This window comes from Panthera leo, chromosome B1, assembly GCF_018350215.1.
Source record: "Panthera leo isolate Ple1 chromosome B1, P.leo_Ple1_pat1.1, whole genome shotgun sequence".
Lineage (NCBI taxonomy): Eukaryota > Metazoa > Chordata > Mammalia > Carnivora > Felidae > Panthera > Panthera leo.
This window is the reverse complement of record NC_056682.1, coordinates 128,773,338-128,845,426: the sequence shown is the minus strand read 5'-3', so window position 1 is coordinate 128,845,426 and position 72,089 is coordinate 128,773,338. Positions and strand designations below refer to the sequence as shown.

Genomic DNA, 72,089 nt, shown 5'->3' with positions numbered 1-72,089 from the left:
TGGCCTGCCAAGTTTCAAAAGAGAGATCAGTCACGAGTCTTATAGGTCTCCCTTTATATGTGAGGGCACGTTTATCCCTTGCTGCTTTCAGAATTTTCTCTTTATCCTTGTATTTTGCCAGTTTCACTATGATATGTCGTGCAGAAGATCGATTCAAGTTACGTCTGAAGGGAGTTCTCTGTGCCTCTTGGATTTCAATGCCTTTTTCCTTCCCCAGTTCAGGGAAGTTCTCAGCTATAATTTCTTCAAGTACCCCTTCAGCCCCTTTCCCTCTCTCTTCCTCCTCTGGGATACCAATTATGCGTATATTATTTCTTTTTAGTGTATCACTTAGTTCTCTAATTTTCCCCTCATACTCCTGGATTTTTTTATCTCTCTTTCTCTCAGCTTCCTCTTTTTCCATAACTTTATCTTCTAGTTCACCTATTCTCTCCTCTGCCTCTTCAATCCGAGCTGTCGTCATTTCCATTTTGTTTTGCATTTCGTTTAAAGCGCTTTTCAGCTCCTGGTGACTGTTCCTTAGTCCCTTGATCTCTGTGGCAAGAGATTCTCTGCTGTCCTGTATACTGTTTTCAGGCCCAGCGATTAATGTTATGACTATTTTTCTAAATTCACTTTCTGTTATATTATTTAAATCCTTTTGATCAGTTCATTAGCTGTTGTTATTTCCTGGACATTCTTCTGAGGGGAATTCTTCCGTTTGGTCATTTTGGATAGTCCCTGGAGTGGTGAGGACCTGCAGGGCACTTCCCCTGTGCTGTGGTGTATAACTGTGGTGGGCGGGGCCGCAGTCCGACCTGATGTCTGCCCCCAGCCCACTGCTGGGGCCACAGTCAGACTGGTGTGTGCCTTCTCTTCCCCTCTCCTAGGGGCAGGATTCCCTGTGGGTTGGCATGGCCCGTCTGGGCTACTTGCACACTGCCAGGCTTGTGGTGCTGGGGATCTGGCGCATTAGCTGGGGTGGGTAGGCAAGGTGCACGGGGGCAGGAGGGGCAGGCTTAGCTTGCTTCTCCTTAGGTGATCCCCTTCAGGAGGGGCCCTGTGGCAGCGGGAGGGAGTCAGATCCGCTGCCGGAGGCTTGGCTCGGCAGAAGCACAGAGTTGGGTGTTTGCGCGGAGTGAGCAAGTTCCCTGGCAGGAACTGGTTCCCTTTGGGATTTTGGCTGGGGGATGGGCGGGGGAGATGGCGCTGGCGCCTTTGTTCCCCGCCAAGCTGAGCTCTGCCGTCCGGGGGCTCAGCAGCTCTCCCTCCCTTTGTCCTCCAGCCTTCCCGCTTTCTGAGCAGAGCTGTTAACTTATGACCTCCCAGACGCTAAGTCGTGCTTGCTGTCGGAACACAGTCCATCAGGCCCCTCCGCTTTTGCCAGCCAGACTCGGGTGCTCTGCTTGGCCGGCGAGCCGCCCCTCCGCCCTGGCTCCCTCCCGCCAGTCTGTGGAACGCACACCGCCTCGCCGCCCTTCCTACCCTCTTCCGTGGGCCTCTCGTCTGCGCTTGGCTCTGGAGACTCCGTTCTGCTAATCCTCTGGCGGTTTTCTGGGTTCTTTAGGCAGGTGTAGGTGGAATCTAAGTGATCAGCAGGACGCGCGGTGAGCCCAGCGTCCCCCTACGCCACCATCTTCCCTCCAACTCCTGCTGGCCTATTTTTTAAAGCAAATCCCTTTATCACCTTCTCAAGGTTTTGTAAGTACTTACTTGTTCTATTTAGACTGATACATTTTCTACCTAATTTGTGGAAATCTTTGTTCCTGCTATCTGGATTGCTTGGAATTTAGGCTTGCTGTACAGTTATCATTCTAAAATGAAACAATACATGTCTCCCAGGTTCAGTGGAGTCTTTCCTGCATCTTACATTTTTCTTATATATTATTTACCCTCATATTTTTTATTGGATAGATCTTCAAAGAACTTCTTAATTTTCCAAGTCTTTGCTAGTCTGAACATATCTTTTTTGGGCTTTCACGCCTGACTGATAGTTTTGGAATCAAATTCTCATTTGAGTTTTCCTTTACCATACTAAAGATATTGTTCCTTTTTCTTTTTTCCAGCTATATTGAAATATAAGTGACAAACAAAATTGTGTAAATTCAAATTGTAAAATATGACAGTTCGATACACATATATAGTGAAATATTTATGACAATCATGCTAAGTAATACATCCATCACCTTCCAGTTATATTTTTGTGTACATGTGCACTATATGCTTAAGATATACTCTCTTAGCAAATGTAAAGTATACACTATAGTACTATTATGTATAGACATCATCCTGTACATTAGATCCTCAGAACTTACTCATGTTAACTGAAAGTTTGTACTGTTTTACCAGCATTCCCCATTTCTGCCTCCACCACCCCCAATACCAGGCCTTGGCAACAATTATTCTACATTCTGTTTCTATGAGTTCAAGTTTTTTTTTTTTTTTTTTTTTTTTTTAAGATTTCACATATAAGTTATATAACACAATATTTCGGTGTTTGTCTTTTTCTGTTTGGCTTATTTCACTTAGGATAATGCCCTCCAGATTCATCCATGTTGTCTCAAATGACAGGATTTCCTTTTTTTAAAGGCTGATTAATATTCCATTGTCTTCCACATACTGCTATTGCTAATAACAAATATCCTTCTAGTCTAAGCGTAGTCCTTTTGTGGATGACCTTATTCTCTCTTTGCTGCCCCATTCTTCAAGCTTGTGGGGAATTTTCATTATCCTCATTGTTCTGAAATTTTAACCTGGTATGTTGTGTCCATTTGTGTTTATGAGACCTTGATAGGATTTCCAAATCATTCAGCTCTGAGAAATTCCCTTGTATCATTTTAATTACTTTTTTCTATTTTCTCATTATTTTTTAATGTTCATTTTTTATTTTGAGAGAGAGAGAGAGAGAGAGAGAGTCGGGGGGGGGGGATGAGAGAGAGAATGAGCAGGGCAGGGGCAGAGAGAGAGGGAGAGAGAATCCCAAGCAGGCTCCACGATATCAGCCCAGAGCCTGACGACAGGGCTCAAATTCATGAACTGTGAAATCACGATTTGAGCCAAAACCAAGCTCTGACACTCAACTGACTGAGTCACCTAGGCACCCCTCCATTATTTCTTTTTGAAATTTCAGTAGATGGATGGTGAGACTGCTGAAAAGAACCTCTATGATTCTTCTTTTTCTATGTTATTTTTCATCTCTGTTTTTTTTTGTTCTGCACTATTTCTAATATTCTAATATTTTTATTTCTTGCTTAGTAATTTCTGCAGGTGCGTTTTTCATTTGCTCGGTTATCTATTCTTAAATTGTTCTTTCATTGTGAATGGCACTAATTAGCTAGAACAAGTGAACATTCAATTATCCATTTTTGTTTTAATAGGCTATGATACTTTAAAAAAATAATGCTTCTATTAACATGGACATTCTGGCATATGTACCCATGTGATGATGAGGAAGAAAATCTCAAGGTTCTAAGTATTAAGAGGTAGAAATGAGGAATTATGGATCATGCATATTCTCAATGTAGACATTATTCTCCAGAGTGGCTGCATTTCCCCTTCACCTCCAGCAGCTTGTAAAAATTCCCTTTCTCTACATACTTATTTTCACACTTTCAATTATATGCTAATATAAGAGATCTGAAATACAATGTGGCTTTAATTTACATTCCCTTGAATGTTAGAAAAGTTGAGTCTCTTTGTACGTATTATTTATCTGTATTTCTTCTTCCATGAATTGGCATTTTTACTCAGTTGGTTTTGCTTATTTGCTTGTCAGAACACTTGTCCCAATCAAGGAATAATCTATTTTAGTTTCTAAATTTGAGGTGTCCTGGATCATGCTGTTAGCAAAAATTTGAACCTCATACCAATGTGTATTAAGACATATGTTTATAATTTTTTAGGGAAGTCTCCTTATTTCTCTAAAAGGAAAAAGACTAGGTAAATTATGGAATGGAACCTGAGACACGTAAGCATTTTTGTCATCTCTGCTTGCTGGCAGGTTGATTTGTCTTTGTTCACCTTAAACTTTGACAGTCCCAGCTTGCTGCCAGGCATCAAAGTTCCAACTATACAATTTGTGTGCCCCAAGAACTTATCTTCTTTTCCTCACATGGAAGCGAAAGCAGTAATCTATGTCACAGAATTTTGCAAACACCTGAATGTCCTTTTAACTTCAGTGGCAGTTTATTAATATGATGTCTGCTCATTTAAGAAATACACCCCTCCCCCTGAAAAAAATAATAGGAAAAAGAGAAAAAAGAAAACCATGAAGAAAAATAAAATATAAAAGCTAATTAGAGCTCTGGCTAAATGGGTGGTACCTAAGGTAAAGCGCGCACAGAATGAGAAAGTCTTTATTCTGGCTTTAACACCCAGAGTGTCTACCTTAGGTGTCTTCCAGACATTTTGTTTAGTCAATATTGAGAAAAACCTTCCCACTTTTGACTGGGATATAAAAAAAAACTGGCCTCTGAGTGTTCCATACATGGAATAAAAGCAGATTATTTACAGTTGCAAATAAACATCTGTACATAATGTTCTGTTGTCATGATCAGGTTTCATCTTACATGGCTTTTATCATTTTATTTTCTTAATATATATATATATATATATATATATATATATATATAGAGAGAGAGAGAGAGAGAGAGAGAGAGAGAGAGAGAGGGAGAATCTCAAGCAGGCTGCATGCTTCTGCACAGAGCCCAACACAGGGTTCAATCTAATAAACTGTGAGATCATGACCTGAGCCAAAATCAGGAGTCAGATGCTTAACCAACTGAACCACCCAGGTGGCCCCTGGCATGTAATTTTAAAAGCCCAATCTTCAAAGATTCTACAAGGCATGCCAGGTCTTCCCCAGCTGTAGCTCCTTCATGTATACTCTTAAATTCCTTGTGTTCTGTTTTTCATGAACAGTCACTATTTACCTAATCTTGTTCAGTTTTCCAGAAATTTCTAGAAAGATGTTTTATTCTGTTGCTTGCTCAATTTTCTCGTTCATTTCATGTTTGTGTGGTTTCATTTCTTTTTCATAATTATTTCTTACTATTTTTTACTGCCAATTACATGGATTTTGTTGGGGGTGGGGTGGGCTGTAGATAAACCTATGTACTATGGCCAGTAGCTAAAAAGTTTCTGCTAACTAGTTATCTACAATTCTTAATATTTCCTTGAAGGTAAAAGTATTAATAAAGTAGTGATCCAGGAATAGGCTATGGTGACTTAAAAATTAATTCCTATTCCAATGGATAGCTACTTTTTTAGATCTATGCAGGAATGAAGATTTTGTGATTTTTAAGAATACATCCACCATCAGAATTTTTATATAATATTTCCTAAGTTCTCAATGTTAGCATATTATTCTCCTATATTTTTGTTAGCACTATGTCAGTTGAATATGTCTGCAACAAGTATCCAGAGGGCATGATCCTATTTTATGGTCTTTTTAGACACTTTATTTTCTCAAGTATTAAAAAATCCTGAGAAGTAGTTACTATTCCCCATATTTTCAGATGCTACTTGACTCTTCCTTCAAGTCCAGGTTGCTGGACACCAAAGCCCCATTGTAGCCTGAAGAACAATCTATGTTGTTGCCACATAGATGATAACTAAAATAAACCATATAGTTATCTCACTAAATAGAAGCATTATTGTATATATTTTATGCAAATGTTACATATGTTGTTAAAGTTTATGTTGATTTCTGGGAGTTTGAAGATTATATTCTCTTCTTCATCGAATAACTTGAAAGAGGAGCCAAAAGTAAATGTCTTCAGTCTTAGACTCTGACTCATTTCTCAGGGTCTGGCTATCTGATCTCACCCACTCTACTCCAAAGAAGACAAGGGTAACATTTTAAGGGGCGCTTTAATTCTATATGCAGTGAGTGGGAATTATTTCTCATTAGACATTTCATGAACATGTTTAATAACGAATACACTAGTTGGCGAGTGAAACTGTGTTAGTGTATGTGTCACCTATTTCTACACATAAGGCTCAACAATGAGTTTAATGAGTTTAATGAGTTAGGCTCAACAAGTCAAGAATAATTTGAAATACTCAGTTGCAAATATTCTGCATGACTCCCCAGAAGTGTCAATTGTCAGCAAATTTTTGCTACTTAAGTGCTGTGATATAAATATTTTGTTTGATGATTGTATAAATGTAAATGTTATGCTTCTATTTTTCTTTAAAACATTTGAAGTTTGGATGAATAAATATTGCATGTATTCATTTTGAATGTTTCAAACTGAATAAACCCTGTTTATTTTATATGTTCTAAATGCTTCAAGCAATTGTTTGACCAAATAATTAGAAATTAGTTTATTTTGTGGCAAATATGCTTATATTTATGTTTATGTGTATATGTATGCATATATTATATATACATATATACAGAAATAATTTAAAATATGTGCTTTCTTACTAAATACAAAGTGGCCACCTGATTAAATAGACTCGGTTTAATTAATACCTACACTGGTAACACCGAAGTCCAAGCCTCTATCATCTCTCTTCAGGTCTAAATAATATCTCTCATCCAATTTTACCCTTTTCCCCCCACTCACATTTCATTGTTCAGACAGAAATATTTTTCAAACATAACTCACATCTTGTCACTTCTATGCTTTACACTCTTTGAATACTTCTCCATCAAGCTTAACATAAAAATACAAAGACCTACCTACATTCACCTAACTGGCCCTACCTAAATATTGCACTTATTTTTTTCTCCAACTCATCTTGGTACATTCTCCCTCTCCTTATTACATTCCAGACCCAGTGATGGTATTGTCATTCATCCAAAAACCTACCTTAGAGCTGTGGCAATTTCCACTCTCTGTGGAGTAATTACCACCAGGATATTTGACTCAAGTCCTTGCCACTTTTCTAACGTAGCACCCTATTTTGTTTGTATCTTAGCACACAACTTATTGTTCTTTAAGATTTATTTATTTATTTATTTATTTATTTATTTATTTATTTATTTATTTTAGTAATCTTTACACCCAGTGTGGGACTTGAACTCACAACCCTGAGATCAAGAGTCGCATGCTCCGTCAACTGAGCCAGCCAGGGGCCCTCTAATCTGATTTTTTGGCTGTTGTTCATAATATAGTCTAACCTTTCATCTCTACATTGGTTTTATTTTTATTTATTATAGAGTGTAATATACTATAGAAAAGTACATAAATCATAGTGCATATATTTCACTTACAAAGTGAACACATCTATCTAACCACCACTTACCTCAAGATAATGGACATTATCCTCACTCCACAAATCTCCATTATTTGTACACCCAGGCATATCCTCCTAAAGATAAACACTGTTTCGACTTTTATCTCCTCAGATTAGATTTCACTATTTTAACTTCAAATCAGTGATTTATACATTATGTATTATTTTGTGGCTGATATATTTCTTATACTCTGTTTTAGGTATTATTGTGTCTGATATTTTTTTAATGTTTATTTATTTTTTTTAAATTAAGGATATTTTATTTTATTTTATTTTATTTTATTTTATTTTATTTTATTTTTTAATATATGAAATTTATTGTCAAATTGGTTTCCATACAACACCCAGTGCTCATCCCAAAAGGTGCCCTCCTCAATACCCATCACCCACCCTCCCCTCCCTCCTACCCCCCATCAACCCTCAGTTTGTTCTCAGTTTTTAAGAGTCTCTTATGCTTTGGCTCTCTCCCACTCTAACCTCTTTTTTTTTTTCTTCCCCTCCCCCATGGGTTTCTGTTACGTTTCTCAGGATCCACATAAGAGTGAAACCATATGGTATCTGTCTTTCTCTGTATGGCTTATTTCACTTAGCATCACACTCTCCAGTTCCATCTACGTTGCTACAAAAGGCCATATTTCATTCTTTCTCATTGCCACGTAGTATTCCATTGTGTATATAAACCACAATTTCTTTATCCATTCATCAGTTGATGGACATTTAGGCTCTTTCCATAATTTGGCTATTGTTGAGAGTGCTGCTATAAACATCGGGGTACAAGTGCCCCTATGCATCAGTACTCCTGTATCCCTCGGCAGCATGGTATTGGCACAAAAACAGACACATAGACCAATGGAATAGAATAGAAACCCCAGAACTAGACCCACAAACGTATGGCCAACTCATCTTTGACAAAGCAGGAAAGAACATCCAATGGAAAAAAAGACAGTCTCTTTAACAAATGGTGCTGGGAGAACTGGACAGCAACATGCAGAAGGTTGAAACTAGACCACTTTCTCACACCATTCACAAAAATAAACTCAAAATGGATAAAGGACCTGAATGTGAGACAGGAAACCATCAAAACCCTAGAGGAAAAAGCAGGAAAAGACCTCTCTGACATCAGCCGTAGCAATCTCTTACTCGGCACATCCCCAAAGGCAAGGGAATTAAAAGCAAATATGAACTACTGGGACCTCATGAAGATAAAAAGCTTCTGCACAGCAAAGGAAACAACCAACAAAACTAAAAGGCAACCAACGGAATGGGAAAAGATATTTGCAAATGACATATTGGACAAAGGGCTGGTATCCAAAATCTATAAAGAGCTCACCAAACTCCACACCCGAAAAACAAATAACCCAGTGAAGAAATGGACAGAAAACATGAATAGACACTTCTCTAATGTTTATTTATTTTTGAAAGAGACAGACAGACCGCAGTCAGGGGAGGGGCAGAGAGAGAGGGAGGCACAGAATCTGAAACAGGCTTCAGGCTCTGAACTGTCAGCACAGAGCCCGACACAAGGCTCAAACCTGTGAAACGTGAGATCATGACCTGAGCCCAAGTCGGACATTTAACTGACTGAACCACCCAGGCACCCCTGATTTCTTTTTTATTGTAGAAAAAAAAGTAATGTGAAATCTACCTCTTAATAAAATGTGAAGTGTGTAGTACAGTACTGTTAACTGTGCATATGTTAACCATATGCACAGTGTTGTAGAACAGATCCCTAGACATCCTTCCCTCACACGACTGAAGTTCTATACCTATTGAACAGTAACTCTTCATTTCCCTCTCTCACAGACTCTGGAAACAACCATTTTATTTTCTGTTTCTAGGAGTTTGGTTATTTTAGATAGCTCATATAAACTGTATCTTGCAATATTTGTCCTTCTGTGAATGCCCTGTTTCACTTAGCAAAACAACCTCAAGATTCATCAGTGCTGTCACACATGTAAAATTCCCTTTTTTTAAAGGTTGAATAATATTGTATTGTATGTATATAACACATTTCTTTTACCCAGTCATCAGTTGATAGAAATTTGGGTTGTTTCCACCTATTAGCTATTGAATAATGCAGAAATGTACATGACAGTGTGAGTATCTCTTCCAGGTTCTGATTTCAATTATTTTGGATAAATATTCACAAGTGGGATTGGTGGATCGTATAGTAGCTCTATTTTTATTGTTTTTTTGATGGACTTCCATATGGTTTTCCATAGTTAATAACACTGTTTTACCTTCCTGTCAAAGTATCACAGGGGTTCCAATGTCTTCCTATATTCATCAGCACTTATTTCCTAGTTTTTGGAGATGTTATTTATTTATTTGTTTATTTATTTATTTATTTGATGGCCATTCTAACAGATAGGAGGTTATATTTCACCATGACTTACATTTCTTTGATGATCACTGATGTTGAGCATCTTTTCACATACCTGTTGGCTATTTGTAATATCTTCTTTGGAGAAATGCTTATTCAGATTCTTAGCCCATTTTTATACCATTGTACAAGTTTCTTATATGTTTTGATTATTAACTTCTCATTTGAAGAATATTTTGCAACTATTTTCCTCATCCCCTAGGTTGTCTTCCACTCTATTAATTGCTTCCTTTACTGTGCAGAAGCTTTCTATTTTGATGCAGTCAATGTAGGCAATATATTTTTTTTTTGGATATGATACCAAATGTACATGCTATAAAAGCAAAAACAGACAAGTGGGACTACATCAATTCCAAGTTTATTTGGATTTTGAGTGACTATATCTGCATACTGTCAGTATTCTCAGTGCTCCACTAACTGAAGGCAGAAATTAAATTTCAAAAGAGATGTGTATGTGTGTGTATGATTTGTGTTTATTTGTGAGTGGAGTTAGTGTGCCCATATTTGGTTACATGGCTGCCTGTAGTAGATAGAAGGAATGGAAATCTATGGGGAGAGAACCATTCCATGAGTAAAAACAATCTGGCTTTTTATGAAAAATTATATGCAAAACATTGGAGTTATAAACAGAGGTGCTTTGGGAAGGAAAAAAGTTTTTATCATCTATCTATCACTGGAGCTAAGGAGTAAGCATAGTGTTGGAAATTCAAGATATCTAACTTCGCCAGCAGAGATCATCCTCCTCCTTCTCCAGATATTTTTGATCCAGAGAGAAAACTGTGGATACACTAAGTGACTAAGGGTAGATGAGTCAATAAAATAGCCTCAAAGAAAGGGCAAATATTTTTTTTTTAAAGTGAAGCAGAGAAAACATGAATGATTATGCATTCAGAGCATAATGTATTAAACTGATGGAGATTATAACATAAAAATAGTCTTCAACTGGCTGCATGGGTCATGGAGGAAAATAAAAAATGCAGAAAGAAACTGGTGCACTGTGGAGCTTTCATACAAGGTTTGGTTGTAACTGTAGTATTTTCTGACTTGAGATATTGGGAAAATTAAATGATCTGAACTTCATTTTCATCATTTGTAACATGGAAATGCCAACTTCATTTATAGTTGTTATATTGATTATAAAATTATATATATATATATATATATATATATATATATATATATATATATAATTTTAGGGAGAGCGGTCACAAGCAGGGAAGGGGACAGAGGGAGAGAGAGAGAGAGAGAGAGAGAGAGAGAGAGAGAGAGAGAGAGAATGTTAAGCAGGCTCCATGCTCAGCACAGAGCTGGATGTGGGGCTTGATCCCATGACCCTGGAATAATTACATTAGCTGCAATCAAGAGTTGGACGCTCAACTGAGACCCAAGGTGTCCCTATATTTTAAAAATGTTAAATATCACAAGGCACACAAAAATAATGGAAATAATGGAAATAGGAAAACTCAATTTGGACCATCGTAATCAGAAACTTTTGCCAGCTCCTTCATGCCATCAATATTCTTATGTATTTCATGTATTGAATCTAACTGCATTAACACATATATTTGGTATAATGAAAATATTCTTGTTGCCAATATCCTTGGTTAATCTTTACTAATATAATGTAGAGTACCAAATATAAGCTCTAGTCTGATAATAGGAAAATCTTTGATTATTCTGAAATCTTTCCTCATTTATAAAATGAAAGGATTTGAGCTAAGTAATCCAGTCAAAACATTGTAAGACTTCATAATATTTAACAAGTTCAAAGCACTTCAGAGTTTAATTCAACTTTTGGAATAAAGCAGGATAAATTAATGTGAAATATTTAATGTAAGACAATATTATCCATGTTTTGTCATGTCAATGTTAGACTAATAATTTTTGTTATCAAATTTCACCATAAATTTAAAAAAGAAGTTTGTATTACTAAATTGTTTTTAACCTAATCTATTCTACAGACATTCTCTGCATTTAAAGTCTCCTTTTTTTGGTAGAAATATTGCTACTATTATGGCATGTGTGATGATAATCATTATCATGCTTTAAAAAATAGTATAAGGGGAGTGATATCACCAAGATGGTGACATAGGTTGTTTCTGACTTCACTTCCTTCACAAGAACAATTAACAACTATTCAAGAATATCTCTCTCTCTACCACCAAGTGAATCCTAGAACACGAGATGAGGCCGAAGCACATACCTCTGCACTTCAGAGACCAAGACAAACTGTAGTAGAAGGGTAAGAGAAGTGCCTACGCACTGACTGCATTGCCCCTCTCCCAGGCCAGTGCAGCATGATGAAAGGTCTCTCCTGAGCCTTTGGATCCTCCAGTGGAAGAGGCAAACCCAGGGGGACAAGTGAGCCAACCCCTAGCATTGGGTCACTTCGTCAGATCCCCTGATGTAATCCTGTACCATGGGAATTGCATTGGAATTTGTGGGAGTCAACCATGAGGAAGTCTGAATGTGAAGAGAAGGGAGAGGTATTTGCAACAACCAGCACATAGATCTTAGTAGTCCCAGTTCATACCTGTAGTGCCCAAGTAGTAACCCCAACCAGCAGTTTTGCTCATTTGCAGAACTAAGTCAAGATGCACTCTGACCAGGGAACTTAATGGGGGAGAGATGTGCCTAATTCAGATCCTTAAATAAGAAGATTTACTGGCCCTGGAGTTTAGTGTGCCCATGCCGAGGCAAGGAACAGAGTTACTGTCCCAGCTGAGAGGCATTGGGAAGAGCTGATCATCCCCTGAGCAAAGCCAGTTCTGAGACTGGAAAGTTCCTGTACTGTATACAACCAGAGGGATTAATTAATAGCTAAGACTGAGGGTAATTCCTGGCCCGTCTCAACAAGACAACCTGTTTGAGAAATTGAGAGTAGCCTGGAGTGGACCCTTCCCCTCCCACCCAGTCAAGGGAGATAAGACACAGTCCCACCTGCTGTAAAAAGTGTCCTCAGGTCCCATCCAACCAAAAAGGCTTGACTTAAGAATATAAACAAAGAGCTTTACTCGTTTTACAGCGGTGTCTCCCAGTACACCCAGGCAGGTAATCTAATTTGTAGCACTGCTCATCTCTGAATGTAGCCTTCAGTATGTCTGACCAGTAAACTTAACAAGAGCACGTGGAAAGGCACATAGCCCATTCAAGAGCACTGCATACAGTTACACTTGAACAGAGAGCACAGCCTATGGCTTTCCCATATGCAGATAAAAACTAGTGACCTCACTGGACCAGGCAATTCAGTGCACACTCTGACATGATTTGGGTTCCAAAACAATGAAATGTGGGGGCCCCATGTCCCTTCCTGCTTCCCTGCCAGGGCATGGAAACTAATTCATAGGCCCATTTATTATTAAATATAGTACTCAGGCCTAACTATCTGATAAACCTTGCCAGAGAATCCAGACAACCTCAGCACTCATCCTATAGCCCTACTTGGGTAGGGAACTAAGAGAGAAGCTCGATCCAACGGTTCTCAGCCAGAGAAACAGCCCTTGAACCTCATCCTTAGAACACAAACAGTTGTTTTACCCCAAAATAGACCCTAATAGCAGGTCATACCTGCCCAAGGACATCATGAGCAGACACACTTACAAACCTAAACTGAGCTCTAATGAAGAATGAGCTAGGCCAAAGCAATCTGTAAAGTCTAGAAGAGGAGCCTGATTATTCAAATGCACAGATACCAACATTAGGAATAAAGGATCATGAAAAATCAGGTAAATATTACATGCCAGAGGAAACTAATAAACCTCCAATAACTGACCCCAAATAAATGAAGATCTTTGAACTGTCAAACAAATAATTCATAATAGATAGACATCAGCATTATGTGTCAGATCACCTAAATATAAAGCAAATACTAACAGAGCTAAAAGTAGAAAAGAAACCAATAATACAATCATAGTTGAAGACTTTAATATCCCACTGTCAACAGTAGATAGATCATCTGAACATAGAATCGATAAGGAAACAGTGGATTTGAACAATACTATAGACCAAAATGGACCTAACAGAGATATAGAGAACATTCTATCCAACAACAGCAGAATACACATTCTTCTTAAGTGCATATGGAGCATTTTCTAGGATAAACCATATAATAGGCCACAAAACAAGTCTTTACCAAATTAAAGAAGATTAAAATTACACCAACTATCTTCTCTGGCAATAATAACATGAAACTAGAAATCAACAATGAGAGGAAGAATGGAAAACTTATGAACACATGGAAATTAAATAACATTCTCCTGAAAATCAATAGATCAATAAATAAATTAAGGGAAAATAAAAATGTCTCTTCATAACATACCAGAACTTATGGGATGCACTAAACACAATCCTAAGAGGGAAGTTCACAATAAACTCATAGGTTACAAAGCAAGAAAGATCCCAAATAAGCTGCATAACTCTACACCTTATGGAACTAGAAATAGAACAAATTGAGCCTAGAGTTAGTAGAAGAAAGGAAAGGATAAATATTAGAGCAGAAATAAAATAAATAACAGAAAACAATAGAAATAAAGAACCAAAAAACAAATAGCTAAACTAAGAGTCAGTTCTTTGAAAAAATTTTTAAAAATTAACACAACCTTGACTAAGATTAAAAAGAGAAAGTACCCAAATTAACAAAATTATAAACAAAGAAGGAGACATAACTGATACCACAGAAATTCAAAGGATCATAAGAGGCTACTCTAAACAACTGTACACCAAGAAACTGGACAACCTAGATAAAATGGAAAAATTCTTAGAAACATAAAACTTACCAAGACTAAATCAGAAAGAAATAGAAAATCTGAATAGGTCAATTACTACTAACAAGTTGAATCAGTAATAAAAAATTTCCCAACAATAACAACAAAGTCTCCCAACAAAGGAAAGCCCAGGACTAGATGGTATCACTGGTGATTTTTTTTTGTCACTAGTGAATTACAAAAAACAGTCAAGAAGAATTAACACCAATCTTATTAAAATTCTTCCACAAAATTGAAGAGAACTGAATACTCCCTAACTCACTTCATGAGGCCAGCATTATCCTGATACCAAAACTAGTAAAGGACACTATTAGGAAAAGAAACTATAAACCAATTATTTGGATAAATATGTATGTAAATACTCTCAATAAAATTCCAACCAATTTCACTGGCACATTAAAGGGATCATTCGCCATGATCGCATGTAAGTTGTCCCTGGAATGCAAGGATGGTTCAACATACGCAAATTAATGTTCAAAATCACATTGATAAATGAAAGAAAAAGAATCATGTAATCATTTCAACAGACACAGGAAAAACATTTGGAAAAATACAACATCCATTCATGAGAAAAACTCTTTAAAAATTAGGCATAGAAGGAACATATCTCAATGTAATAAAAGTCATTTATGACAAGTCCACAACTAAAATCATATGGTGAAAGATTGAAAGCTTTTTTTCTAAGACTAGGAACAAGGGTTCCCACTCTCAACACTTCTATTTCAACATAGTACTGGAAGTCTGAGCTAGTTCAACAAAGCAAGAAAAATAAAAGTATCAGAATTAGTAAGAAAGAAGTAAAATTGTCTATATTTGTAGATGATATGATTTCACATATAAAAAATCCTAAAAAGGCAGCCAAAAAACTGTTAGATCTAATCAATGACTTTAAGAGTAAGTTGCAGGATACAATACTAACATAAAAATCAACAGCATTTCTTTATACTAACAATGAATTTAATATAAAAATATTTAATGAAATATATAAAGAAATCAGTGTCATTTACTATAGCATCAAAAACAATAAAATACTTAGGAATAAATAAAGATCTCTACTCAGAAAGCTACAAGACATTGATGAAAGAGATCAAGGAAGACACAAATTAATGGAAAGTTATCCCATGTTTACGGTTTGGAAGAGTTAATATTGTTACAACTTCAATACTACTACCAAAAGCCTTCTATGGATTCAATCCAATCACTTTCAAGAGTCCAATGGCATTTATTCTAGAACTAGAGAAAACATGCATTTACATGGGTTCCAGAATTTACATGGAACCACAAGGACCACAAAGAGCCAAAGAACCCTGAGAAAGAAGAACAAAGCAAGAGGCATCACACTTCCTAATTTCAAGCTATACTATAAAACGATAGTAATCAAAACAGTATGGTACTGGCATAAAAACAGGCCAATAGATCAATGGAACAAAACTGAGAACCAAGAAAAAACCCAGGCCTATATCATCAACTGCCATAACAAATATTTGACAAGGAAGCCAAGAATACTCAATGGAGAAAAGAAAATCTCTTCAATAAATGGTGCTAGGATGTTACGATATTCACATGAAAAAAGAATGAAATTGGATCCCTATTTGTATCACTCACAAAAATTAACTTGTCATGGACTAATGTATGACCTGAAAACATAGAAGAAAACATGGGAATAAAGCTCCTTGACATGGGTCTTGATAATGGTTTTTTGGATATAACACCTAACACACAAATAACAAAATAAAAAACAAATAAGTGGGACTATACCAAACTAAAAGCCTTCTGCACAACACAGAAAACATCAACAAGGAAAAAAGATAGCTTGCAGAATAGGAAAAATATTTACAAACCATATATCTGATAAGGGGTTAATATCCAAAATTTTAAAGAACTCCTATAACTCAACAGTAAAAAAACAAAACAAAACAAAAAATAAAACAAACAAACAGAAACAAAAAACAATTTTAAAAATGGACAAAGGACCTGAATAGACCTCCAAAGAAGATATACAAAAGGCAAACAGGTATATGAAAAGATGTGCAACATCACTAGTCATTAGGGAAATGCAAATCAAAACCACAAGATATCATCACATACCTGTTACAATGGCCATTATCCGAAAGACAAAAGATAACAAATCCTGGTGTGGATGTGGAGAAATGGGAACCCTTGAGCATCACTGGTGAGATTGCAAATTGATACAGCCACCATGGAGAACAGTAAAGAGGATTCTCAAAAAATTAAAAATAGAACTACCATATGATCCAGCAATTCTACTTCTGGGAATAAATCCAAAAGGAATGAAAACACTAACTCAAAAAGATATCTGCACCCTCATGTTTATAGTAGCATTATTTACAGTAGCCAAGACAGACACAACATAAGTGTCCATCAACAGATGAATGAATAAAAAAGTTGTGATATATATATATATATATATATATATATATACACACACACACACACACACACACACACACACTCACAGACATATATATATATGCATATATGGGCAAAAATAAGGAACTCCCACTCTTTGCTACAACATGGGTGGATATTGAAGGCAGTTAACTAAGTGAAATAGGACAGAGAAAGACAAATACAGTATAATCCCACTTGCACATGGAATCTAAAAAAAAAAAAAAAAAAAAACAAAACCAAAAACCTTATAGAAAAATAGACCACACTTGTGGTTACTAGCAGTGGAGGGCAGGAAGGAGGGGAATTAGGGGAAGACAATCAAAAGGCACAAATTTCTACTTATAAGATAAATAAGTACCAGGGATGTAATGTACCACATGATGACTAAGTTTAATATTAGTTAAATATGTACTTAAAAGAATAATAAGTATATGTCATTGAGAACAATGTCTCAATAACAATGAAATGAGAATATTATGTTGTTTAAAATATGTCACTTAAACAAACAAAATCTTCTATATGGAACAGCATTATCCGTGTCTTAATTTTTTTAAAAGTATTTCCTAATGTGAGATTAATAGGAAAAATGCTTGGGATTTTTAATATTAGATTTATATTAGTTTTCTAAGGTTGCCATAACAAATAAGCATAATGGGCAGCTTAAACAATAGAAATTTATTCTCTCACAGTTGTGAGGCGGGAAGTCTGAAATCAAGGGTTGGCAGGATTGGTACATTCTGGAGGTTATGAAGGAGAATCTGTTCCATACCTCTTTCCTCTTTTCTGATTGTTGCTGGGAATTCTAAGCTCTCCATGGCTTGTCAGTGCTTCACTCTAATCTGCCACCATTATCATATGGTGTTCTCCCTGTGTGTTCTCTAATTATTCATGTGGCCTCCTTTTAAGGACACCAGTCATTTGATTTAGGGCCCATCCTAATCCAGTATGACCTCATTTTAACTATTTACATGTACAAGACTCTATCTCCAAACAAGGTCACATTCCAAAGTTCCTTTAAACATGAACTTTTTTTTTTTGGGGGGGGGGGGAGGTACTACTCAACCTAGTACACAGATACAATTTAAAGGAAGTTATAAGCATAATTTAAGTATAAAATAGTTGATTCATAAAATGAACTATTAGTTTCCTATGAGATGAATAATATAATTCAATAAGTTATTTGTTTTCTGAAAACATTTAATGTATTTATAAGCCAACTTGTACTGTTTTCACTTATGAGGGATATAGTCTCTGACTTATAGTCTCATATGTTTAGAAAATAACATTTGAAACTATGTATATTCACTGTCTTTCTAAAAATCTGCTTATATTTCTGAGGTACACAAACATTCATGTCCAGATTTTGGCATTGCCTATAGCAAACACTGAGATAGAAAGAGTTTGCATATATTACAAGAGTTTTTAAATGAGCTGCTATTATATGCCTACCATGTTATTGAAGAAATTCCTACCTCATTCCTAATCTCACATTAACAAGTACCTCTATATAGTTGTTAATATTTTACCCTTAGTGATATTGAGATTAGGGTGTATTACTGAAATATAAACTCCAGGAGTTACTAGAACAGGTTAAGCCTATCCTGTTTACTACTACATCCCTGGTATTTGGATGTATCACTAGCCCATATTGAGCTCAATAAATATTAACTTAATGAAAGAATGACTATTTTAGTAAGATAGCTCCTTATTCCTTAAATAAGCAAGTCTAAAATTTAGTGTTTTGTTCATCATTTATTAAGGAAATCCTCATTAAAGTTGATTATAAACATCCTAATTCTATTTATTTATTTATTTACTTATTTATTATTTATTTATTTAGTGTGTGCACATTTAGTTTTATTGTAACAAAGCAATGTGTACACTTTTAATGTTTAAAACTGAGCCTCCTTCCTTTCCAGTGAAACTAAATTTAAAAATAAACAGGAACAAAATTACAAGAGAATGTCAATTCCCAATAAGATCCTACAGGTTCTGCTGATCCTCCCATCGAGTGGCAGGGCTCAACTCATCATTAGGAGAGAATGTTATTTTAAAAGTGCCATCTTCAGCTGCAAGGATGTCCATTAAACATCACAATTAAACATGCCAAAGGAGAAGCCATGTTGTCAAAATGCCCACTTAACCCACCCAAACATCTCAAACCCACCCTTTGCTGACCTTCTATAAACCCATTTTTTTCGTTTTTTTTTTTTTTCCAACAAGAGAAATCAGACAGATAGATACATGTTGGTAAATGTTAACTGTCCATATTCACATAGAGACACAGTGTAATTTCTGAGCCCAATATACAAAGAAGGGGAGGAAAAAGCTAGAATTCTATGCCCTACTACACAGGGGCCTAACACCCTCCAGCTTCCAGCAGAGGTAGGGGAGCAGAAGGTTTTTCTTTTTTCCCACAGAGCACGGTGGTGTTGATTCCATAAAGTTTTTGTTGAGACAGGAAGGGATTAAAATGAATTTGGAACAGAAAGGGGTAGAGATTCTTTTCCCACTGTATCCTGCTCAAGACATTTCTCCCCAAAATAAGTTGAGAACCATGGTATAAAGGGAGAGAAAAGAGACTTGAAAAACAGGGTGAATGAGCACAAGAGGAGGAGGGGAAAAAAAAAAGACTGCAAGTTGCTCCCAGGAACTGGAGAAAATTAAAAAGGAAGCTTGGAATCCATCAGTGTTCCATTAGTCATCTTCTCCTTCATCCTCTTCTCCTTCCTCCCCCTCATCATCATCTTCATCTTCAGCTTCATCCTCATCTCCTTCTTCATCAATATCTTCCAATCCTTCTTCTTCTTCATCATCATCATCTTCTTCTTCTCGTTCCCCTTCATCATCCATATAGGGAACCAGGTAGTACTGTAACGGATTTGGCCAAATATCACCTTTGATGACCTCTCCTAACTCATCTGCACCCACATCAGAATGGTCAGTAAACCAGGTGAGGAAGCTCTCTGGTTCCTCACGCTGTCTCTTCCTGTTGGCCTTATTCTATGTTTGACTTGAACGTTTGTCAGATCCTTTCCAGATTTCCATTTGATTTCAGTGGACTTTGAAGATAGATCATCACTCTCATTCCTACGATATTCTTTGGAGAGAACTTTATTTTCAAAGTGAGGGTTTTCATCAAAATAAAAATCTATTCTGTAACCTGATTTAACATCTTCAAATTCTGTCACTTCAACTCTTGTCAAATAATGCAGCGCCTCTTCATCCTCCTCCCAAGCAGTAAAAGCACTTGTGGATGGTTCACAAATGTTGTTACCCCAAAATTTGGGATTTGGGCGATCAATTCCGACCTCTTCTGAAAAAATGGTTGGCAGAGTTGGTTATATTTCTGTTTTACCTTCAAAATCTCCCCACTGGCTTGTTCATTAAGTCTGTCTATTTCATTTTGTACTTCATCAATATGTTCAACTGCTTCCTTCTGTTCTTTTTCTCCTGTTGTCAAGTGCTGAGAGGTGGACGTCTCTTCTGGCTTGGGGCAGCAGGCAGTCTCGGCTTCTTCGTTTGAGGTGGGAGCGAAGACTGGCGTTTGGGTACATGCCGTGAGGGAAGTCCACAAAACCCGGGCAGACGCCGTTCTGGAAGAAGCTCTGATTACTCTATTTTTATTTATTTTTAAAGCTTTTATTTTTTTAAGTTATCTCTGTACTCAGTGTGGTGCTCAAATTCACAACCCCAAGATCAAGAGGCACATGCTGTACCTACTGAGCCACCCAGGCATCCCTAAACATCCTAATTTTAAACCTATAGTTTTTTGCTAATAAATTATTTTTTTCTTTAGATGCCAAAGTGTTTTTTTAAAGATAGATGTATAGTTTTAATGGATACATCTAAATCAATTGGTGATATTTTCATTTTCAAGTAAATATGTTTTTTCCTGGTTTCAAGAACTCTTTTCTTATCAAAGCTGGTACAATCTCTGTTCCAGTATAATCAAGTCTTTAAAATACCAATCTGGGCTTTTCCTGAATTCTATGGCACATAAAAATAGAGGAAAAATCTAGAAATGTTTCTGGGGATATTTAAATACTCAAATGCCTTTATCTTTTTATTAAAAAGCACATAAATATTCAATAAGCAATCTCAAAAGAGTGGAATTAAAATATATCTAACGTTATAGGGCACTTGGGTGGCTCAGTCATTAAGTGTCGGACTTCAGCTCAGGTCATGATCTCACAGTTTATGAGTCTGAGCCCTGAGTAGGCCTCTGTGTTGACAGTGTAAAGCCTGGAGACTGCTTCAGATCCTTTTCTCTCTCTCTCTCTCAAAAATAAATAAACGTTAAAAAAACATTTTAATGTATCCAATGTTAGATTGTTCTAACAAGAATTGTTAGAATTCTTGTTAAGAAGGATCTTAGAATTTAAACAATTAACTCCAAATTCACTGATACTCTTTGTGTAACAAAATATGTCTTTATAAATTAATACTTAGGAGAGAGGAGTACACAATTTTGTTTTATTATGCATAAGCAATGTTGAAAGTATGAATTATAATCTAACAGGAATTGATATCTCCAAAGTCTTTTTGTCAACCTACCATGAATAAATTTCATCAAGTGAGTATCATTGTGTGTTTGGTAGAGCATTGGGCCCTGAGATAATACTTAATGATTTATTTATAACTGAGATTTTCCTTAAGTTAAATTTTCATTAAGGAAGTGATATATTTTAATAAATTTAAATACAGTGTTTATTTACTAAGCACTGAAAGAAGAACAAAAAAATATGGATTTGTTTTGGTGAGATATTTACCTTAACAGAAATAACTTATATTTTCCAGATGGTAGAAAAATAAATCTGATGTATAAAATATTATTTATAAATCTATATATTCAAATATAAACAATGGTATCATAATTATTAAAATGATAAATATATAGGTCTTTAAAATATTTAATATTTAATTTGTTAAACATATAGATTTAAAATTGCAAACTAAATTGTATAGGAGTAAACAATCTTAAGTATTAAATCAGTCGTTTATTAACCACTGGTTGAAACTATAATTAGAAGCATTCTTATGTGTAATTTAGCTGTGTTTTGAGATAACACAGTACAACAACTAGATATCACTTTCATCAAAATATTTTTCAATTTTCTTTTAGGAGAGAAAAAATAAATTATTGCTAATAGAAAATTAATACTGAGATTGATAATAGGTGAATTATGTAGCAGAAAAAAACATTTCAAATGACTTAATAAAATTGTTTCTTATCTGAAGTAACTGGAAACCTAGGCAATCAACCAATAGAGCTATCGAACACCTGTTTCTTTCATCTGTGCTGTTCTATTTTCCCTGTTATCCCAAGGCTGGTAACACACATGGTAGAGAGATGACTACCTGTGAAAGTGTTTTTGTTTTGCTGTGTTGTTTTTTCTTTTTGTATCTAATGGGAATGATGAAGAGAAATAAGAGAAAACATGTTCTCTAAAATAAACTCTAAATTCTTCCTTTCAAGTTTATGAGACCAAGTTCAGTCACATGACCATTTCTGGACTAATACCAGCTGCTAGAGGCAGGACATAAATGGTTACTTTAGCGTTTCTTTTACTGCTGTTACTACGGCATACTTCTAAGTTTTTTACCGTCTCCCCTCCTTACAATGCATTTATTCCTTGAATCTATGTTTACATAGAATGTAACAGGGTTTTGCTTTCAAATCCAATCTGACAATCTCTACCTTTTGATAGCTGGTGTTAAAAATTGTACATTTAAGTGGTTATTGATACAGCTGGACTAAAATGCATCAATTTCCCATGTGTTTCCAATTTGTTTCTTATGTTTTTTTCTTCTATTTTTCCTCTTTCATTTTTTTTCTTCTTTTTTTGTTTCCCATTTTATCAGTGCTGGTCACTCAAGCTATAATTGTTTTTTTTTCCCTTTTCGTGGTTTATAGTTTATAAAATCCATACTTATCACAATTGTTTTTTATATCACTTCATGTATACTACATGAACTTTCCAAGAATGTACTTAAATTTTTCTCCCCATGGTATTTATGCTATTATTTGTCATACATTTTGGGACATAGGTACACTATGTTCCTTCAAAGAATTTTAAAGTTTTAGCACTTACATTTAGGACATTTAACCATTTAAAGTTTTTTTTGTTTTGTTTTGTTTTGTTTTGTTTGTTTTTTTTTATGTGGTAGGAGGTAGGTATTCAAATTCATTTTTGTTGATGTCGCTATCCAATCCTCCCAACACCATTTCCCTTATCAAATGACTTCCAACCCTTGTCAGTAATCAATTGACCATAATATATAAGCTTATTTCTGGACTCTCAATTCCATCCCATTGATCTATATGGTTATTTTTATTATTTATTGGGAAGTGTGGCTCTTCCAACTTTGTTCTTCTTTATCAAGATTATTTTAGGATTATTTCTCTGCATTTCCATCTGAACTTTAGAATCAGCATGTCAATTTCTGAGAAAGGGTAGTTTTAATTTTTTATAGAATTGAAGAAAGTCTGTAGACAGATTTGGGGGGTATTACCATCTTAACAATATTAAAACTCCCAATCCAAGAACATGGATGTTTTCCCCACTTATTTATTATTTATCTTTTTAACAATGCTTTGTAGATTTCAATATACACTTGCAATTATTTTTGCAAATTAATCTCTGGTATTTTGTTCCTTTAGATCTGTTATAAATGGGATTTTGTAAATTTAATTCTCAGATTTTTCATTACATCTCTAGAGAAATACAAATGATTTTTGGCTATTAATCTTGTATTCTTCAGCATTGCTGGGATCCTTTAATAGTTCTCATAAAGTCTTTATTCCCTTTATACTTTTAAGATTTTGTTTTTGACTTTCAATATTTTCACCGTGATGTCTATAGGTGTGAATCTGTTTAATTTAGTCTACTTGGAGTTAATTAAGCTTTTTGTTTTTTTTTTAATTTTTTGTTTTCAACGTTTTTTATTTATTTTTGGGACAGAGAGAGACAGAGCATGAACGGGGGAGGGGCAGAGAGAGAGGGAGACACAGAATCAGAAACAGGCTCCAGGCTCCGAGCCATCAGCCCAGAGCCTGACGCGGGGCTCGAACTCACGGACCGCGAGATCGTGACCTGGCTGAAGTCGGACGCTTAACCGACTGCGCCACCCAGGCGCCCCTAATTAAGCTTTTTGAATGTATAGATTAGTATTATTCATCTTATTTGGGAAGTTTTTAGCCATTATTTCTTCAAATATTTTTCTGCTCCATTTTCTCTCCCTTCTCATTATGAGTATTCCACTTATGCTTATAATGGTGTGTTTAATGGTGTCTTATAATTCTCTGAGGCTCTGTTCAGTTTTCCTTATTCTTTTTTTTCTGTTCTTTTGACTACATAATCTCTAATTACTTCCCTTCAATTTTGCTGATTTTTTCTTCCACCACTTCAAATCTACCATTCAGCTCCTCTAGTATATGTTTCATTTCAGTAATTTTGTATTAACCTCTAGAATTTCCATTTGGCACCTTTTTTTAAATAATTCCCATCACTTTATTGATATCCTGTATTTGATTCTTTCAGCATAGCTTCTTTAGTTTCTAACACATGGTTAAGGTGGTTGTCTTGAAGTGATTTTCCTTTACCTGATCTAGGTACACCTATCAATATTACATGCGATTCCATAACATCTCCAGCCTGCTTATATGGAAAGCCTGATTTGTGACATTAAAAATCATGTTAAATCCAGAAAATATCTCACAGCAATTTTCTTCAGTAGTTAAGATACTTCCTTTCAACATTTGCACAATGGTTGAAACTTTCTTTGAATCTGAAGTACAGGCTGATTTCTTCTTCTGCCCAATTCTGTGTCCTTCCCTTCCTTTGAAAGCATTAATCCTCAGAGCATCTTCTAATAAAGATCTTGCAGACCAATCTCTGCTCAAAGTCTGTTCCTGAGAAACACAACCTGCAAATATTTGTCTGTTGTATAAAATTTTCAAAAACATAAAGTTGTAGAGAAGAAAGTAAAAATAATCCATATAATTGCCCATTCAGTTATTAAGTATACATTACATGTACCTTTAATAATTTTTCTGAGGTGCTTTTATAGTTACCTATACCACAAAAATATGATGGTACTATATATTTTGTTTTGCAACCTGCATTTTTATTTAACATATTGTGATTATCTCCTCGAACTTTAATTAATTTGAACTCCTACGAGCTGTTTCTGAAAATACTTCCTTTACTTTATCAACATTAACACTGTGCATTACCAATAAAAATATTTACAATCTTGGCAAGAAAATAATATTTATTATTTTTATTACATTTTTAACATGCATGTTTTGATAGGTATACCCAAAAAGGAATACATCTTATTTCCAGAGTTTTCTTTATCATTTATATTGTCACTATTTCTTTCCCTTGTATAAAACTCTAGTAATGACTGAGCTGCATAAAAAGTTCAACTCATTACCTCATTCAACGTCCTATAAATATAGCCCACGTGATTCAGTAGATTCCCCTACTGAGAACATGACTGTGACATTAAAAAGCATGTTGGATATTTGGAGAAAATATCTTGCTGCAATATTAATTGCATTGCATTTAACAAAATACAACATTCATTCTAATGAAAACTCTCCGATACATGGGCACATCCTCATCTCATAAAGGGAAGCTAGGGAAAAGCTACAGGGTTCTTTCTTTAATATCCTTCATTGTGAAAAAGTGAATAGTTTCCCTCCTAAATTCAGGAACAAAGAAGGAATAACTGCTGTCAACACTTTACTAACATTGTATTTATACTTCTGGGCAGTGCAGTAAATAAGAAAACATAAAGCACATCGATTTTGGAAACGAAGAAGTAAATTCTACTTGTTTGAAAATGGAATGATCATCTATGGAAAGAATTCTATGGAACATGTTAAAAACTATTAGAAATACTGTTACTAATTTTGCATACAATGTAATATACAGTAACAATTGCATTTCTATGTACTAACAAAAAAGTCAAAAATGAAAAATAATACATTTTAAAAGAGCGTTAACATTTTGGAATAATTAAAGGTAAAAAATGACCAAAGTTGTAAAAAATATATACAGTAAAATCTATAAATCAAATCTAAAGAAATTGAAGACAGGGACCTAAATACATTGAGAGATAGGCAGCTTTAATGCAACAACATAGATAAAAGGTCAGTTCTGCCTAAATTGACTTATAGGTTTAGTGTAATCCCAGTCAGAATCCCAGTAGGCTTTGTAGATACTGACAAGCTGACTTATTACAAAGGTAGTCATCAAGAGAGTGAACACTGTGTTAAAAATGGACAAATAGAGCAGTGGAACACAACATTAAATCAACCAACAGACCTATACATTATTTTTGACAAAGCTCAAAGGCAATTCTTTGGAGAAAAGTAACAATTTCAGCAAATATATACAAACAAATTTTGATCCATACTTCTCCCTGTATAGAAGTCTTAACTCAAATTGGATCATAGATCTATGTGTAAAACTAAAAACGTAAAATTTTGAGAAAAATACATGGGAGAAAAATCTCTTGAGTTGGACAATATTTTTTAGATACCAAAAGTATGATCCACGAAATAAATAAATAAATAAATAAATAATTAGATTTCATCAAAATTAAGCTGCAGGAAAAACACTAAGAAAATGAAAACAAGTTCAAGTCACACACTGGACAAGCTATAAGCCATTTAAATATGTACAAAAGATCTGAAGGCACACATAATGAAAGAAGATACATGGATTACAAACAAGCAAATAAAATATGTTCAACACCATTAGTCATTAGAAAAATACCATTTAAGGGGTTCCTGGGTGGCTCAGTCAGTTAAATGTCCAACTCTTGGTTTTAGTTCAGGTCAGGATCTCATGACTTCACGGGTTCATGGGTTTGAGCACCTGCTCTGACAGTGTGGAGCCTGCTTGTGATTCTCTCTCTCCCTCTCTCTCTTCCCCTCCCCCCCTCACGCTGTCTTTCAAAATAAATAAATATACTTAAAATAAAATAAAAAATAAATAAATAAATAAAAATAAAAAATACCATTTAAAATGACAATGAAATACCACTACGTACCTAGTGGAATGATTCTATAATAGAACCACTCCACTGCTAGGAAGAATGTAAAATGGCACAATATTTTGCAAACAGTTTGGGAGTTTCCCAAACTTTATAGGTACTAATCATTTTACTTCAAGGCATTTTCCAAAATAAATGAAAGCATATGTCCATAGAAATATTTTTTACATGAAACAGCTTTATTTTTAATAATTTCAAATTGCTAACAATAGCCAAAATATCCATGAACAGGTGAACAGACAAGCAAGTGATGGTATATTCGTACAATGGAATACTGCTCAGCAATAAAATGGAGTGGCCTATTAATATATTCAGCAGCATAAATGACTCTCCAAATAATTATGCTGAGTAAAAGTAGCCAGACAATAAGGAGTAGGTATTTTGTTCCATTTATATAAAATGTTATATATTTTATTCAAACTAATATTCAGTATTCAAATATTCAATAATATTCAAACTAATCAATATTAAGAGAAAGCAGGTCAATGGTTGTCTGGTGAAGGGTATGGGTTATAGAAGGATGAGAGGAAGAGATTAGAAAAGAGGACTTTTGGATGTAATAGTTATGTTCATGATCTTAATCGTGGTGATGGCTTCAAGGCACATATGTATATAAGAACTAATCAAATTGTGTAATTTAAACATTTACAGTGATTTTATAGCAATTATACTTCAAATTTTGCTTTAACTTTGCATAATACAATCCATGAATTAAATGTTACCTATATTACTTATATACTATAGTTATTTAAAATATATAGGTTTTATATTACTATAGAATAAAGAAATTAATCTGTACAAATACAGAATTAGCCATTAATTATCTCTCTTTAATAGCATAATGAACCAGTAGGAAAAAATTAAGACAATAGTGATAGACAGGAGTTAAAGCACTTGAAATAGCATGTCATTTGCAGAGAAACATGCATATCAAGCACTAATGTATATTACTGTGTGCTGATACATGAATGAATAATTAGTGTATTTTAACTACATATGGTGTTGGAGGTCACCAATGGCCTTTATTAAAAATCAATATTTCATGCACCTGCATGATATTCTGAATATATATTAATAAGCCTAGAAAAGTGCCTGGCACAATGTAGACACTCAGTAAATATTTGTTGCAGAAGTACTGCTTGAAGCCTTTAAAAATCACCTTGAAATGTATTAATTCTTAAAATGTAATACTTTAATGCCAATTAGAAGTAACATTTTTACATAGGTGAACTATTTAAAAGATGCATCTTGGGTTACCTATAATAGATTATTTCTTCCTTTTCTAAAAACATAAGATTTCTCATTCTCCCAACCAGAGCTTGTCTCATTAATTTTCCCTTGAGTCTGAGTAGTGTTTAGTGATGCTATCTTGACTGCCTCCCTGGGTACCCTATTAGACTGCTTCATTGACCTCATGACTAAGAATTTCTTCATCTTATCTAGTTTAAGTATTCTCTCTTCATGTTTCGGACCATTACTTCTTGTCTTACCATCTTTAACTATCTTGAGTAATTCATCCCCTCGGGAATTTTAGCTACCCATAAATATAATAAAAAGAAAAAGCCATATCTCACTGGATGACAGTTTGTGAAAATTGAGACAACTCTATTCTAGTGATAGCAGTACTCTAGGGCATGCAGAGAGCACTGGTGAAGGAAAAAAATATCCCTGGTGTGCTGACTTGAGGCAAGGTCACTAAATTTTATATGCATAGATCCCTGAAGCTACTCTTCATTTACCAAACAGATAATTTTTAATTTTTAATTAAACAATTTTTAATTATGGCTTTTATGATATCTATTTTCCCTTTGAACTATGCCCATATGTAGTGCTGCTTCTCTCTAAATGATGATTAGAAAAAGAAGAGAGGTTGAGGGATGTCAGAGTGAATTTTATTGTAAGTAACTAAATATTATCATTTTGTGGCAACTTCTTTATAGATCTTATTTTTGATTTTTCAAAGGATTCTTTTTGTTTTGTTTTGTTTTGTTTTTTGTCAATCTTAGTAAATTCAAGTCCATATGATTTAAAATAATGACCCACTGGAAAATATTTTGGTTTGGGAAGTAGAATTTAAGAAACAAAATAAAGGAGCAAAGGGAAAAAAAAAGAGAGAGAGAGAGACAGAGGCAAATCAAGAAATGGATCTCAACTATTGAGAACAAACTAATGTTTACCACAGGGGAAGTAGGTCAGAGGATGGGTTAAATCGGTGATGGGGATTAAGGAGTGCACTTGTAATGAGCACCGGGTGTTGTATGGAAGGGTTGAATCACTATCTTGTACACCTGAAGCTAATATTATACTGCTTGCTAACTAGCTTGAATTTAGATAAAAACCTTTTTCAAAAAGTTTCAGTGGACTGTAAACTCTTTTGAAAATTTCCCAAATATGAAAGCTTAAAAATATACTATGTGTGCTGAAACCAACATACATATATTTCCTAGCATACATTATTTGTCCCTGGCAGGGTAGACTTTATCTAAACTATCTTGCTCATCAAGTTTCACTTCAAGTTTCTTTCCACATGGTATAAAGCAATCCAAACTATAGTGTCAGAAATTCTACACAATTTTGATCTGTTCCCTGCCTTTTAAGACCCACTTTCAAATCTCCCAGCACAGGTCCTCATTCTATAAACACTTTTCTCTAATTTCTTGTTATATATTTATTTAATTAGTTTTTATAAATCATGACATTTAAAATATATTTGTGGGAGAGAGAGAAAGCACAGTGGTAAAAGGGTGAAGAGAGAGGGAGACAGGATCCCAAGTGGGCTCCATGCTAACAGCAGACAGCCAATGCAGGGCTGGAACTCACCAAATGCGAGATCATGACTTGAGCCAAAGTTGTATGCTAAGCTGACTGAGCCACCCAGATGCCCCTCTGATCTCTTCTTTCTGAGACTCTTTTAAGATCATCGAAACAATATTTGTCATTAATACAGTAAGTCCACTACACTTAGTTTTGCTTGATTACCAGGTTTTTCTTTTTTTATTATTTAAAAAAATTTTTAACATTTATTTATTTTTTTGAGAGAGAGACAGAATGTGAGCAGGAGATGGGCAGAGAGAGAGCGGGGAGACACAGAATCTGAAGCAGGCTCCAGGCTCTGAGCTTTCAGCACAGAGCCTGACACGGGGCTCAAACCCATGGACCACAAATTCATGACCTGAGCCAAAGTCAGTGGCTTAACCAACTGAGCCACCCAGGTGCCCCCTTTACCAGGTTTTTCTCACGGCCATGTAAAGTGTTGACAGGTGACATTTACATACCACACAGTCATCTAATAATCACTCTGATTTTTAGATATTGAAACAATGTAAAATACTTTATGACAGTTTGAACAGAAGATTACACACTTTCACTGGTAATAGTTTTTTGATGTTCATGATACAATTTTGTGTCCTGTTGTAGGTTGAGTTATGTCCCCACCAAAGATATGTCTAAATCCTAATCATTGGTACCTGTGAATGTGACCTCACTTATAAATAGGAACTTTGTAGATATAATCAAGTTAAGATAAAATTACACTGCAACAGAATGGGCTCTCATCTAATAACTGGTATCTGCATGAGAAGATATTCTGCCTCAAGACTGACATATGAACTCCTACATGAGTTTCTGGTCTGTCAACATACCCTAAAGATCTAGCACTTACCAATTGCTACAATCACAAAGGCCTGTCGCTTAAAGTCTCTTCATGGATGGATGGACAAATGGATGGATGGATGGATGGATGGATGGATGGATGGATGGAGATAAATGATACAGAACTATATATAGACATAAATAAATATATAGCTATAGACACAGGGACAAATATAGATAGATATATAGATACAGATATATTGATACAGATATAATCTCCTATTTGTTCTGTTTCTCTGGAGAACCTTAATACATATTTTGTCACTGGGAAGTGGAATACTACTCGAACAAATACTTCAAAATGTGTAATTGGATTTGGAATTGGGTAATTGGTAGAAGCTGGTAGAGTTTTGAGGCACATTACAGAAAAAGTATAGCTTGCCTTAAAAGGATTGCTGGTAAAAATATGGACATTAAAATAGATTCTGGTGAAGAATCAGAAAGAGAGGAGAGCTATAGAGAAGCTTTTATCTTAAAGAATATATATGTATGTATGTGTGTATATTTATATTATATATAAAATAAAGAACAGAATGGTGCTAGAAATATTAAAGATGTTTCTTGTGAGTCTCAGATGAAAACAAAGGACAGGTAATGGGCACTGAAGGAATAGGGATCCTTTTGATAAATTTGCAGAAGCTGGCAGAATTGTGCTCTACTGTTCAATAAAATTGAACATTTACCTTAGGAGATTTCCAAGTAAAGTGTGAAAAGTGCCACCTGGTTTGTCTTTGAGGCTCCTTAGGGCTTCCAGAAGGAAATAGCAACCCCAACAATGTCATGATTTTGAATTTATAGCATCCAAAATTGAAAGAGTAAATTACCATTCCCCTTTTGTGGTAATTTGTTACAACAGCCCTAGGAAGTTAATACATGGCCCATATAGTAAGTTTTAGAGATAGTCTCCTTGTAAATCATGAATCTTAAAGGAAGAGTTAGAAGGGAGAGATGACATGGAGTAGAGCATGGGTATAGTCCATTGAAAGAAAAAAAATGATAAATTAGACTTTATTAAAATGAACAACTTCTGCTCTGTAAAAGTACACTGTTAAAAATATCGACAAGTCACATACTTGGAGAAAAATACTGTACTTGCTAAACACATATCTGATAAAGAACTTGTGTCCAAAATATACAGAGGACTTTTAAACTCAATAGTAAGAAAATAAATACATCAATTAATAAATAAGCAAGAGATCCTGACACCTAACTGAAGAATATATGCAGGTGGCAAATAAATATCTGAAACACCTCAACATATGTTATTTGACAATTGCAAATCAAACAATGAGGTATCAATATACACGTTAGAATGGCTAAAAGTTTTTTTTTTAAATGTACAAACTCTACTAAATGTTGGTGGGGATGTAAAGCAACAGGGAACTTTCTTTTTTTTTTTAATTTTTTTTAACGTTTATTTATTTTTGAGACAGAGAGAGACAGAGCATGAACAGGGGAGGGTCAGAGAGAGAGAGGGAGACACAGAATCTGAAACAGGCTCCGGGCTCTGAGCTGTCAGCACAGAGCCCGACGCGGGACTCGAACTCACGGACCGTGAGATCATGACCTGAGCCGAAGTCGGCCGCCTAGCCGACTGAGCCACCCAGGCGCCCCGGGAACTTTCATTAATAATTGTTGAGAATGCTAAATTGTTTAGCCATGTTAAAGGGCAGTTCAGTAGTTTCTTACAAAGCTACGCATAGCTTTTTCAGCAATTGTGCTCAAGGTATTTCCCTAAATTAATGACAATGCACACACACACACACACACACACACACACCCCAGACATTATTTCATAGTTGCCCCAAACTGAAAGCGGCCAAGTTTTCCTTCCATTGATTAATGGGAGACAAAAATTTGGGTACATCTCAACAATAGAATACTTCTCAGCACTAAAAAATAAGTGAGTCTCAAGCCACAAAACACATGGAGAAAAGTTACATGCAAACATTAAATGAAAGAAGTCAGTCTGAAAAGACTATTTCTAAATGATTCAAACTACATTAGAAAAGGCAAATGCTATGTAGAAAGTATAAAAACCCAGTATTTTCCAGGGATATCAGGGGACAGGAGATGGGGTAAATAGATGGAGTACTGGAGGTTTTAGAGCAGTGAAAATACTGTTTGATACTGTAATATGAATACATAACATTACACATATGTTAGAGCTCAGAACTTTATAATGCAAAGAATGAACCTTAACAAAAATTATGAATTTTAGTTAACACTAATGAATCAATACTGGTCCATTAATTATAATGAATAATGCCACATGTTAATAGTAGGGGAAATTGCAGGAGAGAAGGGAGAGCCTATGGGAACTATACACTCAATTTTTCTATAAATCTAAAATTCATCTAAAATATTGATTACTTTAGGGTTGGAGCTTGGGAAGATGGTGGAGTAGGAGGACCCCGAGCTCACTTATATGTCATGCATATCTAAGTCAATAAACTGGAGAATGATTCAAAGAGTGATAGAACAAACTCTACCACTAAATATAGAGTAGAAGTGTCAGGTTCTGGTGAACAGGGGACACCGCACTGTAGTGCACTCCAGGACCTCTTCGTCATAAAGCCACTACATTCAAGAGTAAAAAAACACAGCTGTCACAGAAACAGACACAGAGAGGCAGAGAAAATGAGGAGTCAGACAAATCTGTCCCAAATGAAAGAACAGGATAGGACCAGAGACAGAGATCTAAGCAAAATGTTATAAGTAACATGCCTGGTTGAGAATTTAAAGCAATGATCCTAAGGATACTCATTGCACTTGAGAAAAGAGTAGAAGACATGAATGAGACACAACACAGATATAAGGAATAACAGCAGAGATAAAGGGTTCAATAAATGAAACATGCTTGATAAAATGAACAGCAGGGTGGAAGAAGTACAGGGATACATTAGTGACATAGAAGACAGAGTAATGGAGAGTAGTCAAGCTGAACAAGACAGAGAGAGAGAGAGAGAAAAGAGTTATACAAAATGAAAATAGACCTAGGGAACTCAGTGACTCCATCAAACATAATAACATTTCTATTACAGGAATCCCAGAAGAAGGAGAGAGAGAAAAGAGGGCAGAAAATTTATCTGAAGAAATAACAGCTGAAAACTTCCCTAATGTGGGGAAAGACACAGATTTCAAATACAGGAGGCATAGAGAACTCCCATCAAAATCAACAAAAGCAGATCCACACCAGGATATATTATAATACTGGAAAAATATAGTGATAAAAAAGTCTTAAAAGCAGAAAGACAAAAGTCAGTAACTTACAAGGGAAAATCTATAAGGCTAGCAGATTTTTCAACAAACACTTTGCAAGCCAGAAGGGGGTGGCATGATATACTCTAAGTGCTGAATGGGAAAATTCTGCAACCAAGAATACTCTATACACCAAGGCTATCATTCAGAATAAGAAAGATAAAGAGTTTCCAGACAAACAAAAACTAGGAGTTCATGACCACTGAATCAGCCTAGTATGATATACTAAAGAGGACTCTTTGAGTGGAAAGCAGAGACCAAAGGTGACAGTTTAGAAGTAGGAAAAACAAAAGTAGTCAAATGAGTATTCCTGTAAAAAAATCAGCTAAGGAAATTACAAAAAAAAAAAAGATATAAAATATGATAACATATACCTAAAACATGGGGAGAAGAGGAGAAAACAATGGGTTCACACTTAAAAGACAATCAATATATATAGACTCCTATTTGCAGAAGAGGTTATATACCAACATGATGGTAACCATATATCAGAAACCACTGTAAATAGGCAAAGAATAAAAACAAATAAATCCAAATATATCATTAAAAAAAGCAAAAAAACATAAAAGGGAGAAAGAGAAGAATGATATCAGAGGAAATCTTCAGTAACAACCACAAAACAAGTAATACAATGGCAATAAAAACCTATCTATTAATAATTACTTTGAATGTAAATGGACTAAATGCTCTGATCAATAGACATAGGTGACAGAATAGATTCAAAAAAATCTATATGCTGCCTATAAGATCCTCTTTTTAGACCTACAAACACCTGCATATTGAAAATGAGAGGATGGAGAAACATCTTTCAGGTAAATGGACATAAAAGAAAACCAGAGGAGCAATACTTATATTGGAAAAATACACTTTAAAACAAAAACTGTAACAAGAGACAAAGAAAGACACTATATAGTAATAAGGAGATAATCCAACAGGAAGATATAATAATTGTAAATATTTATTGCCACAAGAACAGACACTCAGATCAATGGAACAGAGTAGAGAACCCAGAAATGGACCCACAAATGTATGGCCAACTAATCTTTGACAAAGCAGGAAAGAATATCCAATGGAATAAAGACAGTCTCTTTGGCAAGTGGTGCTGGGAAAACTGGACAGTGACATGCAGAAAAATGAACCTGGGCCACTTTCTAACACCATACACAAAAATAAACTCAAAATGGATGAAAGACCTCAATATAAGACACAAAGCCATCAAAATCCTCAAGGAGAAAGCAGGCAAAAACCTCTTTGATCTTGCCCGCAGCAACTTCTTACTCAACATGTTTCCAGAGACAAGGGAAACCAAAGCAAAAATGTACTTGGAAGTTATCAAAATAAAAAGCTTCTGCACAGCAAAGGAAACAATCAGCAAAACTAAAAGACAACCGACAGAATGGGAGAAGATATTTGCAAATGACATATTAGATAAAGGCTTAGTATCTAAAATCTATAAAGAACTTATCAAACTCAACATCCAAAAAACAAATAATCCAGTGAAGAAATGGGCAAAAGACATGAATAGACACTTCTCCAAGGAAGATATTCAGATGGCCAGCTGACACATGAAAAAATGCCAACATCACTCATCATCAGGGAAATACAAATCAAAACCACAATGAGATATCACCTTACACCTGTCAGAATGGCTAACATTAACAACTCAGGCAACAACAGATGTTGGCTAAGATGTGGAGAAAGAGGATCTCGTTTGCATTGTTTGTGGCAATGCAAGCTGGTGCAGCCACTCTGGAAAACAGTGTGGAGGTTCTTCAAAAAAGTAAAAATAGAACCACCCTATGACCCAGAAGTTGCACTACTAGGCATTTACCCATGGGATACAGGTGTGCTGTTTCGAAGGGACACATGCACCCCCATGTTTATAGCAGAACTATCAACAATAGCCAAAGTATGGAAAGAGCCCAAATGTCCATCGATGGATGAATGGATAAAGAAGATGTGGTATACATATATACAATGGAGTATTACTCGGCAATCAAAAAGAATGAAATCTTGCCATTTGCAACTACGTGCATGGAACTGGAGGGTATTATGCTAAGTGAAATTAGTTAGAGAAAGACAAAAATCACATGACTTCACTCATATGAGTACTTTAAGAGACAAAACAGATGAACATAAGGGAAGGGAAACAAAAATAATATAAAAACAGGGAGGGGGACAAAACAGAAGAGACTCATAAATATGGAGAACAAACTGAGGGTTACAGGAGGGGTTATGGGAGGGGGGGTGGGCTAAATTGGTAAGGAGCATTAAGGAATCTACTCCTGAAATCATTGTTTCACTATATGCTAACTCATTTGCATGCAAATTTTTAAAAATGAAAAATAAAATTAAAATAATAATAATAATAATTGTAATATTTATGCACCCAACATAGAAGCACTCAAACTAATAAAATTGTTCCTAACAAACATAAATGAACTAACTGAAAGTAATACAATAATAGTAGGGGACTTAACACCCACTCACATCAATGGATACATTATCTAAACAGAAAATAAACAAGGAAACAATGGCTTTGAATGACACACTGGAACAGATTGATTTAACAGGTATATGCAGAATATTCCACCCTAAAAGAGCAGAATGCACATTTATTTCAAGTGCACATGGAACATTCTCCAGAATAGATCATGTATTAGGCCACAAAATAGGTCTCAACAAATTCAAGATGGTCAAAATCATACCATGTGTATTTTTTACCACAATGCTAAGAAACTAGAAGTCATCAACAACAACAGCAACAACAACAACAACAAATCTTGAAACTAGAAGTCACACACACACATACACACACACACACACACACACACCTGGAAATACCACACATACATAGGGGCTAAATAACATGTTAACAAACAGTGGATCAGTCATCCAGGAAATAAAAGAAGAAACAAAAGCATACATGGAAACAAATGAAAACACAATGGTCAAAACCTCTGGGATGCAGCAAAAGTGGTTCTAAGAGGTAGGTTTATATCAACACAAGTCTACCTCAAAAAACAAGAAAAATCTCAAATAAACCACCTAACCTTACACCTACAGGAGCTAGAATAAGAGCAACAAACAAAACCTTAAAAACTAGTATAAAGAAGGAAATAATAAAGATTAGAGCAAAAATAAGATATAGAAAATTTTAAAAAAGAATAAAACAGATCAATGAAACCAGGAACGGCTTCTCTGACAAATATCAATTAAACTGATAAGCCTCAAGAAAAAAAGAGAAAGGACTCAAATAAAATCACAGTGAGAGAGCAGAAATAACAACCAACCTCACAGAAATACAAATAATCATAAAAGAATATTATGAAAAACTGTATGCCAATAAATTTTACAACTTGGAAGAAATGGATAAATTCCTAGAAACATATAAATTAACAAAACTGAAACAGGAAGAAATAGAAAATTTGAACACACTGATAGCCAGCACAGAAATTAAATCAGTAATCAAAAAATCCAGGAGCAGATGGTTTGACAGGGAAACTCTACCAAAGATGTAAAGAAGAGTTAGTACCTATTCTTCTCAAACTGTTACAAAAATAGAAATGTAAGGAAAACTTCAAAATTCATTCTGAGGCCAGCATTACCTTGATACCAAAACCATATAAGGAGAGAACAAAAGGCCAAGATCCCTGAAGGATATGGATGCAAAAATTCTCAACAAACTACTAGCAAACCAAATCCAACAATACATTTAAAAAATCATTCACCATGATCAAGTGGGTTTTATTCCTATGTAGCAAGGAAGGTCAACATTCACAAATCAATCAACATGATACATCATACTAATAAGAAAGAATAAGAACCATGTGATCATTTCAACAGACACAGAAAAAGTATTTGAAAAACTACAACATCCATTCATGATGCAAACGCAAAGCAAAGTAGTTTTAGAGGGAATATACCTGAACATAATAAAGGCAGTATATGAAAAGTAAATAAATAAAACACAGCTAACATCATTCATAATGGGGAAAAACAGAGTATTTCCCCTAAGGTCAGGAATAAGACAAGGATGTCCACTCTGACCCCTTTTTTTCAACATGGCCCTTGAAGTCCTAGCCACAGCATGACGGCAAAAAGAAATAGAAGGAATCCAAATCAATAAGGAAGAAGTATAACTTTCACTATTTGCAGGTGACATGGCACTATATATAGAAAACCTGCAAGACTCCACCAAAACAGCCAGAACTGATAACTTCAGTAAAGTCACAGGATACAAAATCAATCTACAGAAATCTACTGCATTTCTATACACCAATAATAAATAAGTAGAAAAAAATAAACAATCCCCTGCACAACTGCACACAAAAGAGTAAGATACCTAGGAATAAACCCAACCAAAGAGATGAAAGAACTATACTCTGGAAACCATAAAGCACTAATGAAAGAAATTGAAGACTACACAAAGAAATGGAAAGACATTCCATGCTCATGGGTTGGAAGAAGAAATATTGTTAAAATGTCTATATTACCCAAAGCAATCTATACTTTTATTGCAGTCCCTATCAAAGTATCACCAGAATTTTTTACAGAACTAGAACAAATAATCCTAAAAATTGTATGGAACCACAAGAGACCCCAAGTACCCAAATCAATTTTGAAAAATGAAAGTTGGAGACAGTTACATTACAAAGCTATAGTAATCAAAAAAGTATAATACTGAAAAAAAAAATAGACCTAGGTCAGTGAAATAGGATGGAAAACCCAGAAATAAGCCCACAACTATATGGTCAATTAATCTTCAACAAAGCAGGAAAAAAGATCCAATGGGAGAGAAACAGTTTTTTTGACAAATGATGTTGGGAAAACTAGACAACAACATGCAAAAAATGAAACTGGACCACATTTACACCATACACAAAAATAAAGTAAGAATGGATAAAAGACCTAAATGTGAGACCTGTACCATAAAAATTCTAGAAGAGAGAACAGGCAATAGTGTCTCTGATATCAGCTGTAGCAACTTGTTTCTAGATATGTCTCCTGAGACAAGGGAAATGGAAGCAAAAATTAGCTATTGGGATTCCATCAAAATAAAATCTGTAGAGTGAAGGAAACAAGCCACAAAACTAAAAGGCAACCTACAGAATGGTAGAAGATATTTGCAAATGACATGTCTAATAAAGGGTTAGTGTCCAACATATATAAAGAACTTATCAAACTCAACACCCTAAAACAATCCAATTAAAAAATGGGCAGAGGACAGAAAAAGACATTTTTCCAAAGACATGCAGATGGCCAACAGACACATGAAAATGTAGTCACTATCACTTATCATCAGGGAAATACAAATGAAAACTACAATGAGATATCACCTCACACCTATCAGAATGGTTAAAATAAAAAACACAAGAAACAACACGTCTTGGCAAGGATGTGGAGAAAAAGGAATCCTCTTGTACTGTTTGTGGGAATAGTAGCCACTATGATGTAGTGGCAGATGTAGCCACTCTGGAAAACATGGAGGTTCCTCAAAAAAAAGTTGTAAATGTAAGTACCTTATGACCCAGCAATCCTACTACTGGGTATTTACCCAATGAATACAAAAACACTAATCAAAGAGATACACGGACTGCTATGTTTTATAGCAGCATTATTTACAATAGCCAAGATATGGAGCAGCCCAAGTGTCCATCAACTGATGAATGGATAAAGATGTGTGTGTGTGTGTGTGTGTGTGTGTGTGTGTGTGTGTGTGTGTATATATATATATATATATATATATATATATATATATATATATACCTACAAAGGAATATTATTCAGCCATAAAAAAGAATGAAATCCTGTCATTTACAATGACATGGATGGAGCTAGAGAGTATTATGCTAAGCAAAATAAGTCAGTCTGAGAAAGACAAATGGCATACAGTTTCACTCATATATGGAATTTAAGAAACAAAACAAATTAACAAATGGAAAAATAAGAAAGAGAGAGACAAATCAAGAAATAGATTCTTAATTATAGAGAACAATCTGATAGTCACCAGAGAGGAGGGGGATAAGGGGAGGGGCTAAATAGGTAATGGCAATTAAACAGTACATTTGTCCTGACGAGAACAGGGTGATATATCGAAGTACTGAATCACTATGTTGCACAACTGAAAGTAATATAATACTTTATGATATCTAACTGGAATTAAAATAAAAACTAAACTAAACTAAAATGTAAAATATTTATTAATTTTAAAAAATCTCTAAATGCTTACATAGAATGACAGAATTATAGTGACTCAGTTTCTATCCCTTGTTTTTATAATCACTTTATTTTGAATTTCCCACTTACACACACACACACACACACACACACACATACACACACACACACAAATCTAGGTCTGGGAATAGGGGTCAGGGAGGATTACATAACTGATTCCTCAGAGTAATTCTTTATGTAGAATACAATGTTTACCAAAAGATAAGTAATACAGCTGTATTTGTTTGAAATATACATGCACAAACCAATATATATATATAATAGACATGTATATATATAATATTTATATATGTATAAAAGATATATATATATATATATATGCATACATAAAACTCAGAGATAAGTACAGCATTTGTTTTAATTAGACCTTAGAACACAAATGATTTTGGCTTTTTTGTGAATGAGTATTTTATTACTGAAAATGTTTAGAATGGCTGGTGGTAATAAAAAGCAGACATACTTTTAATTGGGTTTTTATTGTTTTCAAATTCTCTACAGACAATACTACAACCCCTTCCCTTTGTTTTCCACTACTTTAGTTGAATCTCTCTAATAGCTGCAAATTGTTCTTAGACTGACCAAAAAAGTAAATAAACAAATGAAGGAAAACATCAATTTCATCACTTTTAAATAATCTCTTAAGAAAGTCAAAGGAATTTCAACTAAGATTTTCCTCTTTCACGTAGCTTTCCACTTTTAGGAACTGATTGGCTAGGAGCTAGAACTAATTGATAGATTTAGCAGTGTAAATTTCATTGCTAGAGGCAGCTCTTGGGGAATATGCGACTGTGTAAATAGAGTACTTGATTAAGTTGTAGAGCCCCAGGGAGCAGCCTGGACTCTGGTTATGTAAATATAACAGATGGCTAAGCAAATGCTCTGCTGTACTAAGACTAGGTTTATTGTAGTAATCTATGTTTATATAGAAGATTTAAGAGGCAGGCTATGCAACTTTTTGAGACCAAACCAGTATCGTTCTGTCATGAAAATTATTTTAGAATGGGTTGTAATTTTTTCAAGTTAACATCCTCTAGATAAAATTACACTGTTTAACTGTTCCCAATCATTTTGTTATGCTTTTTGTGTTTTAAAAAGTGTTATTTCATGAAGAATAGTGTAAAATAATGGCTCAGACCCAATTTGTTGAGAGTTATGCCACTTAATCAATTACAGAATTGATAAACAATTTCCATTGATAAAGAAGTTTGTGAATGAATACTCTTTGAAACTCAGCCACTATTTGTCAACCAGAGCACTGTGCACTGGTTACCAGTCTCAGGGAAGATTACAAACCCTTCTGTCCACTGCACAGGTATCGGAGTGGCCAAGGAAAACACAATGCAGTCAAGAACTGGATGGAACAAAGTTTCACTCACATAAGAAAGAAAAAGAGTAAGATCATTTCCAAGGGTGTGAGTCAATCTCTCATGATTAGCCCCCATATGGAGTCTGGAATCTAAGGGTGTGTCTGTGGGCCAGTGATTTACATGCAGAATAAAGGAATATTTTATGAGCTTGCAACAGGGAAAGATCTTTGCACATAAGGTAAGAAGCCTGGCAATGACTGTAAGAGCTCTTTATCTCTTGGTAAGGAAGTGACTCAGGCCCAAGACATATTCATACACAGTCAAATGGGGGTCAAAAGACTGCACAACTGCTTTTCTCAATGCTATGTGTGCTCTTATTTAACCTTACCCTCAATGTTCAAGTTAGGTGCAGATATTTCCCACTTGAACTGAGGAAAGCGAAGATAGGAAAAAATGATTTTAAAAAATCATTGGGAGAATTCTGTACACTAAATAGACAACAGAAGAATAAGGACGTACTTGAGGAGCCATGATAAAGACTAGAGATTGGTGTACACGTAAATGCTCCCATTTAAAAGACTTCAAAGTTCAGGGACTCCTGGATGTTTCAGTTGGTTGAGCATCTGACTCTTGATTTCAGCTCAGGTCATGATCCCAGTGTTGTGAGATCAAGCCCCATGTCAGGTGCCACACTCAGCACGGAGCCTGCTTGGGATTTTCTCTCCCTTTCAGTCCCTCTCATGCCTTTTCTCTATCTAAAATAAAAATACATACATACACACATACATAAATAAAAGATTTTAAAATTCAGAAAGTGATCCCTCTCTTTTTCTATCTTTCACTGGACTGAGAAAAGAAAAACAACTAGGAATGAAATGTCATATAAATGTGTTTTTGGTATGACTTACTTGTCATCGTGAATTCAGAATTAGAGGATCACACAGGAAAAATACCTTGCAAGAGGTTTGGAAACAACCTGAATTATATGTAGATGAAGAGAGTATAAATAAGTACCATCCAATAGGGGTGCCTGGGTGGCTCAGTCAGTTGAGCGTCTGACTTCAGCTCAGGTCATGATCTGGCAGTCCAGGAGTTAGAGCCCCACGTTGGGCCCTGTGCTGACAGACTGGAGCCTGGAGCCTGCTTCTGATTCTGTGTCTCCCTCTCTCTCTCTCTGGCCCTCCCCCACTCATGCTCTGTCTCTCTCGCTCTCAAAAATGAGTAAAATGTTAAAAAAAAATTAAGTACCATCCAATAAACAGAATGGAATTCTTAAAACATACCCTAAAACTCAGGCTTTTATTTACTACAGCTTGTAGATGTCAATCACTGCTTAAGCTGGTATCTTTATTAGAAGCAGTACTATCCTGGAAAACGAATTATGTGTCTTAATGTCATTCATTCTAACATATATATTAAGCACTTACTATAGGTAGTCAATGGTTCCAGGCCACTTGAATCTTAGAGTCTAATGTAGTATCCTGCTAGTATACCTTATGAGGAGGTATATCAAGTGCCCCTTTTAAAAACAAAGGTTGTTGGGGCGCCTGGGTGGCTCAGTCGGTTGAGCGTCCGACTTCGGCTCAGGTCATGATCTCACGGTCCGTGAGTTCGAGCCCCGCGTCGGGCTCTGTGCTGATGGCTCAGAGCCTGGAGCCTGTTTCAGATTCTGTGTCTCCCTCTCTCTCTGACCCTCCCCCGTTCATGCTCTGTCTCTCTCTGTCTCCAAAATAAACAAACATTAAAAAAAAATTAAAAAATAAAAAAAAAAAAACAAAAAAAACAGAGGTTGTTAAATTGTCTCCTGGAATTTCAATTCATTGTGTTAGAAAAATCTCAGGAAACCACATTTTTATTCAGCACTTCATGTTACTATTACCAGATGTGTGGAAACCCCGTCTAAGTAACTTACAGATAAAACCAAAAGCATCATTACTTTAACCAGAGGAATCACATTGTGATTATCTGAAAGAAAGCAAGTTAAAAGCAGTATTTTTTAATGTTCTCCTATTGTATTGTCTATAGACAATTACACTGTTTGTTTTTAAATAATCAATTCATTTTAAGATCTTGCAAATTATATTATTCTCCATCTAATCTACTTAAGAGATTCCTGCTGAAACTACTCAAATTTGCCACCTGGTGCTAACATTATGAATGTAACCAAAATCCCAGAATGCTACCCAAGATCATGCCTAAGAGGGCATATAACCTAGAACCTCCTCATAAAAGTTCCAATTCCTACCAAATAACACTATTTTGTATTCTTGGATAGATATAAACAGAATCTACCTAAAAAGAAGTTATCAAGGGCCATATGCTTTGGGGAGGGAGGGAAGACAGCATCTCCACGATTTGCTTCTATAAATAGTGGTTATGCTAGCACAGTTGACGTGAGTGATACACATGTTTGTGCACTCATCTACATATACACACATATATTTGGCACAATTTATTTTCAGTGCTAGCTGCCTGGTCATGAAAAATATGATCTTTTTTTTTTCACTGAAAATTTGGTAAATAATTATTTTACCATGCAGAAAACTTGAGTTTGTGGACATTTTTTCTCTATGACTTTAGAGAAAAGAGAAAATAAAAATAACTAATGATATCTTTAACTATTTTCTAATTTCTGGACAGATCTTTAAGAGACACTTAACATCTTATATGAAGGACATGGCCGAAGGCAATAGATCATGTCTAGTTTTATACTGCATGGTCAGCAACTAATCGTGCGGTCTAGAAATAATTCTTTTAATAGATGAAAGATATTGCCTCATATGTAGTCTTATAATCCAGACTCATAGTGATATTGGAATTCTAATCCTCTACTATAGTTTAATATTATAGTTTAAAGGGATGTTTAATTTCTTCAGGAAATATATGCTAACCCAGCTCTCTATTTGATCTACTGTACCAAAATATGTTCTAGCATTTCTAGTTCATTGAAAATATGCAAGTGTATTAATTGTAGGCAAAATGATGCATCAGTAGAGTTTAATGTTTTATATATTTGTTTGTCAGTACAGGAGCCTTCAAATTCCTTACCAACATAGTTATAAAGGAAAGTAAAATTCATTTTGAAACTAGGCAAGTTCAACAATTTTACTTTATTGTTATGCAGGCTAACAGAGTACAAAGGAAGTGATTTCCTACTCATAACAAAAAAAACTGGTAAAATTTGCTAGATGAACTCTCTACAATTTAAATAAAATAAAATATAAATACAATATTTCATTCCTAGAAGAGTTACAACTGAATTCCTAAATTGCAATTCCTCAAGGGAGTGATAATTAGATTCAGTAAATACAGTAAAACCTTGGATCCTGAGTGACTTGTTCTGCGAGTGTTCCACAAGATGAGCACACATTTCTAATAAATTTTAACTTGATAAATGAGGGATGTTTTGCAATACGAGTAGTATGTGATGCCAAATGTCACATGATCACAATGGTTCTTGAAATGCACTTTGGTACACAAGTGCTTTGGATTACAAGTATGTTTCCAGAATGAATTTTGCTCACAAACCAAGGTTTTACTGTAATTTTAAATCTATTTTTACTAGTCTTTGTTGATTATTAGAGTGATCCAAAACAATGTTGTCTTCCATCTTCTTATAGATGTCTAAGGGCCTAAGTTTCTTTTTAATAATTATTTCTTCTAAAATAATTTCAACTCTTTTCCTTGAAATTTATTTTAGAAAGAACTAGCACCTAGTAAGTCTACCAACTAGATATTATTTAACTCTAAAATTAATTTACATTTATGTTCATTGAAAATTTACACCAAAAACAACTAAAAATTTGAACATTTAATATTTTATTCTGTGATTATACTTTTGGTAAACAATGTGCTCTAGGTAATGAAAGAAATGGGTAAAAGCTAACAGCAGTGAAAGCTCAGGGCTACTGCTACTACTATGATCTGGCCTAAATAAAAATGTTGGTAGCCATAATAATAGTGAAATCACCAAGAAAATATAATAGAATACTTTTGGGGGAAAAAATAACACTATGTAATACCATGATGGTAACTGAGATAACTGGAAAAGTAGGAACCAAACATGAAAACTGAGGCCAGAAAAAGGGGACCAACACATAGGATCAGTGATCAGAAGGATTTCTAAATACATGAGCCATACTGACCTTTCTTTTCCTCCTTTCCCTTTCCAAAAGCACTTGGAAAATGATTATTTAAATTTCCACCTGATCCTCCTTACAATTTGGAAACAATGTTGTTTTGATTACAATGTGAAATTGCTGTTAACAGCATATTTGCCTTGTTGAAAAGTCATTATGGATTCTTCAATGAGACAGAAAAACGTTTTCCTGTTTGCTGTGACTAAATAGATTCTTATTGGCCGGGCCATGGCAGAGAGTCTGGAAGGACCAGAAGTCCGAAGATGCTGAAAGAATTGCAGCATTGAGTATGCAACGATCTGGGAAAGTAAAATTTACTTGGATTTGAGTTATTTTTTAAAGAGAAGCCTTGATTCATTTAAGCTGTCTTAATACACAAAGAGAGAGATATCTTATAAAGCTATTTGATGTTGCTATGAATCTTTTTAAATGCCTAAATAGAATACATAAAACTCCAAAAAACAGAAATTTCAGAGTGGATATTAATTCAATTTGAATAGACCCTGGCATTTGCATTGCAGAAGGAGCAGCTTTTTAAAATTAATATTGGTATCTTTTCCAAATGATTAGAAGAAAGCTTATCCTTTACGTGGCCCCGGTCCCTAGTCGTATTTTAAGGGACATCAAAACTGTTGTCACAAATTATCTGAATGCTATTTTCCAGATTATTGTTCCTTTGGACTTCAATCTTATAGGATTAGATTGCATAACCCTTCATTAATTACATAATTTCATCCAGAATCCATGTGCAGCAATGTGTGGACACCTCACCCATATGCTCTTAACAATTACCATTCCAGTTCTTATTAACGACCTCTCTCCGAAGCACCAGTTTACTCTCTGCATGATGGCTTTTCCTAGCTGCAGGAAGAGCATACAACTAACAGAGTTGGTACTGGAAATAGGGTTCCAGGAAGTAGACCCCTAGAATAGAATTCTAGAATTGTATCATTTCTTAGCCATATTCAACAAGCATACTTTTACTGGGGATGACTGCAGTGATAATAACCTCCAATGTGCTATAGCTTCACCATTATTAAGACTTTCAAGTGTGTTGGGACTAAGGATAGTGGTGGAAGGGAATTTCCTAAATTACGCAAAAAAAAATTATGCAAAAAAAAAAAACTGTAGCACTTGAGAAAATATGGAGGCAATACTATTTATTTATGTAAATTTGTTTATTTATTTGAGAAAGAGAGAACATTAACAGGGGAGGGGCAGAGAGAGAGGGAAAGAGAGTATCCCAAGCAATCTCCATACTGTTAGTGCAGAGCAGGCCCGGGGCTTGAACTCACAAACCGTGAGATCATGATCTCAGCCAAAATCAAGAGACAGAGGCTTAACTGAGTGAGCCATCCAGGTGCCCTGGAGGCAGTAGTATTTAGAAGGATCAAGTATGGGCTGACTATTGTTCCTTTGTAGGAAGAAAATAATAGGTTCATGTACTCAAAGCATAGTGTTAAAGTCAAAAGGCCTCCATTACAACATTTTAAAATAATCTTTTTTTCCTGCAGTGCAAGGGCAGAGTGTGATGAAAATCAGACCCAAGATCTTGCTGTAATAGCAGTATAGTACAAAGAAACTAAATTCACAGCCCCGGAAAGTCTACTATGCTAAAGTTCAGACCCCCAGTAAGAAAGGAATAGTATCCTGAGACCAGGAATGGACAATAGGGCACAAACAAATGATAATCTTAAGCATCTAGATTCTGTTATAGGGAATTTGGGCTAGAGAAGGAGGTCTCCTAACCCATGCAATTGAACAGCTCATTCTCATTGCTTAAAATTGGAATAGTTTTCATCAGAGGTGATTTCCTCATATAATAATGCTTGTTCTTCTTAAGATCTGCTACCTCCTCCACTCATTGCTCCTAGACCAATAGTTAGGGTCAATTATCAACATAGTCTTGTGAAGGGAAGAAACAGGCTATTCCCCAAGAAGAACCAAAGCCTAACTGATATGTAACCACAGGAGAACAGATATTGAAGGGACTGGAATACAGTGGCAGGACATATGATTGGATATGCAATGGTTTAATGATGTGGAGTTACTCTTGTGACCTAGTGTGTAACATTCTAGTGAAGGTTCCTGGAACTGTCCTAGTATACTGTAAGAATAATCCATGAAAACTGGGAACAGTGATATACATTAAATTAATGTAACTAGGCAGCATATTGAAGAAGAGTTCAAATAGTTCTGAAGGTAGGACATCGAAATGGATTTATTATATAAGATCAAAGAATTTACCAGCTGATAATCATCTCTAGGAGGATCAAAGAAACATTCCCTTCACTAAAATGATAATAAATATTCTAGTGTGGGGTTCTAGCATCATTGATATATTCAGTGATGACTGTCCTTTAAAAGCCAAGGTTGACATTGAGTTGCTGCTATCATATTGGGCTCTCCAGTGACAATTGTGGATGATGGGATTCCAAAATAGCAGAGGCCTTGTGGCAATATTTAAATATCATAAGCAAGGTCTATATAATGACTGCATGGCAAATAGATCAATGAAACAGTTAGACCAGAAACAGATTTACATAAATATAGTCAACTGATCTTTGACTAAGGAGCAAAGACAATGCAATGGAGCAAAGAGACTCATTTAAACAAATGGTGCTGGAACAATAGGATATCCACATGTAAAAGAAAAGGTCAGGGACATCCATAGACTTCATACCTGTCATGAAAATTACGTTGGTGGATCACAGACTTAACTGTAAAAAATAACACCATAAACTCCCTAGAAGATAGTGAAGGAGAAAACCTAGATGACGTGGGGTATAGTGGTGACTTTTTAGATAAAACACCAAAGACATGGTCTGTGAAAGAAATTATTGATAACCTTGACTTCATTAAAATTAAAACTTCTCTTTGAAAGACAATACCAAGGGAATTAGAGGCCAAGCCATAGATTAGAAAAAGATATTTGCAAAAGACACATTTGATAAGGTACTGGTGTGTGAAACATACAAAGAACTCTTAAAACTCAACAGCAAAAATAATAAATAGCCAAATTAAAAAATGGCTGAAAGACTTATTAGGCACCTCACCAAAGAAGGCATGTAGATAGAAAATAAGTATATTAAAAGATGCTCCATACCATATATCATCGGGAAATATAAACCAAAATGATGAGATAACACTACACAGCTATCAGAATGGTCAAAATCTGGAACACTGACATCACCAAATGCTGGTGAGGATATGGAACAGCAGGAAATCTCAAACACTGCTGCTGGTAATGTAAAATGGTACAGCCAATTTGAAAGACAGTTTTGCAGTTCTAAACATGCTCTTACCATATGATCCAGTAACCATCCTCCTTGGTATTTACCTAAGAGAACTTAAAACTGATATCCACACAAAATCTGAACACAGATGTTTATAGCATCTTTATTAATGATTTCCAAAACTTGGAAACAACCAAAATGTCCTTCAGCAGGTGGATGGATAAATAAACTGGTACGTCCAGACAATAGAATATTATTCAGCAATAAAAGTAATAATCTATCAAGCCAGGAAAAACATGAAAGAAATTTAAATGCATACTTCTAAGTGAAAGAAGACAATCGAAAAAGGGTATATATTGTATTATTCCAACTATTTGGCATTCTGTAAAAGGCAAAACTATGGTAAGAATAAAAAGATCAATGGTTGTCAGGGATGGAGGAAGTTAGAGGATTTTTAGGGCAGTGAAAATACTAGGCACTATAATGATGGATACACATCCTTATACTATTGTCTAAACTCATAGAATATACAAGCCCTTGTAAGACTGAACCCCAAACTATGGATGTTAGGTAATTGTGATGTAGGTTTATCTTTGATTTTAAAAAAATGTGACATTCTGGTGAGTAATTTTGAAAATAAAGGAGACTATGCATGTATGGGGACAGGGAATATATGGGAAATGTCTATACTTTAATCTCTATTTGTTGTAAACCTAAAACTGCTCTAAAAACAAAGTGATTGCAGATGGCAAAATCCCATTCTTTTGAATGGCTGAGTAATATTTCATTATGTGTGCGTATGTGTGTGTGTGTGTGTGTGTGTACACATACTACATTTTCTTTGCCCTTCATCTATGGATGGGTTCTGTCTATTGTAAATAATTGTAAATAATGTTGTAATAAACATAGGAGTGCATATATGTTTTCAAATTAGTAGATTTTTTTCTTTGGGTAAATACCTGTAGTGGAATTACTGGATGGATGGACGTTAGTTTATAATGCTAAGTGAAATAAGTCAGATAAAGAAAGACAAATACCATAAAATTTCACTCATTTGTGGAATTTAAGAAACCAATCAACCAAACAAACAAGAGACAAACAAAATAGACTCTTAAGTACAAAGAACAAACTGGTGTTTGCCAGAGGTGGTGGGTGGTAAAATAGGTAAAAGGGATTAAGAGTACACTTACTGTGATAAGCACCAAGTAATGTGTATAATTGTTGAATCATTATATTGTACACGGGAAACTAATATAACACTGTTTATTAATTATCGTTAATAAAAATGAAGTCTTAAAAAATAAAAACACTGATATAAACCAAAAGAGAAAGAGAGAAGCTGAAATATTAATAAAAATAGTGGTCAATGTAAGAAGTCAGTTGAAATAACAGATATTAGAAAGTTGGGACAATAAAAATCAATATGCAAATCAATAAAACAAGGATAAATAAGATGAACAAAGTCAAAAATTTGTGTTTTTTTTTTGAAGTGTTAACCAAACAATCCATTTGAAAGACTGATCAAGAATAAAAAGGAATATGGAAAAAGGTGTTATGATTCAAAACATAGAAAAATCAGAGGTAACAAACATTAGAGAAATTAATGAAGCTATCACAAGAAACCTAAAAAGTGTTTTGTTTAGCTTTTGTGAATTATTTACTAGAACCTACTAAAAAAAGAAAAAGTCCAAATATCAATAAATAGGAATGGATACATTTTGACAAATGTCCTATCAGAATCTGTAGAGATTATCATAACCTTTATTTCTTAAAACTATCAATATGATAAACTTCATAATAGCTCTTCTAAATCTGAATGATCTTTGCATTCCTGAAATTAACCCAAGTTGGGGACATAGTATATTTTTTAATATTCTAATATTTTCCAGCTTTTTTATTTAAGATCTTTGCATTAACATTAATAAAATGTTTATCTGCGTGTAGGGTTTATTTGTTTGAATTCTTATCTTTTTGATAAGGGAAGAGGCAGAACAATGGTATATTCACTTCATACAAATGATTTAGAAGTTGTCCTTTCTCTATACTGCAGTATACTTTAGGTAATGTTGTAGACATCTGACATTATAGACTTGGGAGAATGGCCCCTCAGAAGGCATCTGGGCTTTCTCTAACATCTCTTTTTTTAATAGTATGTAAATCTTTTATAGAAGTCCACTGAAAATCTCTCCTCATGTGTCCTATAGTTTCCATAAAACAAACATAATAACAAGGAATGTGGTCACTATGACCTATTCGACTTTTACAGAAGTTAGCACAAAAGTACATGGACTCTTGCAACAGGGTTAAAATATATCAGGGTTCCTTTTTCCAAAAGAAGACAGAATGGAGGACAGATATTGGTCAATTAGAAGACCACAGAATAACTGTGGTCTAATACCACAGAAGAACTGTGAATTTTTCTCTCTTTAAACTTATTTTATTTCAACTTCCATAGAAATTTTACTCTCTTTAACTCGCAGCACACTCGATTTATTAGCTCAAACTTTCTGCATTTTTTTAATGTCACATAGGAGTAAGATTTCAGATTATTATAGAAGTATGACTAAGCCATGAAGACAATCTAGTCTGAAAGCTCAGTTAGGGAGAAATAAGAAGATTAACTGGTGGAATATAATATGCACTATGAGAGAGCTGCATCATTAGCAAAGGTTGTTAGTGAGGCAGGAATAAAAAATGTGATGAAAATAGAAAGTAGAGTGAAAAGAAGAAATCCAGGTAGAGGGCATGTAGATGATGACAGAGACCACACAAATTTGGAAGGCATACTTTTTAAGTAGGACTGAAATATTTGTCTTACGGTCTTCACCGTGTCTTCTTCAAAAGCTAGGAATGGGAGGTGCTATTACAGACCTACTATCCCTTATCAGAAACTCATGGGGGCAGATGTACTCTAAATTTCAAATGTTTTCAGGTTTTTAAAAATATACATCTTGTATAGAGTAACACTTTCAGCTTAGTTCAGCAGTATCTCTTAGTGAAACACATTCAAAATACTCCAGCAAAATAAAAGCACATCCACACTGTTGAGCTCTATAAAAACTATAAATGGATTTACTCCTGTTTGGTTTGGTTTTACCATCACCTGAGTTCAAGTCACCCCAGTGCGAGTTCAAATCCCAAAATAGTTAAGTAAAAAAAAAAATCAATTTTTAGAACATTTGGGTTTTGGCTTAATGAATACAGTGATAATGCAAATTCCTTTAGTAGAGAAAAAACTAAGATCACTTTCTAAATTTCTTTTTTATTGAAATTTAGGAACAATACAATTCTAACATTCGAACTATATAAAAATTTGAGTTTCAGTCAACTTACTTTCAGAAATAAATAAGGAGTATGACACACAACATTTCTGTCTTTCATTCCCCATCAATCGAATGAAGAACAGAAATGAGCCCTACCTTGTCCTTAGAAAGATATCACTTAAAAATAAATGGCTTGGCTAAAAATGAGTAAATTGCTTCATGAAATCTAAAATCTAATCCCTTATTAATATTATCTAATTTTAAATGTTATGTGGACCATAATTAGACAATTAAGTGAAATTATTATGAATGAATTACAAATGTATGTAGTTTTACTCCTTTGAAAGTCTCACACAGCTTTGATAAGGAAACATATTTGTTTAGGGAGTTTACATTGCCAGCATTCATTTCATCACTATAAACTTACTTTGGAGTTTTTGAATATGCTTAATAATTATTAGATATTTAAAAAGTGATTTTTAAAAAGCCCACACTGATAACCAATTTTTAGCTATGAAGCCTGGATTCGGTTTTCTTGTGCAAATATAGGTTTAAACTATACCAAGTTAGAAAATAAAACACAATAAATTGCCCAGTCCAGACTTTCTGAGGTTTATAATTTCTTCAAATTATCTTAATTGTCCTATTTATTCAATTGTCCCAAACATAAAAAAAGACTTATATAGTATGTAATATATTTATACTAGAACATAGAGAAAGGATAGTAAGTGGAAAAGAATAAAATGGGAATATATTTTAATTTCATCATTTAAGTAAAAAGTATTTGTAGTAAGGTTGTAGGTATTAACCTAATAATTCATTCCTCCACCAGGGCTGGCATGTTTTTCTTAAGCTAAATACCAATGCTACCAAAAAGCTTTTTCTTGGAGTCAAATAAATGTATTATCTTTTTGGGGGGTAGATAGATAGATGATAAATGGATGGACGGATGGATAGATAGATAGATAGATAGATAGACAGATGATAGGATTGCCATAGCTGCATTCTAAGCATCAACTGATCTATATGTGATCAGTTCGTCAAATTAAAATGTTTTATATATTTGTATAGGTGCAATGATATATTTATATTAATTATATGTATATTAATTATATTAATTATAATTATATATTAATTATATTTATATTATTATATTTTATATATTTGTATAGGTGCAATGATATATTTATATTTATATATTTGTATAGGTGCATTAAAGTCATTCTTAAAAGTCTGCACGTTTATCCTTTTAATCTTTCTTGATTATTCAATACATGCATAATTCTATTAAGTAGGAAAAAAAGGAAAAATTTTTTTAAAAAGTGAAATAATTGAATGGTTCATGCTATGATGCGATAATCACAAATAACAATGCTTACTTTAGTTATTGAATTTTACTTAATCAAAATGCTTAACCACCAGGATCAATTGGTAAAATAGTATTTGAAACACAGCTTAGGACTTACACAGAATTTGGACTTTCTTCTACTTCTGCCTGTATTGAACATGTGCACTCAGTCACAGAGATGCATATGTCTGTGCTACTGCTGTATCTTATTCTGAAAAGGGAGGAGCAAATACGATGTGGAAGGAATAAAGTACATGTTAATTCTTCACAGAGAGGTTGAAATTTCCTATTTGGGGGAGAAAGACAGGAAATTGGAAATCCTGCACTGCACCAATGTTGATTCAAAACCTCAGGAGATTCCCAGGTAAATCCAAAACTGGCCCCCATACATGGAGGGCAAGGTGAGACTGAAGAATGAGGCAAGCCACTCCAGATGGCAGGTTTAGCAAGCAAGGGAACTTACATATGAGGCTTGTCTTGGGAAGGCACAAGGCAAGTAAATCTCCACACCTGCCTGACAGAACCTAAAAGTTTATACAGAGGCTTTACCTGGATTCAGTATCAGTATACCATCCAGATGGGCTCAGCAACACACTGCTTTCTCCAGGTTGTGATCTTCAAAATGGTTCCCACTATGGGAAGGTCGGGTGGAGAGTGCCTTCCAAGGAAGAGATAGGGGTGATGAGTCTCTGATTGCCAGGCTCCAGCTTTCAGGTCAGCTGTAGGCCATGTCTTCTCAATGACCCCTTCAGCAACTAAGTCACCACACAGGTTTAGAATGTTTATATTATCTCAAAGGTTTGTGTCTAATTTTAACAGGAAACTATCAATATAATTTTAAGATGTTCTGACCTTGACTAAAGCCTTGTTCCCTAAAGGAATGGACTCTGTTAATGACCACTCTGACACCAGCAACTGAAGGCAAGGAACAGGCAACACAAGAGAATAGCTAGGTCCAGGGTCTAGAATAAGAATGATTTGTTCTACAACTAAGTTCTTTATTTTCTAGCTATGTGGTCACGCATGTCTAACCTTAATATTATTATATTTATAACAGGGATACTAATAGTATAAAGTTCCCTTTAGGATTAAGTAACCAATATGAAAGCAATTAGATGACTTCCTGATATATAAATGTTAGTTGTTGAAAGTTCTATTGGTGTTACTCTTTTCCATAAGTTCAATATATATTTGTTAATTTATATTTACTTCCAGTATAGAAATCTATATGCATGTAAATGTGTCATATACCTATACATGCTTATGGATAGGTATAGGGATATCATAGTCTGAAATCTATTATATATATATATGTTATATTTTATATATATATATTTTTATATATAAATCTATTATATATATATAATATACACTAAGATATATTATCTTCTATATAAACAATATCTCCTAAGTGTCTGCTGTTAGCTTTTTCTTCTGGAACATGGAAAGAAACAACATTGTAAAATAAAAATGTTGGTAGTGATGGCAGAGAAATGTGGGACCAAATAATGTTACTTATCTGTCATCTTATAAATCATACTCACATTGCTTTTCTATAAAATATAATCTAGTGTCAAACTCATTGACTAGTTATGAAGATTGGGATTATAAATCTAAAATGATTATATGAAAATATGAAACAAAGTATGTCTCAATATTGTTTCTCTTCCTCCTTTATCTCTAATATTATATTCTTTACATCTAACATTGTTTTATTTATAGATGATTTCATATATCTCAACACTATTTATATCCTTATGCACTCATAACCCACACTAATGTGTGTGTGGGGGGGTGGGGGGGTGTGTGTTTCATTGATTGGCTACAAAAGTCTATGGAAGATTTCTCCAGCCTCAAAGTTTCTGAACAATATAGATAGATAGATGATAGATAGATAGATAGATAGATAGATATAGAAATAATGTTTCCTGTCATTTCAATTTTTTAGTAAGATTATATTTTAATTCAGTATCATATTGAAAGTTTTACTAACTCTATATAACTAATTGTATTATTTTCCAATAACTAAAAGAGCACTTTGTGGTGGTGCTTCCTTTTCTCATAATCAATGTCTTCTGAGAAAGAAATTCTTCAATAGCAGCTGTTGCTTTTTGTATTAAACACCACATATTATGTATGAACATGCAGGATTCACAAAGAGATTGTTCTACAAACATTATATTAACTTTTTATATCTTGACCATTATTTCTAATCCTACTGTAGTTGCTGCTTTACAAATAAAGTATTTGAACTAGTATAAAAGATGTAACACTTATTGTGGAAAATGGTACTTCTTGAGGAAATGGTCAATGTCAGTAATAATAGTTGAGAATTATGGTTATTAAATCATTTTATTTAATGTGTGCTTAATTGTGTTTAAAATCTTGTGTGATCTTTGAATACTTTAAGACCCGAAAGGACTAAGGAATTAGCTGAAAGTAATTTCTGAAAATGAAAAAACAAATAATAGCTTGAAGAAAAATTGAAATGTAAGGGACGTTTCAGTGAGTTTGACTTGGAACATATTTTTCCACAAATTTTAAAACTCTCTTAAATTAACATTTTATGTGCTAGAGTAATTTTATACTGAAATTTATATAAACACAGGAAATTAAAGTTCATTACATTGTATTTAATGGGTGAGTACAATTATATGCCTTAAAAAAGAAAATCCCTAATGATTTTTGGTGTTTATAATTTCAAAAGATTTAGCTCTTTTAACTTCACCAATAGGTATATTGAGTTTTTTGTTAATTGTTCCAGTTTTGAGACTTTGTAGGAGTCCTTGTTATTATTTCTACTACTTTCTACACTTCACATAAATGCATAAATATATAATCTTATTAATATGGAAAGTAATGTATCTCCATATTTCAAACCTCTACTACTTTGTGTCCTGGACACTTTGTTTCTTCTTGTTTTTAGCTGAATACATTTCTACTATGTTCCAAAGAAAAACTTTGAGATTGTGGGAAAGGAGAAAAAAAAGCAGTGGACCACAATAGTTTTATTATTTATATTATTCTTTGCAGCAGTATTTTCAATCATTCTCAATCCACTTGAAATACTACAAACTACAACGTGATAGCAAAGAATAAGTACTTCCTCTTAAAACTTTAGTCACCAAATCAGTTTGTCCTGGAGCACATTTGGGGAAATCCCTGTTTTGTGGTTATTAAGGGAAACTTTCATTGTGATTATTTTGTTCAAGCGTTGACTGCTATCCTGAAAATGTAACTGTTGCTGTAGCTTCTGCTATTTCCTGTCCATTGTTAACAATGGCTTTATGATATCATTCATTATTATAGAACTTTTAACACCACATATTTTCCTTCCCAAAAGAACATATTTTTTTGATGTTGTAGCTACATAGATATACAGCTGCTTCTAAATTTGATTATATAGAAGAAATCTTGATTCTGCCATTTTATGTAACTTTGGCTAAATTATTTAATGCTTCTAAGTTTTATCATCTCTATTTTAAAATTGAGGTATCAATAAAAAAACTCATAAAGAGTTTTTGAGATTGTAAATGAAAATGCTTATTAATTATTAGTATAGATCCTGCCACATCGGATGCATTAAACCATGTTAATTATATAATATGCTTATAATACATCATATATGAGTTATATATAGATATATGTAACATCTAATGTAAAATGTTATTTTCAACCTCATCATCATTATTCATGTTAGTCCTTTTATAATGCAGAAATCATATACTTGGATCTTTGACTTTTGACTAATCCCTTGTGAGCTAACCTGATCTTTCCCAGTAACTTTCTAAGAAAAATTACATGAGTTACATGACAAAGTTACGAAGTGTTTCTCCTATTCAGCAGTAATCCACAAAAAGAAACTCCCTCTAACAGAAACTACTTATAACTAACACAAAAGGGACAAGTCCTTTCTGAAATTTGTACTTCTGCCCCTGCTAGTAAGGGATCCTCATAGTAAATAAAAATCTCCTAGATGTTTACACATTGAAAGTAATTCTAAGTGAATCTCCCATTCCTTATAATTGCAGTTTTTTTTAAGTTTATTTATTTATTTTGAGAGACAGTGTGAATGCAAGCAGGGGAGGGGAAGAGAGAGAGAGAGAGAGAGAGAGAGCGAGCTCACCAGCTGTGAGATCATGACTTGAGCCTAAATTTCAGATGCGTAACTGACTGAGCCACCCAGGCAGGCCCCCCTATAATTGCTCTCTTTATTTTCACTTTAGGCTAGTGGAAATCAGATTGAAAGAAGGTATCTGAAGAAAATGAGAGATAACTTGGATTATTTATGTTGTGTGCTTTACTTCTAGTTTGTAATTTTGTGGTTAATATCATAAGAACAAAGTCTAGAGAAGAGCAAAAACTTGATTTGAAAAACCTTAGCATCATTATATTACATTTTATAGACATTTATATACCATTTTGCAATCTCTATATTGTTATATTTTTCTTCTATGACCACCACACATACTAGGTAATGTGTTCTGAGAAAATAATGGTTGCAAAAATATTGATATACCACACTTTATTCTACCTGAAGTATACTATTGATTAGATTCTAGGCCACAATATTTTAGCTCCCCAGAAGTATGACAGCCACAATCATGAATTTTAGTATGGGTTATAAAGGGATACTATATAAACTTCTCACTCAAAAATTGTTCCTCAGCAATATATATCTTTGGTGTAAGCACCTAAATAACACTTTTCTATGTCAGTTGTAACACTCTCTTCAAGGTTCTGGGTCAAGTACTAAAAGCTATGGTGATAAAAGCTTAATTCCTATTACTCTGAAAGGCTATTGTCATCACTTATATTTTTAACTGTGAATAAACTGAGTTGTACACCAAAAAAAAAATATGTAGTTCAATGTCAATTTTTTTTTTTTTTGGTTTAACCTACTCAAACTCTTAAGAACATTTATAGCTTCGGCTTTATAAAATCTAGATAAAGGAAAGCACTATCAATAGTAGGTTATAAAATTATTTTGCTTAGATCAAACAAGACCATAAAGCTTTAGACAAATTATATTTGGGAATAAAGCAATTCAGACTGACTATACTTCAGTGCTATGAAATTTTAACACTTTTTCTTGGAACTAATGGTAGGATTTTTTTATTTATTAATATATTTTATTATTTTATTTTGACTGGTTTGGTATTATATTTGTTCCTAGTTCTCTCAAGTGCCAGTCTTAAAAGTGCCTAGGGGCGCCTGGGTGGCTCAGTCGGTTGAGTGTCCGACTTAGGCTCAGGTCATGATCTTGCAGTTCCTGGGTTCAAGCCCCGTGTCAGGCTCTGTGCTGACAGCTCAGAGCCTGGAGCCTGTTTTGGATTCTGTGTCTCCCTCTCTCTCTGACCCTCCCCTGTTCATGCTCTCTCCCTCTCTGTCTCAAAAAATAAATAAACGTTAAAAAAAAAAAGTTGGGTGCCTAATGTAAGTTATGGACCTTTTACTCCTCAGGCAGAAGCTCCAGGTTTTGAGCTCCCTTCAGAATGTGGGTTCCTGTGATGGGGGTAGGATTTATGATAGGACTGTGTCTTAGCCTTTCCTACCCACTTTCAGACCATTTCCCTCTCATTTGTAGGCTATGAAACGGTTCGTTCACCAATTTCCACATTTTGTCAGAGGAAATTGTCCTACATACAGCTTTTGATTTTTTATGTCTATAGAAGGAGGTTAGCTCATGATCTTGAACAGGAACCCTGTACGTTCCCAGTTCTAACACCAACTTCAACATTGTCTAGGGTCACATGGTTACACACACAGCATCTGCTATTCAAAGTGCTGAAAACTTGGAAGACTTCTTTCCTACTGTTAAACTCACTGCAGAGACTAGGAGCCTCGCTAGGTATCTTACCAGTAGGAGAAACCATTTTACAGGTTTGTAGCTCATTATAAGCAAGTATTTGAGAGTTTTAAATAGATTTTATGTTACAAATTCTAAAGACAGTTACCAGATAACATATGGCAAATTCAATTTCGTCCTCTCTAGTACTTTTAATCTACTCTTGTTCTGATGTCATTGTTATGCAAAAGCCTCTGTTTCTTAACACTGGACATGCCCATTCCTTCGTTGGCACGTCTCCATGTTTTGTAGTCTCTGCATCATTTCTTTTTCATCACTGTTAGTAACAGCTCTTGCAAAATGGAAAAAAAAAAAAGGCACATCATTCTTATACATATATACTTAAAAGACTTACATTTATTTCATTAATGTAGATTTATAATTTAGTTCATAAATTAACAGGTTATTCATTTAACATAAATTTTATACTTCCCCACATCTCACTAAAGTTGTAGAAACAGAATATCTGTATTCTAGCTTACTTACAAAATATTTCATCCTGTAGAAAACCTTCAAAAGAAGTACACTTTTCTTGCTAATCAATTTGCTAATAAGACTACCTGGGGTTTTGTGGTTGGCCAATTTTCTGAAAATAATCTATCAAGAGTACAATAGCATCTAAAATTCTAAATTTATTCTTCATTTCTTGAAAGCTTTCATCTATTTGTAAATGAACCCATAGGACCACCCCTTAAAAGAAGGATAATGAATAGATGGAGACTCTTTTATTATATAATTTTGGGCATTTTACTCAACTCTTTCTATAAAGACTCCATGATGCTAGATACAATATTGAAAATGAGAAAAGCACAGCTGAGAGTCCATATCTAGACATTAGTTCTCAATCAGTATGACATCTAGTTAAATTAAAATTTTTTTTTCTACATGCATAGTTTTTTTCTATATGCATAGTTATAATGATATCTATCCACTAGAACATAAGGTAGGTAGTATACTACTTGTGGCTCACAGTGAGAAAATTGGTTCAGTACCAAGTTGGCACTCAAAAAATGATCTTGTGATTGCAGGCACACATAAGCATCCAGGGCAGGGAGAAATTAATTGTGATATTAGTTTTTTACTGGGATATACATTTATAATAATGGAAAAACTGCAGATTATTTCTATCATTTATAAATAGTATAGATCATTTCTTAAGTTTCTTAAAACCTAAGTAACTTCAAAATTAAACAATTTTAGCCAGCCACAAAAATTACATATGACTTTGAAAAGAAGAGCTTTTGCCTACATATTTTGTCTGTTTTTATTGTAAATAATTTATCTCATGAAATTTGGTACTTTACACATTCTGTTGATGATCATGTTTACTTTCACAGGAAATATTATTGGTATTAGTAACTTTTTATATGCTTTTTATATGAATTTGAATTTATGTTGAATTTATTTGAATTTCCTCTTGGAAATCCAAAGCTAATTACCATTTTAAAATCCTTTAAAGTTGCTATATTAAGTGCAGGACATCAAAAATCACATGTTATTTAGAACCAATCACATAGGTGGGGTGCCTGGGTGGCTCATTAGGTTGAGCCTCCGATTTCATTTCAGGTCATAATCTCACCATTGGTGAGTTCGAGCCCCATGTCAGGCTCTGTGCTGACATCTCAGAGCCTGGCGCCTTCTTCAGATTCTGTGTCTCCCTCTTCTCCCCTGCTTGTGCTATCTCTCTCTCTCTCTCTCAAAAATAAACATTTTTGGGGGGCGCCTGGGTGGCTCAGTCGGTTAAGCGTCTGACTTCGGCTCAGGTCATGATCTCACGGTCCGTGAGTTTGAGCCCCCTGTCGGGCTCTGTGCTGACAGCTCAGAGCCTGGAGCCTGCTTCAGATTCTGTGTCTCCCTCTCTCTGACCCTCCCCCATTCATGCTCTGTCTCTCTTTGTCTCAAAAATAAATAAACATTAAAAAATAAAAATAAAAAATAAAAATTTTTTTAAATAATAAAAATAATTTAAAAAAAAAGAACCAATCATACAGAAATCCATGCTAAATTCTAAACATAGACTCAGGTACAATATGCCTTTTAGTAGCCTACTTCTGTTAGAAATATCTTTTTTTTTTTTCCTATTAGAAATGTCTTAAAGTATATGTCACTAACGCATCAAGATGATTAGTAGATTTCTAAAACTCATATTTATTATCTACTTTTTTAAAGTTTGTTAAGCTTATGAAAGAAATATTTGTTGTAAGGAACTATCTCTGAAGAGTGACATAATAATTAAAATTTGTTTAGCACCTCTGTTTCAGAACAGTTACATTTATATTTTCTCACTTGATATTTTCATTAACCTTAAAAATCTGGACTTAAGTTATCTCATTATTTAGAGAAGAAAACTGACATAATAGAAAGGCAAAATAAAACAGAAGAACATTGGTGACATTTCAATCATGGCAGCCACAAAAGTGCACTGCTCAGATCTCATTTCAGGAGAGACCTCCTGCAAGAAGCATAAGTGAGCTCATAGCCTCCGCCTGCTCTACCTTCTGGATTCACTCTATCTTCTTGGCTAGGCCAAAGCCATTCTCTCCCTGAATGTGCCCAGCCAGTGACCGAGCGCAGTAGGATTCCTAGAGCTAAGCCATCCCTGCCCAATATGGGACTATTCTCAAGGTAATCTTTGTCCTGGGACTCCCTGTTGGCCTGGCTGAGACTTTCTCAGAACTGCACCGCTGTCTGAGGCTTTTCCACTCAATGTTCCTTTATTTTCTTCTTTAACAGCTGTCAAACTTGCATTGTAGTCTTCAGGCTCTTCCTGCCCACTCCCTACTCCCTGCTCTTCCTCCACTCCATCCTACACAGGAATTGCCCCAAGTAATTCCTTTGCAAATCCAATCCTGTGCTGATGTCTGCTACATGGAGAACCTCAGATGATACAATGGCTAAATCTTCATGGATAGTAGATATAAGCTAACATTGGTAGGACCTGTGGTAATTGAGAAATTGGCTGAAATATTCAATGCTTTTCTTGTTATGTGATTAGAGTTCTTGATAAGGATTTCTGCTTCTAGGAATGGTAAAGAAACATTTTGCAGGCTAACCCAAGTACAGGGAACATCTAGAAAAATTAGACAAAATTTAAAGAAAAAAATATTTGAAGAAATCAGAAAACTAGCAAAATATCAACAACTTTAAGACCAGATCTAGAGAGAAATGAAAAATGAGATAAGCCCAACATGCTGAGTAATTTTACAATAGAAGCATTTGAGAAAGGAAAAAATGGACCAAAGGTGGGGATATAATCCCACAAAAAAGCTATTCAATTTCTAGATAAATACTGCTTATTATCAAGAGATCAAAGATGAGATTTTGTATTTCAATGTGTAATAATTTTGTGTGAATTGGGGCAAGCTACTTAACCTGTCACATTTTCCTCACTTTAAAATAGTTGTAATACAGTAAAACCTTGGATTGCAAGTAACTTTGTTCTGGAAGTGTTCCACATTTCTAATAAATTTTAATTTGATAAGCAAGCAGTGTCTTGCAATATGAGTAGTACGTGACCCAGAACATCACATGATCACAACTGAGCCAATGGTTCTTCTCTCTCACTGTGGGATTGTGGGTGATTTTCTCCCACGTGCAGATGCTCGGTCTCAGACCCTGGTGTTTGGCAGCAGTCAGTAATTTTTCAGAACACTGAAAGGTTCCTAAACTGGCACTAGTGTATATTGTGTCACTTCAAAGCACCTATGAACACCTTTGCTTTTCCATAAAAGAAAAGTTTAGGAATGCTTTGATTCCTTCTAGGTCAGGCTACCTGCAGATATAGACCCTTTACTCTGCTGCCGTATTGCCAGTTACATTAAATACAGTATATGACAAAGAGTTTATTAATACTATACTGTAGTCAGCATCTATGTGAGAATATACAGTGGCCCCCAAGCAGAAAAAAATTCCATTGAGCCAATAGATAGCAGTGATTTCATTAGTCATAGTAAAAGGCATTCTACACAATAACCCTCCTTTCTCTTATCTCCCTCACACCAGCCACAAAGGTTTTCAAAGGTAAGTGCTGGTTAATTTATTTTTCTTTATATTTTATATCTATATATATTATATTGTTTGATTATTTTGTATTATATTACAGTAATCATTTTTATATGAATATTTTTGGGTTGTGGAGCAAATCATCTGAGCTTCCATTATTTCTTACCGGGAAATTCGCTTTGACATACAAGTGCTTTGGATTACAAGCATGTTTCCAGAACAAATTATGTTCACAAACCTAGGTTTTACTGTACTACCTTTTAAGTGTATTGTGAGGCTGTATTAACATTTACTGTGCTCTTGAAAGACTGTCCAATACACATTAAACACTAAGATTTTGTTACAGATCTGAAGTAAGAAGTACAATTTACACAGACACACACGTTTTCCAGAAGACACTAGTTTATTTAAACTTATTATATTCAAAAAGTGATTCTCTCAAATGACATTTGAGGTTAACCAACAAAACTTTATCAATATCTATTCTTGGCTGAAAGTACAAGATGAAGATATTTTCATAATGTTCTCTGCTATATGTACGGAAACAGTATATTCTCTAAAGTAGTATTTCAGAAATTTTACTTAGTGGCATGTCATTAAAAAAATTTTTCAAGTGGTTGCTTATTAATTTGTATATTTGAATATATAGTGTTTATAATGCAAATTTAACCATAAAGTGATCAATTAATTATGGGATATGACTTTATTATACTAAACACCATTGTTGTTATTCAATTTGAGGCTAGAATCTTTTGGATATCCTGCTCTATTTTGGAGAAAACGCTGTGCACATAAACATAAACATACTAAGTTGGAGTGGCTTGCCATATTCTTTAACAAGGAATGGGTTAAAAATTCTATAATGCTTAAATACCTTTTTTCTACTAAAACAATTTATGTTGTAATATTGATTTGATAACGGATGGTTTCTTAAGAATGCACCTGATTGCAATGGAACAGAAGGTATATAGCGTTTTTCAGTTTTAAAATGTCAAAATTATTCATTAAGTAGTTCCTGCAATTATCCCATTAAGTCAGCATTAATATTTCCATTATGCAAATGATGCATTGAATCATGTAAATTAAATCATATAAATAAATGGAAAAAAGTATGAACAATAAAACAAAAATGAATGACTATAGTGTGTGGTAGATGGTTTACCCTTCTAAAGTTTCATTGTTTCCTGGATAATGATGGTGGAGTAGAGTAAAACTTTCCTCACAAAAAAAAAAAAAAGTAATGATTTATGACATTATTAATTGTCTAAATGCCATCTGGACAGATGCATTTCATTCTGAAATTAATTTCCAGAAAGTTTGCAGGAGTTTCAGAAATCATAATTTATTTCTATCTGCATACCCTATTTGGTCAGCTGGCTATTATTTTCTAGCCTGTTGGCACTGATAATTTGGATCAGTTTATATTTCAAACCACTCAGGCACTTAATAGCTTATAAATGTTTATACTGGGACCAAAATAGAGAAGCAAACAATTTTTGAAGGAAAACATCAGTTTGTATACCAGCCATGGACAATACCCAGTAATGTTGGCTTCATTTTTTATTATTAGTTTCACTCTCTCCGTTGTTAAAGCCAAATCCTCATAAGGACTCCCTTTCCATCCCAGCCCAGTCTTTGGCAAAATAAACTTTCACGTAATGTATCTTTGTGGGAAAAATCAAAACTACTGAAAGGTGTAAAATTTTTCATAGATTGTTACATTTATTCAGGTGTCCCAATATCTCTGCCCTCAGATAGTTGCCTCTCATAATGATTCTGAGCATTGCCATGCAAATTATTTTGGCTAATGGATAAGTTTGAGGCTATCCTAGATCAACCAGTTCTAGATGATCTGCCAGCTGACATGAATGTTGAGGCAGAAGCCTGTCCAATCAACACAGAGATTCATAGGAAATAATAAAATGATGGTTGTTTAAGAAACTAGATTTTGGAGTGATTGATTTTGCAGCTAAAGTTAATTGCTACAATATAGTTTGTATGGTCAGTCATGAAAAAGTTTCACTCATTGGGCCTGTTTCCAAAGTCCCAAAGCAAATATTCATTAAAAAATGTTTTAAATAGTGACATCCAGGCTTTTTTTTTCTTTTTACAAGGAAATACATTGGAACTCTATGTAGTCTTTTGCTCAGAATTATGGTAGCCAGGAGATCATTCTGAAATCTTGCTTTTAATGGATATCAATGGCCAGTATCCTTAAATACTTCCAATACACTAATGATGCTTATATTCACATCATATGTGTTTGTTTAGATGCATTTTTGTATTTCTTTAGATATTAAGTAATTTTTAGTTTTGCTGAAATTTTTCAGCGATTTAAAATCTTTCTTCCACTTCTACATCTGACCATTTCATTTAATATACAATGCTACTAAAAGTTACATTAGGTAAAAAAAGAAACAGCAGATTTTCCTTTATTAGGTGGATCATAGGTAGCTATTAGTAAATTTTCCATTACAGTTTTCCATTACAAATTTCCCTGGGTCTGAGGGGAGAGGGGAAAGATATCCACAGGAAAAGTTCCATGTGGTGTATTGGTTGGAATTTGCTTTATAGTTTTATTTACTTTTTGTGATAAATTTATCAGTTTATTTTCTAATAGCAAGAAAAAAAACAAGCTATACTTAATGATGAGTACATAATTACATTTGAAGATTTTACTGAACATTTGTAGATTTCAATATTTTATGACAAGTATAGGTATTATGTCATGATATAAGATAGTTTATAAATATAAAACTCTACTGGTAAACACAAACAATGTTATTATATATTAATAGGAAATTTCCCAAATTTAAAAAATAAAAAGTCTATTGGAAGATTTAAGAAGTCAAATATGCTAATGGAAGGGATGAAAGTTGTAATGTAAATAGGCTTTTGGGCCAAGCATACATCCTAAGAACATGTATCAAATATACACATAAAGTTATTAAGTCCTCGTTGTAAGACCTCACAAGGGTAAAGTTTTTTATATAATTATTATGATGTGTTCATGTAAACTTCAACTTGTTGTTCACTTTGTAGCCAAGTAGGCAATAAATATAGGAACTTATGCCAGAAGACCAAAAAAAAGTGATAAACTGACTTGGCTAAAACAATTTTAATCTGTGAATTATATTAAAGTTGAAACTATAATCAGAGTATTTTGACCACCATCAAATTGCCATCTCCATTTTTCTCCACTTTCCATATATTTTAAAAAGACAACTCTCAGAATGAAAGTATTTGCAAATTATATATTTGATAATGGGTTAATATCCAAAATATATAAGAAAATCCTACAGTTTGATAAAGAAAAGAAAAGAAAAGAAAAGAAAAGAAAAGAAAAGAAAAGAAAAGAAAAAAGTGTTGCCAAGGATATGGAGAAATTGGAGCACGTCTATACTGTTGGTGGGAAGGTAAAATGGTACAGCCACTATGGAAAACAGCATGGAGGTTTCTCAAAAAATTAAAAATACAGCTACCATATGACCCACTAATGAATACCACCTCTGGATAAATGTCCAAAATATTTGAAATCAGGAGGATTTCAAGGAGAAATCCTGTTTATATAAGTCCAAACTCATCAAATTGTGTACATTAAATATGTGCAGTTTTTGTGAATCAAGTGTATCTCAACAAATCTGTTTATTTAAAAAAAAAAAAACTCTATAGACAAACATGCACATTTTCCCAACTCTTCCTTCATATATTTTTGAGATTATGTTCTTTTAAAAAATTTTTTTAAGTTTATTCATTTTTGAGAGAGAGAGAGAGACAGGGTGTGAGTAGGGTAGGGGCAGAGAGAGAGGGGGAGACACAGAATCCAAAGCAGGCTCCAGGCTCAGCATTGTCAGCACAGAGCCCAATGCCGGACTCAAACCCACCATCCATGAGATCATGACCTGAGCCAAAGTTGGGTGCTTAACTGACTGAGCCACCCAGGCACCCCGAGATTCTGTTCTTAACACAATCACTCTATACGGTCTGAAAGTGGCTCTAGCTTTATGCAAAGGCAGTATCATAGACAATGAGGTTTATCTGAAGCGTGATTATTGCTAATTGAAAATTTTCCCAATTACTCCACTGTGACGACTTGGAAAGTGATTCTAGGGGAAAAATAATAAATTTAGAAACCAAGTCTTTTTATATCATGTATATATGCCTACAAAACAATTATGTGAGCCTTTGGAAGGCAAATATTTTTCAACAAATTCATGTAATAATCATCCAATAATTTATAATACTTAAGACTAGTTTCAAATTGTTAGGATATCTCACTTAAAGTCAGAAATGCGTATCGTTTACAAAAGTGTTGAGATAAGAAATGAAATAGATCTAACATTTAAGTTTGTCACTGATGGTACAGATACAAATATATATGAGCAAAATATATAATGTGTATGGAAAATTAATATTTAGAAATGTCATAGTCCATGTAATCCAATATTCTATTATTTGTCTTAAAATTTCTTGTGATTAATTCCTCCTTTTAAACTCTCACAGTGTCTGGTAATTATATCTATTATATACTTTGGCATAATAATGCAATAATTTAATATTTACCTTTTCTCTGACTGTGACCTTTTGAAGATCATACTTGTTTCTGGTTTATCTTCTTATCCCTAGTATCTGGCCCAGGAACTCATAATCAGTTGATGCTTTAAAAATGACTGCTCAGTGAACAAACATCCCCCTGTCAACGTTCTCATTTTTTAAGGAAATTTTCCACTATATTTCCATCTTAGTTCCATAACACATTTCCCATCTCTATCTGAGAGTCTCCATTTAAACTACTCTGTTTAAGGAGGAAGGTAGGAATCTAATCAGAGAGACCAGAAAAAGATTAAAAAACAAAGAAGTAGATGACAATAAAAGAAATAGAAAGTCAGTCCAAAGACAGAATTATGTAATAGCACCAGGACATCACCATATAATATGTAGGGGGAGAAAATCTAAAGTTTTGGATTTTATGAATCTATCAACTGCATGGTCCAGACAGTAAGATAAGCAGGCTTTCATAGTGTTTGACTCTGTTAACTAAAATTATAAAAACAGTTGATGAAAGAAAATAATATTTTAGATAGGCTAATAAAATGCAATTAGAATGGAGACTTCATATAAATAACTGTAATATCACTACATTGATTCTAAAATATTTCCAACATAAAGTTCTCAAAAGTTGATACTAACCCAAGTGAAATTCTCATAAATCATTAGTGAATTTTCATGAAATAGTCATTGACCTGAGTTTATAAGCATTAATTAAAATTCACAGATGTGTGCTTATGGACAAGCTATCAAATCTGAAAACATATAAGGCCACATTTCAGGTACACGTGAGTTCATGTACCTTATTGGTAAGTTATTTTTTATGAAAATTAATGCCTTAGCCATCCAAAATAAACACATTCTTGCTATGCTACGTTCCTGAATCTTTGTGAATAATTTGGATGACGCTTTATTTGTGCCAAGTAATATGCAATTTAATGAAAAAAAAAATGGTCAATGGCTGTCTATAGAATTACTCAGTTATATTCACTAAGCCAAAAGATTTAAGGTACTATTAATGGAAAGGACATCTTCAATGCTAAAATATAAAAAACAAATGAGACATAGTTGGGCCAAGAAAATTTTGTGTCCCAGGTTTTTTTGTTGTTTACTATTTGTTTTTATTTATGTAATTGGTGATGACCCTTAATTGGTAATTACTTCCACAAATCTATACAGTAGTGCTTCCCTTTACTTTGTGATTTATTCCTGTCCTAGGAAAAACATTTAGAACCTCTTTACATTTCCTTTCCCAGTTTTACATACTAGCATGAATAAAGACCATGCAAAATATCACATCTCTAATCTTTGTTCCTAGCTTATATTTGATCACATAAATTTAATACCCCTTTTGAAATTTATAAACAGGATAATCTAATTTACTGTTAATAAAACAGGTAAATCAGTTCAGTTCAGTGAGCATTTATAAAGGACCTACTGTGGGTAAAGCACTACATCAGGTTCTGATTATACAAACATTCTATGATGTTTTTGAAAGTCAACTGCTTAGTGGAAAAATAATTTACATTTAGTGGGAAATATGAAGTTGAAAGTCTAAATATTACATAATGAGTTGTATCTCAATAAATCTTTCAGAGTGCTTCTTCCTTCAGAAGAGACTGAGCCAAAAGACTTGTAATGGCAACAAGTCTTCCCTCAAAAGTAAAGGAGACAGTGTACTCTGATGTCAATGTCAGTTAAAATGCCCTCAACTATCAGTGCAGGACTACCTAGGTTAGAGAGAAAGCCTCTATAGTTTCTGAATTTTGACATGTACACTATAATGTACACATCTTATACTTATGTCTTTTCAGCTGGAACGAATTGTTTTCCTGTCAAAATGCTTCAAAAAGATTCATTGTTTACTTTTCAGAGAAGACTGAAGCTTGGCTCTGGGCTATCAGTTCCTAGACAGTTCTGCTTATAAGGATCACAAAATAAATGTCTCTGCCATATCCAAGCTTCAGTATCTAACAGGAATCACCCGCTTTTCAGTCTTCCAAAAAGATGAGATCCTGATAGCATGTATTCCCCCACAGCTGATTCAAACTCCAGGAAATAAGAGTTGCAGAATTATCCTATTGTATTTGGGGAAATCTGCTTTCTAGGTCATAGGAGAAGAAACTGTATGCATGGTGCCCTGTCCAATATGATGTTGGGAAATATATTAGCAATGTCTGGTGGGGAGGTGGAGATGCTTCCCCAATAGAAAGAATAGGTATGGAAGAGGCTTGGGAAAAGAAAACGGAGGCTAAAGATGCTAGAGGCTAATCAGGGCCTATGAATATCAGTATCAGGTGTAACTATTATTCTAAAATAACTTGTAGATCAGTGGACACCAGTACAAAATAATCAGGTCAATGGCCCATAATAGTCATACTCCAATAAAGGGTTATAGGAACTTGAGGACAGGCCATGGATCTATAAATACCCTCTGTGCCTTGCTTACAGCTCTACCCCCTGCCCTCCTACAGCCACTGCAACCGGTTTCTTATACATGTTTCTAGAAATATTCTAAGTTGGAATAGGTTTTGTGTGTATAGGCATTTTTAAAAATAATTACCTCTATTTTAAAACTATATTTAAATGACCATATTTTAGATCCAAGAAAATGAAAATACTAATTCAAAAATATATATGTAATCCTATGTTTATTGCAACATTATTTGTAATAATAAATAGTCAAGATATGGAAGCAACCCAAATGTCCATCCATAGATAAATGGATAAGGAACATGTGGTACACACACACACACACACACACACACACACACACACACACCTAGAATAATATGCAGCCATGAAAAAGGATGAAATCATGCCATTTGTGACAGCATGGATGGACCTACAGGGAATTATACTAAGTGACCTAAATAAGACATAGAAAGAAAAACACAATATGATTTCACTTACATGTGGAAAAAACCAAATGAATAAACAAACAAAAGCAGAATCAGATCTATAAGCACAAAGAACAAACTGATGGTAGTCAGAGAGGAGGGGAATGGGGGATGGGGAAAATGGGTGAAGGGGAGTGGGTGATACAGGCTTACAGTTGTGGAATGAATAAGTCATGAGTATAAAATACACAGCCTAAGGAATTTAGTCAATCACGTTGCAATAGGGTTGGGTGGTGACAGATGGCAGCTCCACCTGTGGTGAGCACTGCATAATGTATAAACTTGCTGAATCACTATATTGTACATCTGAAATCAGTGTAACATTGTGTGTCAACTAAACTCAAATAAAAAATAAATACATATTTATTTTCTATTCTGTATTACACATTTTTCTGCATCATACTTATTTGCGTATCTGGTAAATTAGTTCCTATTAATGCAAATAGAACTGTCTCATTTAGTTTTGAGGATTACAGCTTTCCATAGTATCAATGCTCCATGACTCACTTAAATCTCCTTTATCAAAGGCTTTTAGTTTTTATGCAACATGAATTTTTCTATTACAATGATCAAATTAATTATTTTTGCACATACGTTATTCTACGTATCTATATGTAGAGAGAATACCATTATTAGTGCAATTTTTGATAGAATCCAATTTGCTTCTACAAACATCTTTGTAATTGCTCCTTGAATCATTGAATAATTCCAGGAATCTAGAAGCTTATCAAACTATTTTTAATGGACAGATAGTAATATCTCCTTAATTTATCTTATAAAGGGATTCAAACTTGTATTTTGAACATATATAAGCTTTATTATCTTCTGTTACTAATAATGTGAACTATCTAATTTAAAACTATAATTAATCCATTTTTAATTTGTGTGTGTGATGTAAGAAAGTGGTCCAGTTTTATTTCTTGCATGGTGCTGTCCAATTTTCCAGACACTATTTGTTGAAAAGACTGTCTTTTCCCCCATTGGATATTTTACCGTGATTTGTGAAAGATTAATTGACCCCATACATACATTTCTGGGTTTTCTATTCTGTTCCATTGATCTATATGTCTATTTTTGTGCCAATACCATACTATTTTGACCATTACAGCTTTGTAATATAACTTGAAGTCTAGAATTGTGATACCTCCAGCTTTGCTTTTCTTTTTCAAGGTTGCTTTGGCCATTCAGGGTCTTTTGTGGTTCCATACAAATTTTAGGATTATTTGTTCTAGTTCTGTGAAAAATGCCATTGGTGTTTTGATAGGGGTTGCATTAAATGTGTAGATTGCTTTGGGTAGTATAGACATTTTATAATATTAGTTCTTCTAATCCATGAGCATGGTTTCTCTTTCCACTTCTTTGTGTCTACTTCATTTTTTTTTATCAGTGTTTTATAGTTTTCACAGTACAGGTCTTTTACCTCTTTGGTTAAGTTTATTCCTAAGTATCTTATCGTTTTTGGTGCAATTGTAAATGGGATCAATTCCTTAATT

General features: G+C 34.3%; 2 pseudogenes; one reads left to right on the top strand and one right to left on the bottom strand.

Moving 5' to 3' along the window:
* Positions 1–19,479: 19,479 nt before the first annotated feature.
* LOC122218461 lies at positions 19,480–42,227 on the bottom strand (annotated as a pseudogene).
* A 24,919-nt stretch (positions 42,228–67,146) lies between these two features.
* On the top strand, positions 67,147–67,275 carry LOC122218721 (annotated as a pseudogene).
* The last annotated feature ends 4,814 nt before the right edge of the window (positions 67,276–72,089 follow it).